This window comes from Ambystoma mexicanum, chromosome 1q, assembly GCF_040938575.1.
Source record: "Ambystoma mexicanum isolate Mex_15411 chromosome 1q, UKY_AmexF1_1, whole genome shotgun sequence".
NCBI lineage: Eukaryota > Metazoa > Chordata > Amphibia > Caudata > Ambystomatidae > Ambystoma > Ambystoma mexicanum.
Genome location: NC_090922.1, coordinates 1,531,404,230 through 1,531,476,318, shown reverse-complemented (window position 1 = coordinate 1,531,476,318; position 72,089 = coordinate 1,531,404,230).

The window sequence follows — 72,089 nt, the reverse complement described above, 5'->3', positions numbered from 1 at the left end:
GTTTGGTTGGCGGTGAGGGACAGGGGGCATAGTGTTTGGTTGGGGGTGAGGGGGCCATGGGGCATAGTGTTTGGTTGGGGGTGAGGGACAGGGGGCATAGTATTTGCTTGGGGAGTGAGGGACAGGGGGCATAGTGTTTGCTTGGGGGGTGAGGGACAGGGGGCATAGTGTTTGGTTGGGGGTGGGGGCCATGGGGCATAGTGTTTGGTTGGGGGTGAGGGGGCCATGGGGCATAGTGTTTGTTTGGGGTTGGGAGCCATGGGGCATAGTGTTTGGTTGGCGGTGAGGGACAGGGGGCATAGTGTTTGGGTGGGGGCCATGGGGCATAGTGTTTGGTTGGGGGTGAGGGGGCCATGGGGCATAGTGTTTGGTTGGCGGTGAGAGGCAGGGGGCATAGTGTTTGCTTGGGGGGTGAGGGACAGGGGGCATAGTGTTTGGTTGGAGGTGGGAGCCATGGGGAATAGTGTTTGGTTGGGGGTGAGGGGGCCATGGGGCATAGTGTTTGGTTGGCGGTGAGGGACAGGGGGCATAGTGTTTGGTTGGGGGTTAGGGGGCCATGGGCATAGTGTTTGGTTGGGGGTGAGGGGGCCATGGGGCATAGTGTTTGGTTGGGGGTGAGGGGGCCATGGGGCATAGTGTTTGGTTGGGGGTGAGGGACAGGGGGCATAGTGTTTGCTTGGGGGTGAGGGACAGGGGGCATAGTGTTTGGTTGGGGGTGGGGGCCATGGGGCATAGTGTTTGGTTGGGGTGGGAGCCATGGGGCATAGTGTTTGGTTGAGGGTGAGGGGCCCATGGTGCATAGTGTTTGGTTGGGGGTGAAGGGGCCATGGGGCATAGTGTTTGGTTGGGGTTGAAGGGGCCATGGGGCATAGTGTTTGGTTGGGGATGGGAGCCATGGGGCATAGTGTTTGGTTGGGGGTGAGGGGACCATGGGGCATAGTGTTTGGTTGGGGATGGGAGCCATGGGGCATAGTGTTTGGTTGGGGGTGAGGGGACCATGGGGCATAGTGTTTGGTTGGGGATTGGAGCCATGGGGCATAGTGTTGCACTCCAAGAGTGAACTCAATAATAAAGCTAAAACAGGCACAGTTAGGAGATGTACATCCTTTGCTTTTTTGAGGAAACGTGACTCAACGAAGGCCATACTCCTCTTGGGTAACCCAAACAGCAAACTATAGCAGTCCAAAATAACGGAATGTCCAATTAAGGGTCAATAAAATATATATAATTTAATTAAACAGACGATATACAATAACTAAATCGAAATAAATGATAGCAATGGAAAATGTGTAGTACAAAATGTAAGTTTGAAATGCAATAAAAATCGGTACCCCTCAAAAACATATCTTTTTCCATGTGTTTAATACAAATTGGGGGTTGAAAAAGCCTCCTGACATGTCCCGCCTACCGCCCCGCCCACTTTTACTTTTCGGCCCACTATAGCCCTCATGTAAGGTACTTTCGGCCCTCTGTCAAAATCAGTTGTGCACCCCTGCCCTAAACTGTTTTACAATCTAAAAATGTAGGGCTCCCACCATCATTTTGAAATGGGCCCCCAATCCATTTACAGCCGCGCCTGTTGGGATGTAGGGGGTACAGTTGAAATGTTTTTTGTGCATCAAATGAATTTTATTCTCTGTGTAGTTATGGGGTAAACGAGCTGCATCTTACGGAAAAAAGAAAAGAAAATCCTGTCTACACCGATCAGTCCTAGCAGGCATACGTGGTGGGGGTCAGGGCGTGGCGCTGCGCGGGCACTGCATGTGCCCCCCGAATGCCCATGCGTTAACCCCTTCCTGCCACAATCAGCCCTAATCAGGAAAAGGGAGAGAGGGAGGGAGGGAGAGAGAGAGAGGGGCAGGATGGGACTGACCTATAGGGCAATAGGCCCAGGGCCGAACCGAAAACATGTTGTTATGGGACCGTTTTTTGGGTCACAGTGGTCCCATTGTTTTGCCAATTTGGACCAGTTGATGAGTTAATTCACTCTGCGGCCAGTAGTTTTGACCAGTGCCGCTGAATAACTATTCTTTAAAATGCACAATTTGCATCCCACTGTCAAAAATATCTCCCTTGGTTACTCTGCAAACAGCGTCACAAAAGGAATGAGTAGCCATTAGCAACTGTGAGGCACTTTTTCATTGGTGCAGGAGACAAGTGTGTGGCCCAGCGCGACCCTGGAGCGAGGGGGGTCCACAACAGGTGTCAAGGCAGTCGCTCGGAGGCAGGCATGTGTGGTGAGGTCAGGGTGTGGCAGCTGCGCTGGCGCTGCCCGTGCCCTCTGAATGCGCACGCCTTGACCCTTCCTGCCTCAATGAGGCCTAGCCAGGAAGGGGAAATGAGCCAGTGTGTGAGGGGGAGGGTGCCCAGTGTAAGGAAGGAGGGAGAGGGGCAGCACTTGGACCCAAGGCACTGGGAATCGGCTGTGTGGCGACACTGATGGGCATGCACGGTTACTTTGGGAGAGTGTTGGCCCTGTGCGGGGCACGGTCACGCTGTGCAGTCTGCGGGGGCGCGCGCAGTCCCTGGTTAGAGGGGAACCCTGGCTGAGTCACAGGCAGGGATATAACCTCGTGAGGTTCTATTGCGAGATATGCCACGAGGTCCCGCCTCACTCACTCCTATAAATAAAGCCCTGTGTGCGCCACGTGCAGGCGCCCGCCGGCTGCCCAGCTCGCCAGGCATTCATGCGCAGGACTGGCACTCCAGCTCATGGGCCAAAAGGGGCAGAGGGCTCCACGTGCTGCTATACTAAGCCTGGGGGTCTAGATGCACCCTGGTCATGCTTGAGTGCAGCCGCAGAGGCACAAAGAGTAATCAGGGAGTGAGGCACAGAGAGTAATCAGGGAGTGAGGCACAGAGCGTAATCAGGGAGTGAGGCACTGAAAGCAATTAGAGAGTGAGGCACAGAAAGTAATCAGAGAGTGGGCACATAACGCAATCAGAGAATGAGGCACAGAAAACAATCAGAGAGTGAGGCACTGAAAACAATCAGAGAGTGAGGCACAGAGCGTAATCAGGGAGTGAGGCCCAGAGCGTAATCAGAGAGGGAGGCACTGAACGTAATCAGAGAGAGAGGCACTGAAAGCAATTAGAGAGTGAGGCACTAAAAGTAATCAGAAAGTGAGGCACAGAACGTAATCAGAGAGGGAGGCACTGAAAGTAATCAGAGAGTGAGGCACAGAGCGTAATCAGGGAGTGAGGCACAGAGCGTAACCAGAGAGTGAGGCACTGAAAGCAATTAGAGAGTGAGGCACTAAAAGTAATCAGAGAGTGAGGCACACAACGTAATCAGAGTGGGGCACTGAAAGTAATCAGAGAGTGAGGCACAGAAAGTAATCAGAGAGTGAGGCACACAACGTAATCAGAGTGGGGCACTGAAAGTAATCAGAGAGTGAGGCACACAACGTAATCAGAGTGAGGCACAGAAAGTAATCAGAGAGTGAGGCACTGAACGTAACCAGAGAGTGAGGCACTGAACGTAACCAGAGAGTGAGGCACAGAACGTAATCAGAGAGGGAGGCACTGAAAGCAATTAGAGAGCGAGGCACTAAAAGTAATCAGAAAGTGAGGCACAGAGCGTAATCAGAGAGTGAGGCACTAAAAGTAATCAGAGAGTGAGGCACAGAAAGTAATCAGAGAGTGAGGCACTGAACGTAACCAGAGAGTGAGGCACAGAACGTAATCAGAGTGAGGCACAGAAAGTAATCAGAGAGTGAGGCACACAACGTAATCAGAGTGAGGCACAGAAAGTAATCAGAGAGTGAGGCACAGAAAGTAATCAGAGAGTGAGGCACTGAACGTAACCAGAGAGTGAGGCACAGAACGTAATCAGAGAGAGAGGCACTGAAAGCAATTAGAGAGTGAGGCACTAAAAGTAATCAGAGAGTGAGGCACATAACGTAATCAGAGTGGAGCACTGAAAGTAATCAGAGAGTGAGGCACAGAAAGTAATCAGAGAGTGAGGCACATAACGTAATCAGAGTGGGGCACTGAAAGAAATCAGAGAGTGAGGCACAGAAAGTAATCAGAGAGTGAGGCACTGAACGTAACCAGAGAGTGAGGCACAGAACGTAATCAGAGAGAGAGGCACTGAAAGCAATTAGAGAGTGAGGCACTAAAAGTAATTAGAGAGTGGGGCACTGAAAGTAATCAGAGAGTGAGGCACAGAAAGTAATCAGAGAGTGAGGCACTGAACGTAACCAGAGAGTGAGGCACTGAAAGCAATCAGAGAGTGAGGCACTAAAAGTAATCAGAGAGAGAGGCACTGAAAGCAATTAGAGAGTGAGGCACTAAAAGTAATCAGAGAGTGAGGCACAGAACGTAATCAGAGAGTGAGGCACTGAACGTAACCAGAGAGTGAGGCGCAGAACGTAATCAGAGAGAGAGGCACTGAAAGCAATTAGAGAGTGAGGCACTAAAAGTAATTAGAGAGTGGGGCACTGAAAGTAATCAGAGAGTGAGGCACAGAAAGTAATCAGAGAGTGAGGCACTGAACGTAACCAGAGAGTGAGGCACTGAAAGCAATCAGAGAGTGAGGCACTGAACGTAACCAGAGAGTGAGGCACTAAAAGTAATCAGAGACAGAGGCACTGAAAGCAATTAGAGAGTGAGGCACTGAAAGTAACCAGAGAGTGAGGCACAGAAAGTAATCAGAGAGTGAGGCACTGAACGTAACCAGAGAGTGAGGCACAGAACGTAATCAGAGAGAGAGGCACAGAAAGTAATCAGAGAGTGGGGCACAGAAAGTAATCAGAGAGTGAGGCACTGAAAGTAACCAGAGAGTGAGGCACAGAAAGTAATCAGAGAGTGGGGCACAGAAAGTAATCAGAGAGTGAGGCACAGAAAGTAATCAGAGAGTGGGGCACTGAAAGTAATCAGAGAGTGAGGCACAGAAAGTAATCAGAGAGTGGGGCACAGAAAGTAATCAGAGAGTGAGGCACAGAAAGTAATCAGAGAGTGGGGCACAGAAAGTAATCAGAGAGTGAGGCACTGAAAGTAACCAGAGAGTGAGGCACAGAACGTAATCAGAGAGAGAGAGGCACTGAAAGCAATTAGAGAGTGAGGCACTAAAAGTAATTAGAGAGTGGGGCACTGAAAGTAATCAGAGAGTGAGGCACAGAAAGTAATCAGAGAGTGGGGCACAGAAAGTAATCAGAGAGTGAGGCACAGAAAGTAATCAGAGAGTGGGGCACAGAAAGTAATCAGATAGTGGGGCACTGAAAGTAATCAGAGAGTGAGGCACAGAAAGTAATCAGAGAGTGGGGCACTGAAAGTAATCAGAGAGTGAGGCACAGAAAGTAATCAGAGAGTGGGGCACAGAAAGTAATCAGAGAGTGGGGCACTGAAAGTAATCAGAGAGTGAGGCACAGAAAGTAATCAGAGAGTGGGGCACTGAAAGTAATCAGAGAGTGGGGCACTGAAAGTAATCAGAGAGTGAGGCACAGAAAGTAATCAGAGAGTGGGGCACAGAAAGTAATCAGAGAGTGGGGCACTGAAAGTAATCAGAGAGTGAGGCACAGAAAGTAATCAGAGAGTGGGGCACTGAAAGTAATCAGAGAGTGAGGCACAGAAAGTAATCAGAGAGTGAGGCACAGAAAGTAATCAGAGAGTGAGGCACAGGACATAATCAGAGAGTGAGGCACAGAAAACAATCAGAGTGAGGCACTGAAAGTAATTAGAGAGACAGGCACAGAAAGTAATCGGAGAATGAGGCACATAAAGTAATCAGAGTGTGAGGCACAGAAAGTAATCAGAGAGTGAGGCATAGAAAGTAATCAGAGAGTGGGGCACAGAAAGTAATCAGAGTGAGGCACAGAAAGTAATCAGAGAGTGGGGCACAGAAAGTAATCAGAGTGAGGCACAGAAAGTAATCAGAGAGTGGGGCACAGAACGTAATCAGAGAGTGGGGCACAGAACGTAATCAGAGAGTGGGGCACAGAACGTAATCAGAGAGTGAGGCACAGAAAGTAATCAGAGTGAGGCACAGAAAGTAATCAGAGAGTGGGGCACAGAACGTAATCAGAGAGTGAGGCACAGAAAGTAATCAGAGTGAGGCACAGAAAGTAATCAGAGAGTGGGGCACAGAAAGTAATCAGAGTGAGGCACAGAAAGTAATCAGAAAGTGAGTGTACAGAGACAGCAGCTACCAGCATACTCACTGGTGCCGCATCAGAGACAACAGGCGCCGCGGTCCACCTGGTGTGCAGGGGGCTAGCTTGGCCTCTAAGTGCTCGCCTCTGCCACACGTAGACCTGCCTGCACCTCACGGAATCTTGTCCTGCCCCACTCTGCCCTTCATCTTTTCTGAAGTCAATAAATGGAGAACCTTTCAAATGGGTAATGATACCAGCTATTATTACAGCGCTTAGAAACGGGAGAGAACTGCCATGAAGCACAATTTATAAACTTGAGGCAGTTAATGTCTTTCTGTGCTTCCCTGCAGCTCTAGATACAGTGAGGTACTGCCAAGGCTTAAGCTTCACTGCAGCACTAGAAGCAGATCATATGTGCCAGGGCCTCACTGCAGCACTAGAAGAGATCATATGTGCCAGGGCCTCACTGCAGCACTAGAAGCAGATCACATGTGCCAGGGCCTCACTGCAGCACTAGAAGCAGATCATATGTGCCAGGGCCTCGCTGCAGCATTAGAAGAGATCATATGTGCCAGGGCCTCACTGCAGCACTAGAGGCAGATCACATGTGCCATGGCTTCGCTGCAGCACTAGAGGCAGATCACATGTGCCAGGGCTTCACTGGAGCACTAGAGGCAGATCACATGTGCCAGGGCCTCGCTGCAGCACTAGAGGCAGATCACATGTGCCAGGGCTTCACTGCGGCACTAGAGGCAGATCACATGTGCCAGGGCCTCGCCGCAGCACTAGAGGCAGATCACCGGTGCCAGGGCTTCACTGCGGCACTAGAGGCAGATCACATGTGCCAGGGCCTCACTGCAGCACTAGAGGAAGATCACATGTGCCAGGGCTTCACTGCAGCAGTAGAGGCAGATCACATGTGCCAGGGCCTCACTGCAGCACTTGAGGCAGATCACATGGCAGATCACATGTGCCAGGGACTCACTGCAGCACTAGAGGCAGATCACATGTGCCAGGGCTTCACTGCAGAACTAGAAGCAGATCATATGTGCCAGGGCCTCGCTGCAGCACTAGAGGCAGATCACATGTGCCAGGGCCTCGCTGCAGCACTAGAGGCAGATCACATGTACCAGGGCTTCAATGCAGCACTAGAGGCAGATCACATGTGCCAGGGCCTAGGTGCAGCACCAGAAGCCGATCACATGCTCCAGGGCTTCAGTGCAGCACTAGAGGCAGATCACATGTGCCAGGGTTTCAGTGCAGCACTAGAAGCAGATCACATGTGCCAGGGCTTCACTGCAGCACTAGAGGCAGATCACATGTGCCAGGCTTCACTGCAGCACTAGAGGCAGATCACATGTGCCAGGGCTTCAGTGCAGCACTAGAGGCAGATCACATGTACCAGGGCTTCAGTGTAGCACTAGAGGCAGATCACATGTGCCAGGGCTTCACTGCAGCACTAGAAGCAGATCGCATGTGCCAGGGCTTCAGTGCAGCACTAGAGGCAGATTACATGTGCCAGGGCTTCAGTGCAGCACTAGAGGCAGATCACATGTGCCAGGGATTCAGTGCAGCACTAGAGACACTAGAGGCAGATCACATGTGCCAGGGCTTCAGTGCAGCACTAGAGGCAGAACACATGTGCCAGTGCCTCGCTGCAGCACTAGACGCAGATCACATGTGCCAGGGCCTCGCTGCAGCACTAGAGGCAGATTACAGGTGCCAGGGCTTCACTGCAGCACTAGAAGCAGATCACAGGTGCCAGGGCCTCACTGCAACACTAGAGGCAGATCACATGTGCCAGGGCTTCACTACAGCACTAGAGGCAGATCACATGTGTCGGGGCTTCACTGCAGCACTAGAGGCATATCACATGTGCCGGGGCTTCACTGCAGCACTAGAGGCAGATCACATGTGTCAGGGCTTCACTGCAGCACTAGAGACATATCACATGTGCCAGGGCTTCACTGCAGCTCTAGAAGCAGATCACATGTGTCGGGGCTTCAGTGCAGCACTAGAAGCAGATCACATGTGCCAGGGCTTCAGTGCAGCACTAGAGGCAGATCACATGTGCCAGGGCTTCAGTGCAGCACTAGAGGCCGATCACATGTGCCAGGGCTTCACTGCAGCTCTAGAGGGTGACTACCAGAACTTAAATGCAGCACAGCAATGGAGGCAGAGATACACCACCAGAGCTCTCACGTGGAAGTGGAGGCAGAAAGTCACTACTAGAGCTCTCCTGTGGAAGTGGAGACAGAGAGTCACTATCAAAGCTCCACTGCAGTGCAGCAGTGGAGGCAGAGAGTCACTACTAGTGTTCTCCTGTGGAAGTGGAGGCAGAGAGTAACCACCAGAGCTCTCCTGTGGAAGTGGAGGCAGATAGTAACCACCAGAGCTCTCCTGTGGAAGTGGAGGCAGAGCGTCACCACCAGAGCTCTCCTGTGGAAGTGGAGGCAGAGAGTCACTATCAGAGCTCCACTGCAGTGCAGCAGTGGAGGCAGAGAGTCACTACTAGAGTTCTCCTGTGGAAGTGGAGGCAGAGAGTCACTATCAGAGCTCCACTGCAGTGCAGCAGTGGAGGCAGAGATTCACTACTAGAGTTTCCTGTGGAAGTGGAGGCAGAGCGTCACCACCAGAGCTCGCCTGTGGAAGTGGAGGCAGAGAGTAACCACCAGAGCTCTCCTGTGGAAGTGGAGGCAGAGCGTCACCACCAGAGTTCTCCTGTGGAAGTGGAGGCAGAGATTCACTATCAGAGCTCCACTGCAGTGCAGCAGTGGAGGCAGAGAGTCACTACTAGAGCTCTCCTGTGGAAGTGGAGGCAGAGCGTCAACACCATAGCTCTCCTGTGGAAGTGGAGGGAGAGCGTCACCACCAGAGCTCGCCTGTGGAAGTGGAGGCAGAGAGTAACCACCAGAGATCTCCTGTGGAAGTGGAGGCAGAGCGTCACCACCAGAGCTCTCCTGTGGAAGTGGAGGCAGAGAGTCACTATCAGAGCTCCACTGCATTGCAGCAGTGGAGGCAGAGAGTCACTACTAGAGTTCTCCTGTGGAAGTGGAGGCAGAGCGTCACCACCAGAGCTCGCCTGTGGAAGTGGAGGCAGAGAGTCACTACTAGAGTTCTCCTGTGGAAGTGGAGGCAGAGAGTCACTATCAGAGCTCCACTGCAGTGCAGCAGTGGAGGCAGAGAGTCACTACTAGAGTTCTCCTGTGGAAGTGGAGGCAGAGCGTCACCACCAGAGCTCTCCTGTGGAAGTGGAGGCAGAGAGTCACTATCAGAGCTCCACTGCAGTGCAGCAGTGGAGGCAGAGAGTCACTACTAGAGTTCTCCTGTGGAAGTGGAGGCAGAGTGTCACCACCAGAGCTCGCCTGTGGAAGTGGAGGCAGAGAGTCACTACTAGAGTTCTCCTGTGGAAGTGGAGGCAGAGAGTCACTATCAGAGCTCCACTGCAGTGCAGCAGTGGAGGCAGAGAGTCACTTCTAGAGTTCTCCTGTGGAAGTGGAGGCAGAGCGTCACCACCAGAGCTCGCCTGTGGAAGTGGAGGCAGAGAGTCACTACTAGAGCTCTCCTGTGGAAGTGGAGGCAGAGAGTCACTACTAGAGCTCTCCTGTGGAAGTGGAGGCAGAGAGTCACTAGTAGAGTTCTCCTGTGGAAGAGGAGGCAGAGCGTCACCACCAGAGTTCTCCTGTGGAAGTGGAGGCAGAGAGTCACTATCAGAGCTCCACTGGAGTGCAGCAGTGGAGGCAGAGAGTCACTACTAGAGTTCTCCTGTGGAAGTGGAGGCAGAGCGTCACCACCAGAGCTCGCCTGTGGAAGTGGAGGCAGAGAGTCACTATCAGAGCTCCACTGCAGTGCAGCAGTGGAGGCAGAGAGTCACTACTAGAGTTCTCCTGTGGAAGTGGAGGCAGAGCGTCACCACCAGAGCTCGCCTGTGGAAGTGGAGGCAGAGAGTCACTGTTAGAGCTCTCCTGTGGAAGTGGAGGCAGAGAGTCACTATCAGAGCTCCACTGCAGTGCAGCAGTGGAGGCAGAGCGTTACTACTAGAGTTCTCCCGTGGAAGTGGAGGCAGAGAGTCACTATCAGAGCTCCACTGCAGTGCAGCAGTGGAGGCAGAGAGTCACTACTAGAGTTCTCCTGTGGAAGTGGAGGCAGAGAGTCACTATCAGAGCTCCACTGCAGTGCAGCAGTGGAGGCAGAGAGTCACTACTAGAGTTCTCCTGTGGAGTGGAGGCAGAGAGTCACTATCAGAGCTCCTCTGCAGTGCAGCAGTGGCGGCAAAGCATCACTACTAGAGTTCTCCCGTGGAAGTGGAGGCAGAGAGTCACTATCAGAGCTCCACTGCAGTGCAGCAGTGGAGGCAGAGAGTCACTATTAGAGTTCTCCCGTGGAAGTGGAGGCAGAGCGTCACTACTAGAGTTCTCCTGTGGAAGTGGAGGCAGAGAGTCACTACTAGAGTTCTCCTGTGGAAGTGGAGGCAGAGAGTAACCACCAGAGCTCTCCTGTGGAAGTGGAGGCAGAGCGTCACCACCAGAGCTCTCCTGTGGAAGTGGAGGCAGAGAGTCACTATCAGAGCTCCACTGCAGTGCAGCAGTGGAGGCAGAGAGTCACTACTAGAGTTCTCCTGTGGAAGTGGAGGCAGAGCGTCACCACCATAGCTCGCCTGTGGAAGTGGAGGCAGAGAGTCACTACTAGAGTTCTCCTGTGGAAGTGGAGGCAGAGAGTCACTATCAGAGCTCCCCTGCAGTGCAGCAGTGGAGGCAGAGAGTCACTACTAGAGTTCTCCTGTGGAAGTGGAGGCAGAGCGTCACCACCAGAGCTCTCCTGTGGAAGTGGAGGCAGAGAGTCACTATCAGAGCTCCACTGCAGTGCAGCAGTGGAGGCAGAGAGTCACTACTAGAGTTCTCCTGTGGAAGTGGAGGCAGAGTGTCACCACCAGAGCTCGCCTGTGGAAGTGGAGGCAGAGAGTCACTACTAGAGTTCTCCTGTGGAAGTGGAGGCAGAGAGTCACTATCAGAGCTCCACTGCAGTGCAGCAGTGGAGGCAGAGAGTCACTTCTAGAGTTCTCCTGTGGAAGTGGAGGCAGAGCGTCACTACCAGAGCTCGCCTGTGGAAGTGGAGGCAGAGAGTCACTACTAGAGCTCTCCTGTGGAAGTGGAGGCAGAGAGTCACTACTAGAGCTCTCCTGTGGAAGTGGAGGCAGAGAGTCACTAGTAGAGTTCTCCTGTGGAAGTGGAGGCAGAGCGTCACCACCAGAGTTCTCCTGTGGAAGTGGAGGCAGAGAGTCACTATCAGAGCTCCACTGTAGTGCAGCAGTGGAGGCAGAGAGTCACTACTAGAGTTCTCCTGTGGAAGTGGAGGCAGAGCGTCACCACCAGAGCTCGCCTGTGGAAGTGGAGGCAGAGAGTCACTATCAGAGCTCCACTGCAGTGCAGCAGTGGAGGCAGAGAGTCACTACTAGAGTTCTCCTGTGGAAGTGGAGGCAGAGCGTCACCACCAGAGCTCGCCTGTGGAAGTGGATGCAGAGAGTCACTGTTAGAGCTCTCCTGTGGAAGTGGAGGCAGAGAGTCACTATCAGAGCTCCACTGCAGTGCAGCAGTGGAGGCAGAGCGTTACTACTAGAGTTCTCCCGTGGAAGTGGAGGCAGAGAGTCACTATCAGAGCTCCACTGCAGTGCAGCAGTGGAGGCAGAGAGTCACTACTAGAGTTCTCCTGCGGAAGTGGAGGCAGAGCGTCACCACCAGAGCTCGCCTGTGGAAGTGGAGGCAGAGAGTCACTACTAGAGTTCTCCTGTGGAAGTGGAGGCAGAGAGTCACTATCAGAGCTCCACTGCAGTGCAGCAGTGGAGGCAGAGAGTCACTACTAGAGTTCTCCTGTGGAGTGGAGGCAGAGAGTCACTATCAGAGCTCCTCTGCAGTGCAGCAGTGGCGGCAAAGCATCACTACTAGAGTTCTCCCGTGGAAGTGGAGGCAGAGAGTCACTATCAGAGCTCCACTGCAGTGCAGCAGTGGAGGCAGAGAGTCACTATTAGAGTTCTCCTGTGGAAGTGGAGGCAGAGCGTCACTACTAGAGTTCTCCTGTGGAAGTGGAGCCAGAGAGTCACTACTAGAGTTCTCCTGTGGAAGTGGAGGCAGAGAGTCACTACTAGAGTTCTCCTGTGCAAGTGGAGGCATAGCGTCACTACCAGAACTCGCCTGTGGAAGTGGAGGCAGAGAGTCACTACTAGAGTTCTCCTGTGGAAATGGAGGCAGAGAGTCACTACTAGAGCTCTCCTGTGGAAGTGGAGGCAGAGCGTCACCACCAGAGCTCGCCTGTGGAAGTGGAGGCTGGAGGCAGAGAGTCACTACTAGAGTTCTCCTGTGGAAGTGGAGGCAGAGAGTCACTACTAGAATTCTCCCGTGGAAGTGGAGGCAGAGAGTCACTATCAGAGCTCCACTGCAGTGCAGCAGTGGAGGCAGAACGTCACTACTAGAGTTCTCCTGTGGAAGTGGAGGCAGAGAGTCACTATCAGAGCTCCACTGCAGTGCAGCAGCGAGGCAGAGAGTCACTATTAGAGTTCTCCTGTGGAAGTGGAGGCAGAGCGTCACTACTAGAGTTCTCCTGTGGAAGTGTAGGCAGAGAGTCACTACTAGAGTTCTCCTGTGGAAGTGGAGGCAGAGCGTCACCACCAGAGCTCGCCTGTGGAAGTGGAGGCAGAGAGTAACCACCAGAGCTCTCCTGTGGAAGTGGAGGCAGAGCGTCACCACCAGAGTTCTCCTGTGGAAGTGGAGGCAGAGATTCACTATCAGAGCTCCACTGCAGTGCAGCAGTGGAGGCAGAGAGTCACTACTAGAGCTCTCATGTGGAAGTGGAGGCAGAAAGTCACTACTAGAGCTCTCCTGTGGAAGTGGAGACAGAGAGTCACAATCAGAGCTCCACTGCAGTGCAGTAGTGGAGGCAGAGCGTCACCACCAGAGCTCTCATGTGGATGTGGAGGCAGAAAGTCAATACTAGAGCTCTCCTATGGAAGTGGAGACAGAGAGTAACTATCAGAGCTCCACTGCAGTGCAGCAGTGGAGGCAGAGCGTCACCACCAGAGCTCTCCTGTGGAAGTGGAGGCAGAGAGTCACTATCAAAGCTCCACTGCAGTGCAGCAGTGGAGGCAGAGAGTCACTACTAGTGTTCTCCTGTGGAAGTGGAGGCAGAGAGTAACCACCAGAGCTCTCCTGTGGAAGTGGAGGCAGATAGTAACCACCAGAGCTCTCCTGTGGAAGTGAAGGCAGAGCGTCACCACCAGAGCTCTCCTGTGGAAGTGGAGGCAGAGAGTCACTATCAGAGCTCCGCTGCAGTGCAGCAGTGGAGGCAGAGAGTCACTACTAGAGTTCTCCTGTGGAAGTGGAGGCAGAGAGTCACTACTAGAGTTTCCTGTGGAAGTGGAGGCAGAGCGTCACCACCAGAGCTCGCCTGTGGAAGTGGAGGCAGAGAGTAACCACAAGAGCTCTCCTGTGGAAGTGGAGGCAGAGCGTCACCACCAGAGTTCTCCTGTGGAAGTGGAGGCATAGATTCACTATCAGAGCTCCACTGCAGTGCAGCAGTGGAGGCAGAGAGTCACTACTAGAGCTCTCCTGTGGAAGTGGAGGCAAAGCGTCAACACCATAGCTCTCCTGTGGAAGTGGAGGGAGAGCGTCACCACCAGAGCTCGCCTGTGGAAGTGGAGGCAGAGAGTAACCACCAGAGCTCTCCTGTGGAAGTGGAGGCAGAGCGTCACCACCAGAGCTCTCCTGTGGAAGTGGAGTCAGAGAGTCACTATCAGAGCTCCACTGCAGTGCAGCAGTGGAGGCAGAGAGTCACTACTAGAGTTCTCCTGTGGAAGTGGAGGCAGAGCGTCACCACCAGAGCTCGCCTGTGGAAGTGGAGGTAGAGAGTCACTACTAGAGTTCTCCTGTGGAAGTGGAGGCAGAGAGTCACTATCAGAGCTCCACTGCAGTGCAGCAGTGGAGGCAGAGAGTCACTACTAGAGTTCTCCTGTGGAAGTGGAGGCAGAGCGTCACCACCAGAGCTCTCCTGTGGAAGTGGAGGCAGAGAGTCACTATCAGAGCTCCACTGCAGTGCAGCAGTGGAGGCAGAGAGTCACTACTAGAGTTCTCCTGTGGAAGTGGAGGCAGAGTGTCACCACCAGAGCTCGCCTGTGGAAGTGGAGGCAGAGAGTCACTACTAGAGTTCTCCTGTGGAAGTGGAGGCAGAGAGTCACTATCAGAGCTCCACTGCAGTGCAGCAGTGGAGGCAGAGAGTCACTAGTAGAGTTCTCCCGTGGAAGTGGAGGCAGAGCGTCACCACCAGAGTTCTCCTGTGGAAGTGGAGGCAGAGAGTCACTATCAGAGCTCCACTGCAGTGCAGCAGTAGAGGCAGAGAGTCACTACTAGAGTTCTCCTGTGGAAGTGGAGGCAGAGCGTCACCACCAGAGCTCGCCTGTGGAAGTGGAGGCAGAGAGTCACTATCAGAGCTCCACTGCAGTGCAGCAGTGGAGGCAGAGAGTCACTACTAGAGTTCTCCTGTGGAAGTGGAGGCAGAGCGTCACCACCAGAGCTCTCCTGTGGAAGTGGCGGCAGAGAGTCACTACTAGAGTTCTCCTGTGGAAGTGGAGGCAGAGAGTCACTATCAGAGCTCCACTGCAGTGCAGCAGTGGAGGCAGAGAGTCACTAGTAGAGTTCTCCCGTGGAAGTGGAGGCAGAGCGTCACCACCAGAGTTCTCCTGTGGAAGTGGAGGCAGAGAGTCACTATCAGAGCTCCACTGCCATGCAGCAGTGGAGGCAGAGAGTCACTACTAGAGTTCTCCTGTGGAAGTGGAGGCAGAGCGTCACCACCAGAGCTCGTCTGTGGAAGTGGAGGCAGAGAGTCACTATCAGAGCTCCACTGCAGTGCAGCAGTGGAGGCAGAGAGTCACTACTAGAGTTCTCCTGTGGAAGTGGAGGCAGAGCGTCACCACCAGAGCTCGCCTGTGGAAGTGGAGGCAGAGAGTCACTGTTAGAGCTCTCCTGTGGAAGTGGAGGCAGAGAGTCACTATCAGAGCTCCACTGCAGTGCAGCAGTGGAGGCAGAGCGTTACTACTAGAGTTCTCCTGCGGAAGTGGAGGCAGAGCGTCACCACCAGAGCTCGCCTGTGGACGTGGAGGCAGAGAGTCACTACTAGAGTTCTCCTGTGGAAGTGGAGGCAGAGAGTCACTGTCAGAGCTCCACTGCAGTGCAGCAGTGGAGGCAGAGAGTCACTACTAGAGTTCTCCTGTGGAGTGGAGGCAGAGAGTCACTATCAGAGCTCCTCTGCAGTGCAGCAGTGGCGGCAAAGCATCACTACTAGAGTTCTCCCGTGGAAGTGGAGGCAGAGAGTCACTATCAGAGCTCCACTGCAGTGCAGCAGTGGAGGCAGAGAGTCACTATTAGAGTTCTCCTGTGGAAGTGGAGGCAGCGCGTCACTACTAGAGTTCTCCTGTGGAAGTGGAGGCAGAGAGTCACTACTAGAGTTCTCCTGTGGAAGTGGAGGCAGAGAGTCACTACTAGAGTTCTCCTGTGCAAGTGGAGGCATAGCGTCACTACCAGAACTCGCCTGTGGAAGTGGAGGCAGAGAGTCACTACTAGAGTTCTCCTGTGGAAATGGAGGCAGAGAGTCACTACTAGAGTTCTCCTGTGGAAGTGGAGGCAGAGCGTCACCACCAGAGCTCGCCTGTGGAAGTGGAGGCTGGAGGCAGAGAGTCACTACTAGAGTTCTCCTGTGGAAGTGGAGGCAGAGAGTCACTATCAGAGCTCCTCTGCAGTGCAGCAGTGGCGGCAAAGCATCACTACTAGAGTTCTCCCGTGGAAGTGGAGGCAGAGAGTCACTATCAGAGCTCCACTGCAGTGCAGCAGTGGCGGCAGAGAGTCACTATTAGAGTTCTCCTGTGGAGGTGGAGGCAGAGAGTCACTACTAGAGTTCTCCCGTGGAAGTGGAGGCAGAGAGTCACTATCAGAGCTCCACTGTAGTGCAGCAGTGGAGGCAGAACGTCACTACTAGAGTTCTCCTGTGGAAGTGGAGGCAGAGCGTCACTACTAGAGTTCTCCTGTGGAAGTGTAGGCAGAGAGTCACTACTAGAGTTCTCCTGTGGAAGTGGAGGCAGAGAGTCACTACTAGGGTTCTTCTGTGCAAGTGGAGGCATAGCGTCACTACCAGAACTCGCCTGTGGAAGTGGAGGCAGAGAGTCACTACTAGAGTTCTCCTGTGGAAATGGCGGCAGAGAGTCACTACTAGAGTTCTCCTGTGGAAGTGGAGGCAGAGCGTCACCACCAGAGCTCGCCTGTGGAAGTGGAGGCTGGAGGCAGAGAGTCACTACTAGAGTTCTCCTGTGGAAGTGGAGGCAGAGAGTCACTACTAGAGTTCTCCTGTGGAAGTGGAGACAGAGTCACTACTAGAGTTCTGCTGTGGAAGTGGAGGCAGAGAGTCACTAGTAGAGTTCTCCTGTGGAAGTGGAGGCAGAGAGTCACTACTAGAGTTCTCCTGTGGAAGTGGAGGCAGAGCGTCACCACCAGAGCACGCCTGTGGAAGTGGAGGTAGAGAGCCACTTCTAGAGTTCTCCTGTGGAAGTGGAGGCAGAACGTCACCACCAGAGCTCGCCTGTGGAAGTGGAGGCAGAGAGTCACTACTAGAGTTCTCCTGTGGAAGTGGAGGCAGAGAGTCACTACCAGAGTTCTCCTATGGAAGTGGAGGCAGAGAGTCACTACTAGAGTTCTCCTGTGGAAGTGGAGGTAGAGGGTCACTACTAGAGCTCTCCTGTGGAAGTGAAGGCAGAGCGTCACCACCAGAGCTCACCTGTGGAAATGGAGGCAGAGAGTCACTACTAGACCTCTCCTGTGGAAGTGGAGGCAGAAGGTCACCACCAGAGCTCTCCTGGAGAAGTGGAGGCAGAGGGTCACCACCGGAGCTCTCCTGAAGAAGTGGAGGCAGAGGGTCACCACCAGAGCTCTCCTGAAGATGTGGAGGCAGAGGGTCACCACCAGAGCTCTCCTGAAGAAGTGGAGTCAGAGGGTCACTACCAGAGCTCTCCTGTGGAAGTGGAGGTAGAGGGTCACTACTAGAGTTCTCCTGTGGAAGTGGAGGTAGAGGGTCACTACTAGAGTTCTCCTGTGGAAGTGGAGGTAGAGGGTCACTACTAGAGTTCTCCTGTGGAAGTGGAGGTAGAGGGTCACTACTAAAGGTCTCCTGAGGAAGTGGAGGTAGAGGGTCACTACCAGAGCTCTCCTGTGGAAGTGGAGGTAGAGGGTCACTACTAGAGTTCTCCTGTGGAAGTGGAGGTAGAGGGTCACCACCAGAGCTCTCCTGTGGAAGTAGAGGCAGAGGGTCACCACCAGAGTTCTCCTGTGGAAGTGGCGGCAGAGGATCACCACCAGAGCTCTCCTGTGGAAGTTGAGGTAGAGGGTCACTACCAGAGTTCTCCTGGGGAAGTGGAGGCAAAGGGTCACCACCAGAGCTCTCCTGTGGAAGTAGAGGCAGAGGGTCACCACCAGAGCTCTCCTGTGGAAGTGGCGGCAGAGGGTCACCACCAGAGCTCTCCTGTGGAAGTCGAGGCAGAGAGTCACTACTAGAGTTCTCCTGTGGAAGTGGAGGCAGAGGGTCACTACCAGAGCTCTCCTGTGGAAGTCGAGGCAGAGCGTCACTACTAGAGTTCTCCTGTGGAAGTGGAGGCAGAGAGTCACTATCAGAGCTCCACTGCAGTGCTGCAGTGGAGGCAGAGCGTCACCACCAGAGCTCTCCTGTGGAAGTCGAGGCAGAGAGTCACTATCAGAGCTCCACTGCAGTGCTGCAGTGGAGGCAGAGAGTCACTACTAGAGCTCTCCTGTGGAAGTGGAGGCAGAGCGTCACTATCAGAGCTCCACTGCAGTGCTGCAGTGGAGGCAGAGGGTCACCACTAGAGCTCTCCTGTGGAAGTGGCGGCAGAGGGTCACTACTAGAGTTCTCCTGTGGAAGTGGCGGCAGAGGGTCACTACCAGAGCTTCGCTGCAGTTCTGTGCCTCTGTCTTTGATCCACCGTGTCAGTGAACTCGGCACGGTTATCAGTGCCATGGGGGGTAGACTCGGAGCAGTGCCATACACCTTAACGGCCTTGTGCCGTTGAGGCGTCCCTCTCTCCCACTCATGGCCTCACATCACCCATCCGTGTCTATTCCTGTCCTCTCAGCGCACACTTTGCCCCCCGCACCCCCTGGCTGCCCACCAGCTCTGCAGCAGCGGAGGCCTTGGCTTTCTGCACGCTCATGTGTTTGTGCAGCTCGTGCCAGGTCTGACTGGCACGAGGTACTTCAGCACTACGTTGGGTCACGTCCCTGCCAATGGTGGCGCAAGGTCTGCGTGCCGTCCAGGCTGGGCTCCCGTGCCCTGCAGTGGCACGGGCAGTGTGTGCCGCAGGGTAGAGGCGGGAGCTGGCACTGCACTTCAGGGCAGCTATTCCTCACCGCCTCACCCTCCACCCCTGCGGGCATATGGAGGTGGAGCAGGTGGTAATGGGGAGTGGGATATTGGGGCGAGCGTAGTCACGCGGGAGGATTCTGTGGCCGGCTGCAAGACTCTCCTCACACATAAGAAGTGATGAATAAAGATAACAGATCCCCTCCCCCTCCCAGAGGACCCCCAGTAGAGTATCTGCCTGAATGGCAGGCTTGCTGGTCTATAGCAGGCACAGGCCTGGTGAGGTAGGGCCTTGAGGGCCAAAGTGAAGCTAATAGAATGTTCTCGGGTCCTCCTCCTGCCCCCTCCCCTCCCCTTCCCAGAGGACCCCCAGTAGAGTATCTACCTGAATGGCAGGCCTGGTGGTCTATAGCAGGCACAGGCCTGGTGAGGTAGGGCCTTGAGGGCCAAAGTGAAGCTAATAGAAGGTTCTCAGGTCCTCCTCCCCCTCCCAGAGGACCCCCAGTAGAGTATCTGCCTGAATGGCAGGCCTGGTGGTCTATAGCAGGCACAAGCCTGGTGAGGTAGGGCCTTGAGGGCCAAAGTGAAGCTAATAGAAGGTTCTCGGGTCCTCCTCCTGCCCCCTCCCCTCCCCCTCCCAGAAGATCCCCAGTAGAGTAACGTAAGGATTCGCCTTATTCCTGTGCTTTAATACAGCGGTCAGAAAAAAAGTGAACTCATAGCCCATATAATAAGGGACAAATAGACTACGGTGACGTTTAAAGACGCATCAAAGGAGTTTGTTTAAACTCCACGACAGGGTATTAATTAGAAGGCAGGTATATGTATGACCAGCTGGTGTCTGTCTAGTCTGTCAAGTGTCTGTCACATGTGTTTTGTTGTACGTCGAATGTAAAATAATTGTATTATTGATTGTGTGAAATGAAATTTCGTTTTACGCGATTCTGTAACAGAGGGAATCGCCAATGAATTGATGGTTTTGAGTTAATTGATAGTAACATTTTGGCGGGAAAAGATTGGATTGGAGCTCGCGTATCTGGTGCTCGCTCATACTAGTAGAAGGATAACAAACTGTATAAATATTGTTGGTAGCGGAATCAAAAATGGAGGCGGTCACCCCACTTGCGCATCTGTGCAAGCAACTACCTAAGTATGCACCAAAGCTCAAGGAGTATAGCACAGAGTGGGTTAAGGGTACCGCCAATAAGATGTTTATGCCTTGGCCCCAGAACGGGTCACTCTCTAAAGCTGTCTTACAGCATATCATGACTTTCCTGCATGCCACATATACAGGCAAGAAGCTAGAGAAACGTCTTGCTGTTCTAGAATTCTGGAAGATGTTTGAAGAAACGAAGGTGGAAGAACCACCCACAGACTGGATACTAAATGTATGTACGGAGGGGGGTGAGACGCCTACCGCGCCACCAGCCCCGCCTGAGCCAGTCATTGAAGGGAGTAAAACAGAGGGGCTTTACCCACTAAGAGAACTTAAGGCAGCCACGGGGTATAGCAACCCTGCATATGAGTCACCTACGTACAGTAGTGACGATATTAAGGGAAAGGAACAGGAAAACAATATCGCCTCCGCGGTCTCAAGGGACAAAGAGAGATGCAAAGATGAAGGAAAAGATTGGGCACAGAGTTGTGCACCTCCAGATAAGGAGAAAGAGGGAAATAAATGTAAGGGAAATGAAGGTAGAGTTGATGAGATAGCATTCACGAAAGGCAAATGGATGGGAGGTCAGATATTACTGAAGATGGATGGAAAAGGAAGTGATGATTTGAGGCCAAGGGAGAGGTCTGATGAGACGCAAAGAGAGAGAGAGAGAGAGAGAGAGAGAGAAAGAGAGAGAGAGAAAGAGATGGAAGTAAGGGATGAAAGGACAAGAAAGATAGGCTAAGGCGAGAACAACTATATCGAAAAGAGCAAGAGAAACAGCTCGATCACAGACAAGAGGTAGCCTACGACCGGTACAGACAGACTAAGCAAAGGATGGAAGAAGAGCAAAGGGTACGTGAGAAGAGAGCGAAGAGATGAGAAGAGGAGGAAATTAGAAGGGCAAAGGAACGTAGAAACGAAAGAATGTGGGAGTAGATAAGGCTAGAGAAGAAGAGAGGAAGCGCAAGGAAGTAAACAAGGAAATGGAAGGTAAGCGCAGACAGAGGGCACGGGATCTTGAATGTCTGGAGCGGGAAGTTAAATAACCTATGGGAAGACATTGAAGAATTATATCCTGCACATGACTCAGTGCAAGGTATAAGTGGGACAAATATTGAAGATGACTTCGACACCAGAAGCATCAGGGAAAAGATTGATAAAATATAAAATGAGATGGCGATAGAGCAGATATCCGATGGGGGAAGGGAAGATGAGCACTTAGAGAGCACTCAGCTATATGACACTGAGGATGTCACCCGAAGTAGTGGGAGCAGGGGATTGTCCCTAGACAGGCTGGAGATTGGGCAGAACGAAGAAGATGCAAGGAGTTGTGTAAACTGGGAGTATTCAGAATCTGACTCTGGTGGGGAAACAGAGGATGTGCCACTCGAGGAAGGGAGACGGTACAAAAAACAGCTCCCAGGGGACCGAGGGGTTCGATGGTCAGATGCTAGCGAGTCCACAAGTAGGACACCAAAGTCTGCAGCGCAGTCCGGCCGACATGAAGGAACACCCCACAGTCAGAGGGGGGTGTCAGCACCTAGCTATGCAGACAGATTAAGGGCATTGCCAGGAAGACGGCAAGGCAGGAATGCCACCCCAGCGGTAGACAGAGGAGCTATGGGGAAGGAAAAGGAAGACTGCGCATTCCAATTCCCATTGCTAGAAAAGGGGGGAGCAAGACCACAATATATTCCATGGCCACACATGGGCCGAGAGAACCTTAAAAATAAGCTTCCAATGCTGACATCGGGAGCGGAAAGTGGATACATGAGTTAGAGAAAATGATGGGGGGTGTCACCTTAGCTATAGGGTACATTAAGGGCCTCCTATTTGTCATACTTGGTGAAAGAGCAGATGATGTATGGAAACGGGCAGGCTATCCTAGGGTAACCCTAACTAACACCTCCCGTGATGGAGCACCATTTACTAACTGTAGGGCAGCACTGTGGAAAGCGCTGCAAACGCTATATCCAGACACTTCTGATATGGGGCTATAATGACTCGGAAAATGAAAGAGTCAGAGGATCCGTTGATCTATATCCAGAATTTTCAAGACGCGTGGGTGCTCGAAACGCATGAGTCTTGGATGAAATCTATCCGTGTATTCTACCACATATTATGCCAGGGGTTGCCTGAACCGGTGCAGACGCAGCTAAAAAAATTGGTAGGAGTAGAAGTAAAACCATGGGCCGAAATACAGTTGACAATTGCACATTACTGTAGATTGCTGCAAGAAAAGAATCAGAAAAAGGAGGCAACTCGTAAGGGTGAGGAGGCAAAGCTGGTGCAAAAGAAACTCTCGAAGTATGCTCTCGAGGGAGCCATGCTGACAAGCCCAGCTGAACCAAGTGCACAGCAAGCAACTAACCCATCGCAGAACAATCAGGGTAATGCAGGATTTTATCCGAGGGGAAGGGGTTTTGGAGGAAGAGGATGGCAGAGTAATCAGGGTGGGTTTCGAGGTAACCAGGGAGGCTTTCAGAATAATCAAAATGGCTTTCAGAACATGCAGATGGGCGGTCCAGCTATGCCAGGTGGACAGATGGCCCGACCACCATCAGTGTGTTGGCTGTGTGGAATGACAGGACATGTGGCGCGCTTGTGCAGAAGCCAAGGCATGTGGCAAAATAGCCAAGGGATGGGGGCAGGCATGGTGAATCAGCCAGCCGTCCCGCAGCAGGGCACTGCACAAAATCACACAGTGCAGCAGCAGGCGCCAGGCCTGCAGCAAGGTGCACAGCAAGTGGTTCAACCCCCGCACATGGAGGACGTACCACAGGAACAATCCCAGCAGGCACCACCGCAAATGTCACAAGGCACTAACTCCGGAGGGCGAGTCAACCCTGGGGCTGTGGGAAATCAACAAGTATACAGTGGGCAGAACTTATATATGAAATAGGACAGCTCAGGGTGGTGTCTCTGATGTGTTCTATCCTATCAGTGACACCAGACCCTAATAGGGAACCTAGGGTGAATGTCGTCATAGGGGATAAAGAAAATGTCTTCTTATTTGACATGGGTGCGACACTCTGGTGCATACGAGAAGGCAAGTTTTCCTTGTCCGGCGAGTCCATAGATACTCAGAGATTCACGGGAGCTCACAGTAGAGTTCCCTTTACAGACACATTCCCAGTCTCTGTGGGAGAGTGCGAAATGAATGTACCCTTATTATACTCACATCAGACCCCAGTAAACATCCTGGGTCGGGACTTAATGACTACGTTGAATATGACAATCTCGTTTACTGAGAACAATATAGTGTGCTCCACTCCAAGAATGCATTATTCGAACGTGTGCGAAATGATCAGAGCATACTCCGGACTTATAGCCATGAGAGCTATACCATTAGAGCCAGAAGTCTTCGTATATGGGGTGCGGGTGCACATGGCGGGATTGCCAGGCCTCGCAGATAGAACTATGAGGACACCTTTTTATTCAGACCCAGAATACCTATGCACGAAGAGGAGGGACAAGTATTTCCCTTAATGATACAATCTGCCGCAGTGCGAGGGAAAGTGGTATTGCTCGAAGGATATGATGATGAAGGCAGGCAATGGTGTGCTATTATCGCCATTGAATAAGGGTATCGAGTGACTGACTTCACCGATGACGATCTGTTCGAAGAACACCCTGACCTGGAAGAGACGAGGGTGGAAGTAAGTCTCACATTTTGGGTCAAAATGATCAAACGGGAGGTGCCACAGAGAATGATGTTGGTGCTGATACGGCCAGAATACTTTGATGACGACACGACCCAAGTACCTGTCGCGGTATGGACTACAGGGCCCTATGACGTAGGCCTTCTGAAGGGGGCAGGTGAAGTGAAAATTAAACTGAAACCAGGAGCAATTTTACCAAGAGCACGACAATATAATATGTCCAGAGAGGCAGAAGAAGGAATCGCAAAGACAATTTCCGCCATGATGGAGCAGGGCATTCTAGTGACGTCAGAATCACCTTGCAACACAGAGATTTGCCCTGTCAAGAAATCAAAGGGAGGGTCTTGGTGTTTAATCCAAGATTTACGATTCACCTCACCTTCTAAGATCTTCAACTCACCAAGGCCGCAACCATGCCTCTTCTATATGTAAATCGTTGTACCATGTCATTTATGTAATTGTTGTACTATGTAATGTATATCTCAATGCTGTAACCGCTTCCTTAAGCGCCCATCTACCTACGGGTCTGGAGCGCCATACAAATAAAATAAACAAACAAACAAACAAACAAGCATTAAACAATATAGATGAAGCCGAATTCCCTCAAGTCCTTAATCCATCCACAATTTTGTGCAACATACCAAATGAGGCAAAATATTTCACGGTGATTGACCTGAAAAATGTGTTTTTTTCAATCCCGTTGCACCATGATTCTCAAAATCTGACGTCATTTACTTTCAGACAAATGTGCCTGAAAAGCACAAGGTTGCTACAGGGGTACTGTGAGTCTCCATCCATTTTCAACAGAGTCCTGCAGATGGACCTAAACAATATTGCAGTAGACAGTGTTGTTTTTCAGTATGTGGATGACATTCTGATCTGCAGCATCACTGAGGAACGATGCAGGCCCGACTCTGTCCAGCTACTGACAATCCAGGCTGAGAAAGGATACAAAGTTGATAAGGAAAAGTTACAATACTGTCAGCGGGAGGTGCTGTACATGGGCCAGCTAATCTCACACGAAGGGAAGAAAGTAACGGCTGAAGCTATCATGAACACGGCTAAACCACTCACAATAAAACAAATGCAAAGCTTCTAAGGCCTGTGCAATTATGTCAGAGCATGGGTTTTCGACTACAACTCTTATACCATGCCCCTGCTTCAGGCTTTGAAGAAAGCCCAGGCAACAAAAGGAGAAATTGAATGGACAGATGCAATGGAGAAGGGGTTTGCAGAACTTAAGGGGGCAATTTGTAAGGCCCCAGTTCTCAGAATTCCTAATTATGCAGAGGAATTCTACCTGTTCTCACACTCTGATGGTAATTTCATGACGGCAGAGCTCGCGCAGCGAACCTCGCTGGGGTACAAGCCCCTATCACATTACAGCGGGAGTCTGGACCCAGTCATGAAGGGCCACTTCCCATTCGAACAAAATCTAACCACTGCCGCGTTCGCCATTGAAAAGGCGTCATCTGTTGTGATGGGGTGCTCCATGACATTGTACGTCGAGCACTCATTATTCGCCATACTAGAGAAGTCAAAGGGCACGCTGACATCACAGAGAGCATCTGCCTATGAGGTGATTATCTCCAACCCATCTATCAAAATAGTTTGATGTAAAATTGTGAATCCAGCTACATTCATAGCTGAGCCAGTCACAGAGGGAGAACCCGTACACGACTGTGCAAATTATGAGGAATTCTATGATGAAATCCCCAGTGTAAGGGAAAATGCCCTGGCAAGTGTTGAAATCGTGTTCATTGACGGTTCTTCGAGAATCAATCAAGAAGATAGACAAAGATATACAGGTGTGGCCGTAGTGAAACACCTGGAGAATGGGGAGGTTCAGGTACTTGTCAGTGCGCAAATACCATCTCACTATTCAGCTCAAGCTGCAGAACTATTGGCGGTGATACTCGCCATTGGGAATCACGCAGACCAGGAAGTAACTGTGTACAGTGACTCCGCCTATGTGACGTCCACAGTACATGCAGGTATAGCGCGCTGGAAAAGGAGGGGCTACCTCCGAGCGGACGGCACGCCAGTGCAACACGCAGCCTTATTGGACAGGTTGATAAAAGCACTACAGCTCCCAGTGGGCATAGCGGTTGTGAAATGTGCCACCCACACCAAGGGGACAGACTTCGTGTCACGCGGAAATTATGAAGCGGACAAGGAAGCAAAACGTATGGCATCCAAAAATGAAACAATCATGGACGTGGAAGTGGCACGTACCCATGAGCGTATGATGGTAGTACGAGTCACAACAGAGGACTATAGTGAAATGGGGCATACTCAGCTAATGGAGCTCCAGGGGGAGGCGCCACAGGAGGAGAAGAATTTTTGGAAGCGTTGAGGGTGTTCCTTAAACCCCTCTGTCAGTTTGTGGAGGCAGGACAGCACTGGTAAACCGGTAATGCCTGTCACCCTACTGAAGGGAGCATAGGAGCAGTTACACTACCCTATACATATGACAAAAGAAAATCTTGCTGCAACGCTCGCAGAAGACTGGTTCACACCAAATTTAGCAGAGCATGTTGCATTTTTCATGGTGAACTGCATTATCTGCCAACAGTTCACGTCTGGGCACACATTAAAAGTAGTGAGAGGAGTTATCCCCCGACAAATGGACCATTCCAGCACTTGCATATTGACTACGTCAACATGATTCAAGTGTGCAACGGGTACAGGTATTTAATTGTGGTGGTGTGTTCATTCTCTAGATGGATAGAAGCAGGTCCCTGTACACACCCAGATGCAACCTGTGCTGCCAGATTTCTAGTGTGGGCAGTGAGGCAGAAGGGCATGGATCTTCATAAATGACATTAAACCGTATATAGGGGAGAGCCCTCCTGCTGCGTCCAACTCTGAAGAAACCACAGACAATGGGGAAGAACCTTAGCACGTGCAGACGAGAGCTATGACGAGGAAGAAGGACACATGAGCAGGAAAATCAAGACAAAGAACCTGGATGCAAGTTGTGGCATAAAACTGGACAGTTTCTCCAAGCAAAGGGGCATAAGGACATAACGAACACTCTGTGCATTCCAATTGCAGGGTGAAGAAGATAATTGCACATCCAAAGCCACAACAATATTGATAAAACAAACTTTTGAAAGCATGGCATGCCCAAGTAGTACAAAGAATCAAGACTCTGATAGACTGTGAACAAAATATTCTCTGAGAGTGTAACACGGTATCCTGAAGCATTATTAGTAAACAAGACTTTGATGAACTAAGAGCAAATGTTAAGAACATCACACAGTCAACTGAATCAACCAACACCCAGACTTTGTTTTGCAGAATGTATGACATCCCCCAACAGGAATATTACAAGAGATGTGCTGTCCTGTTTTCAGTTAGTGCTAGAGACATATCCATCGCTTGTAGGGAGAGTTACCAGTATCACAGACTTTGTTCAAGATCCAGCCAACAAGAAAATAATCTGGCAACTACTGACTGTCATCGCGGAAGCCTTCATTGTACTGCCCAAGTACGGTGATAAGGACACAGATGCTTCCACCACAAGTGATCATTGATGAGCTGACATACACACTTTTCTTTCGCATCATAGAGGAACGCCCAGGACTCGTAGGGAGAACCACGGATACCCTAACATTCATCAGAGATCCAAGAAACAATGAATACCTGAACCAATTGTGGATCAAGCTAAATTACGTGGTCGCAATCCACGCAGCAGGAAAGTATAAAGACTGTGCTAATCAAAAGAAAAGCTAATGACCAGGACAAATGTCCCTATCTAACGAGGACACCCGGCTGGCACACAACGTCCTGCTTAGACTAGTCACAGACTATCCAGAAATGGTGGGGAGGCCTGCAGATGTTGACGTCATCCCCTTCCTTAGAGTTCCGGCCAAACCCCCACACATGGGCACACTTCGACACGGCATAATGCTCCAGGTGGAGCTATCCAACTTCGAGCGAGAGTACCTTAGGAGATTCCAGTAAGACTTTCGCTGTGGGACAAACCGAGGACAGAGACACAGTTCTTCAATTTTCCGCCACAGTACAGATCGAGGAGAGCAGAGACAAGAACTACACCATCCTATTTTTCTTTTTACTTTTTCCTCTATTTTTCCGTATTTTTGTATTTTTATTTTTTATGTTCACTTTTATTTTTATTTTTATTTTTACAACATTTTATTTTTGTGTGATTTTAAGCAGTTCCATCTTTTCATTCCTTTGCATTGAACAGGTTCCAGCATGTCCTTGGGACCAAGGCAAAGTCGAGGAATGCACTGGGTTGTTACCTACTGTAAATATGTACTATGAAAGTGATATATCAAAGTTGCTAGCCTAACCCTTTTTCCATAGTCTGGCACAGGAACTGTACTGCATACCCAGAGATTACCGACAGCACCTGAAAGAGGGGGGACACATGAAAAAGCACTTGTCACTTTAGTAGTAATGAACTCTTGAGCTACAAGATCAGTGCAAGAAGAGAAAAAATAACTGACTATGGACTTGTTTGAAATGGGGGCACAGAACAGTAACCTGGTTTTACCACCAGCACAGGGGCGCCCCCGCTTCCCTGGAAAGAAATACTGCCAGATGTCCGATAAATCTATTATGTGTATATGCGCAGTAATTATCATTGTCTTTCTATCGTTTACTATCAGAACTACTTTCTTTATTCGAGCACGAAGTGTCCCAATCTCAGTGCTCCCACCAGATAATGAACGTCGGGGGCCTACGAAAGCACCCAGACCCTATATAGTCATCCCAGTCCCAAGAAAACCTGATGGTAAAGTTAACAAACTAAAATTAAATATAATTAGCAGTGATTCAGACACACTTGAGGTAACGAATGATGAGAAAAGCTGGAGACAGGGTCTGCACGGAATGAATGAAAACACGTCACTGACCACTGCACGCACCCATACACAGGATGCACACAGTCAAGGGCATGTGTCAATGGCTACAGGGCCTCCAACGAAGGCTGCAGAGAAGGGGAGACAGCCTGCCGAGCAATCGGTTCCAGAAAATAGTGGAAGTAACCAAGAGAAGTCAAGTGAGAAACCCAAGAGAGAGGGCATGGCAAAATCCCTCAAAAGAACAGAAGTAGCCACAAAGGAACTCACAGAGAAAACACAAGCTCTGATAGATTATTTGTTCCCATTCATAGTCAGAACAAAGAAACTGCACGAGGAGCTGAAAAATAGAACTACAGAGACTGTAATAACGAGCACGCCAGCTCGAACACTGCTAGCAAGCACGAGATTTACGACACAGCCACACGTTGGGGAGCTGGTGAGCCAATGATGGCCGGAGAACCTCGATGAAACATTACAAAAGGAAAGGAAAGGAAACGAAAAACCTTCTCCTACCCCAGCGATACAGGTAATGAAACATGCCCGAGATTCCGTCAACAAGAAAGAGACATATAGACGCATTTAGAGATGTGGTTATAGCTAACTACAAATGGACACTGAGAATCAAGAGAAGCCCGTACAAAGATGACAATGAACTCAATGATTACCTGGACAGCACAGCCCATCTCGGAAACAACATATGGTACCAGCACATGAAGGAAGTAGGACGAAGACAGTCAGAAGGAGAATGCTTTGGCTGTGCTCTCCTGCCGTACAGCATGGGCAAATCCAAAATATTCATGGCTGTAGAAATTGATGTCCCCATAGCACACTGTATGTCACACGTAGCAAGGTGCAACACCAGAGGACAATTTATGGGAAGAGATGCTTCACTGATATGGGCCACCGAAAAGGACTAGCCAGACGAAGATGGCTACGTCCAGGACATTAAAACAAGAAACAGGGTGCACACCAGGAATCACGTGATCCGATACGAGAACTCTGACGTCAAAGGATCAGAAACACGATGGGTGACAAACCCGAGACTGAACGTTCAAGGAAAAACTGCAGAAGAGGCACAAATCTGGAAGAACAGAGATCTGGGGAACAGTGGTTTCTCCAAATGGATGGGAAGAAGAAGTAGTGATCTGCCGAGCTTGGATGGTCCTTGGAGCCTGCAAAGAAGCAATAGAAAACTCTCAAAAACTGTGCAAACCCCTATGGCCAAAGCTAGTAAAGTTACTAACATGGGTCGAAGATAGAGGGGGACCCCTACAGATAGTGCCACTGGAGAGCCCAAAACTATGCTTCAGAAACAATGGCACAAGGAAGATGGGAGAGAATCAAAACTGCGGACGAATCTTTGAAGCTCAAGGAATGACACAAGGAACCACAGTTATTATGGACAATTACTGGGCGTGTGGATCCAAGGCATACATAAGGCTGCCGAAAAACTGGGGAGGCATATGCACACTAGTAAACATCCATGTTCCCGCGCTAGAGATCCCTAAGAATGACCTGAATTTGGACAGTTTCCAGAAAGCAGATGCTCATCTAAGAAGAAGGAGATCTGTGGAACTGGAATCCAGGATGAAGAGGGAAAATTACTTTTCTCCCAAATCAGAAGAGGCATTCCATGCAATCCCATACAAACACCTCAACAGTATTCACAACACTACTCCTGCCCCACATCCAAGTTGGAGTGAATGCTAAATGGTTGCAGATAACCAGATGGTAGTTATTGCAGACCATCAATACCACTATAAAAGGATTCAACGCGATCAAAGAAGAGCTGAGAGCAATCAGACTGATGACCCTCCAAAACAGATATGTGCTCGACATGATCACAGCAATGGATGGAGGTGTTTGTGCAAAAATTGGAGAATCATGTTGCACATTTGTACCATCACACGATGAAGAAAACGGAACACTAACAGAGGCCATAAGTATATTGACAAACCTGAAAAAGCAGATGATCGATGAAAGTGATGAAGTGGACGATGACAGCTGGTTTGGAGACCTATTCTCGTGGGTCCCACAATGGATGGCAGATATATTCAAGTTTCTGGGAGCTCTACTAGCAATGGTATTGCTAGGATTCTGTGTTATCAAGATAATCATTACACAGTGCCAGAAAACTGCGGAGAAAGCCATAGGGATGAGAAAACTGGTTGATGTCGAGCCTGGGTGGAAGCCTAGAGACCTGACTGATGAAGAAATAAGAGACTTTGTGAGGGCCAACACATTTGCGCCAGAAGGAACAAAGTTCACATATCCTAAGAAACGAAGAAGATATGAAGGAAAATGGATATACTGCAGCCCAAATCGACAATGCCAGCTAATGACATGGAACAAAGACGAACATGTGAAAACAGCAGGGAATTTGAAAGGTGTGATAAAAATATGGACTCCAAAGGCTCACACATTCACACCATCATGTACAAACCCTGAAGACGCTGAACATGACACCGAAGAATCAAAAGAAATAAATGCAAAAGAGGTTGCAGAAGTGGTCGATGAACCGACCAGAGGGGGTAGTGTAGAGGAGGTCCCAGACATGGCCTGCACCACATCCCCTCATTTCGAGGTACCAGGAGCGTACTCGCCAAGGTATGTGATGTATGAGGAGCAAATGAACCAACAAAGAGCTGCACTGGGACTCTGCCCAGTATACATCAGAAGATCCATACCTGTTGAAGCGCCCATAACCAGACAACCCTGGGCAGCACGGTACCCTATCGTACAACCATACCAGCCGCTGATACGAAACGAAGAGTACCTACAGACGGTCCATGAAGAGACCCAAAGAGCCCTAATGGAAGGCCAGTGGAAATGACTCAAGGACCTGAACAGACTCTTGAATGAACAAAAGCAGCTATCAAAGATAGCATGCCACTGCGAGTAACTATGAAAATAAATGTAATGGACACAAAGAAGAGACGATGTTAAAACGTGAGAAACGTTCCTACGAGACAAGATGGAAGCAACCGACCTGTTAAACGTGTGTAAATAGGCTTGGAACGGAAGAAGCAAAAGAAACGATACTGCTAGCAATCCTTAGTAGAAAATTAGAGCGGCAAGCGCCAACTATATATATCTACCTCAATAAGGCACTTTATACAAGTACGACTCCATTTTGTAAAAGCAGAAATGTACCCAGGCTGCCAGAGGCCTGACAGGCCAAGTTTCGTAACCCAGCCAGAGGCAAGAGAAGGAGCGGAATCGAAACTCAACAAAGAGCGGCTCAGGCCTAGGACATCGAGGTCAACCAGAGAAAGGGAGGAGAGCGTCAGCTAACAAGACTCAAACTTCAGAGCATACCAGCCTACCTCATGAAGGTCAAGATAAGGGGGGCCCATGCAGGTGGTGAGGCTGAAACAGAATTAAATGCACTAAAAGCTGGAAACTGAAGCAGATTCACGGTGAACTAACACGTGACCAGCCAGGCGCGAAGAAGTACCAATTCCACTTATTTTAGTTTTTTTAAAGGCCCGGAGGCCACCTGTCTGTCTGAATCTATCTAATTTTGATGCAGCTTGTTTTCCATCTTAAAATGCTTTTGTATTCGCTGCACTCAATGATTTGCAAATATTAAAATGCAAACTTGTTCTATATCTTTCACTTAGGGATCTATGGCCCTGTAGTTGTTGGCTTCTTCCGACTGGACCCCACATCGTCCAAGATTCATGGATTTTGATTATTCTTTATCCGTATCCATAATTGAGTCCATTGCGGTTATGATCAGTGTTGGAAATATTCAACATTTTAAGGTTGGTAACAGAGGGGACAACATACTGATCTGCTCCCTGTGGAGATGGGGGACACTGTGTTTTAGCAATTGAAGTTTGAGATAATCTTGTGACATCTCTTTTAGCTTCTTATTTTTGTCTTTTTAGATGTAAATTTACTTGCATCATCAGTCCTGTTTGAGTGGCGGATCGAAACTAACAAATTTTTCGGCACCACTTTTGGACCAACTTAGGTGAATATATATATATATCCCCAGGTTTCATTTGTATGGCTAGAGGCATCGAATATTAGGAGGCTCATTTATTATATTCTGTATTTTAACATAAAGTTTCTATGTTTTTTCTATTTTGTTTGTTTTATGTGTTTTTTAAGGGTTAACGTCTCTAAACAGACTTCCAGATCTACAATCAAGCCCTCATGAATTGTACAAAGTTTTACCTGTGAGAACTACTGAATGATAGACAAAAATTCAAGCATTAGTATGTTCCAGGTTCACATTTGCAATATTCAGTGCGCCCTGAAGAAGGCGACTACTGGCTCGTTTTATTGAGCCAGATAGGTTGATTTCGCCAAAACTGTTATGATATTTGAAGATCATGTATGCACAGTAGGCACCCAGCACTTTTTTGCATTCGGCACCTTGCACTTTTTTGCATTCAGTACTTTATTCCTTATTAACAATTTGGTACTTAGCACTTGGTTACATTCAGCACTTTATCCAACTGTTAAGTATTCGCTTTTTCCACAGCATTTCCACTATTTGAATGAAATTTAAAAATGAGACAGTGGTATTTTACCTTGAGTAATACGAGGTTATGAACTGTGGCAATCAAATTGCGATTGAATGGTGTAAAGCATTAGATTTGATAAGTACTTTATACTACAAATTAATTCATCTATTTTATTTTTTGTCGTGATGTTTGCATATTATGCTATTTTATAATGGTAATAAATTAAAAATGAAAACGTGAATATGTATGACTGGGCTTCCTTCTCTTTTTCGCCTCTAGTCTCCACAATTGAGTACTCAAATTAATATAGTACTCTTCCATGTGAACTCCTTTTTTCCCCTTTGGGATTTTCTTGCGAAGAAGTACCATCGCCTGATGTCATCCAGGACCCGAGGATCCCATAACGTTTCCCGATAAGAGACTACAGTTTCGAGGCCATCCTTAGCCAACTAATTGACACATCGCCCTAAAAACTGATTGATGGAAGTGAGGCAGGGTGAAACTTGGGACACCAGGCACCCAGGTGTCTATTCTGCATGCTGCTAATTAAAAGTGGAAATTTATGTCTAGGGGTGTAACCTGCCCAATCGGAATGGACCAAGTTATCTGGGGTCCTATATATCGTAGAACCAATGAGACGTTGTACTTGCAGTGACGTCTATCACGTGTGATGTAGAGGGAGGGGTGTAGGCACCCACCAGATAAGAGTTATCCAATCCGCATGATCCATTATCATATACAGATATAGCACCTATACTTAAGTTTTACCTATCCTAACCAATTATATTGCATGACGAGTTTTGTAGAATTAGACGTCAATGATGACGAATATTGCCTATAAGAATTGCTGTTCAACTGAAGTTCGAGGAAGTTGGAGCGAGACAGGGGCTTGCAACGATGCTGATTCCCATTTGTTTCCCTGTTTGATGTACTTGTCATTAAAAAGACTTCCCTTTGCCAAACTACTGAGTCCTCATTATTGAGTCGTGTTGGAGTAAGTGAATCCTGCACCCCCGTCCCTCACATGGTGCAGCTATCTTGTCTTGCAAGTTCTAGAGGGTGAGCGCTGACCTATGGGCCCATCAGTGAATTCCTCTCCTCTTGAACACAATGGACCTGCAAGCTTTCCTGCACGCCCCAACTTAGCATTTGGAGCAAAGGATCTGCAGGCTTTCCTGCAAGTAGTGACTTAGCTTTTGGAGCAAAGGATCTGCAGGCTTTCCTGCAAGTCCTGATTTAGCATTTGCAGCAAAGGATCTGCAGACTTTCCTGCAAGTAGTGACTTAGCTTTTGGAGCAAGGGATCTGCAGGCTTTCCTGCAAGTCCTGACTTAGCATTTGGAGAAAAGGATCTGCAGCCTTTCCTGCAAGTCGTGACTTAGCTTTTGGAGCAAGGGATCTGCAGGCTTTCCTAAAAGTCCCGATTTAGCATTTGCAGCAAAGGATCTGCAGACTTTCCTGCAAGTAGTGACTTAGCTTTTGGAGCAAGGGATCTGCAGGCTTTCCTAAAAGTCCCGATTTAGCATTTGCAGCAAAGGATCTGCAGACTTTCCTGCAAGTAGTGACTTAGCTTTTGGAGCAAGGGATCTGCAGGCTTTCCTAAAAGTCCTGATTTAGCATTTGCAGCAAAGGATCTGCAGACTTTCCTGCAAGTAGTGACTTAGCTTTTGGAGCAAGGGATCTGCCGGATTTCCTGCGCGTCCTGACTTAGCATTCAGAGCAAAGGATCTGGACACTTTCCTGCAAGTCCTGACTTAGCATTCAGAGCAAAGGATCAGGAGGCTTTCCTGCAAGTCCTGACTTAGCATTTGGAGCAAGGGTTCTGCAGGCTTTCTTTCAAGTCCTGACTTAGCATTTGGGGCAAGGGATCTGCAGCCTGCCCTGTGAGTCCTGACGCCTGCATCAGCAGTTAAGGTACATCGAAGGAAGCCAGGGAGTAGGGGGGCTCATGAGATGTATTGATCAGGTGAGCATCTCCAGTTTGGCCCAGTTCATCTCCATGTGGATTGAAGTGCTGCATGCTGGATCTTCACATTAACTCTAGTTATCCACTGAGTGCTTGAGTTTTTTATAGGCCTTCATCCCTACATCAGTCTAGGTGCCTTGTTGTACACTCAAGGGCTCACACTGGAGGGCCTCGTAATCCTCAGGCATCAGTCTTCACTGCAGACCTAGCGTGGGCTTGAGTCCCTCACAATCCTAGTCTTCACTGCAGCCTCCATGACCTAGTGTGGGCTTGAGTCCCTCACAATCCTAGTCCTCACTGCAGCCTTCATGACCTAGCATTGGCTTGAGTCCCTCACAATCCTAGTCCTCACTACAGCCTTAATGACCTAGCGTGTGCTTGAGTCCCTCACAACCCTGGTCTTCACTGCAGCCTTCATCACCTAGCGTGAGCTTGAGTGCCACATAATCCTCAGGCAACAGTTTTCACTGCAGCCTCCATGATCTAGCGTGTGCTTGAGTGCCTCACAATCCTAGTCTTCACTGCAGCCTTGATGACCTAGTGTGAGCTTGAGTGTCACATAATCCTCAGGCATCAGTCTTCACTGCAGCCTTCATGACCTAGTGTGTGCTTGAGTCCCTCACAATCCTAGTCTTCACTGCAGCCTTCATTACCTAGCGTGGGCTTGAGTCCCTCACAATCCTAGTCTTCACTGCAGCCTTCATGACCTAGAATATGCTTGAGTCCCTCACAGTCCTAGTCTTCACTGCAGCATTGATGAACAAGCGTGTGCATGAGTGCCGCACAGTCCTAGTCTTTACTGTAGACTTGATGAACTAATGTGTGCCTGAGTGCCTCACAATCCTCAGCCATCAGTCTTCACTTCATCCTTGATGACCTCGAGTGTGCCTGTGTGCAGCATAATCCTCAGTCATGGGTTGTAACTATAGCCTAGAGGACCCAGAATGCTATAGTGGCTCATAATCCTCAGCCTTCCTATCTTCGCTGCTGCCTTGATGACCTAGAGTGTGCTTGAGCACTTCTGAATCCTCAGCCTTCGGTCTTCACTGCAGTCTTGATGACCTAGAGTGTGCTTGAGCACTTCTGAATCCTCAGCCTTCTTTCTTTGCTGCAGCCTTGATGACCTAGAGTGTGCTTGAGTGTTTCATGATCCTCAGCCTTCTGTCTTCACTGCAGTCCTGATGACCTAGAGTGTGCTTGAGCACTTCTGAATCCTCAGCCTTCTTTCTTTGCTGCTGCCTTGATGACCTAGAGTGTGCTAGAGGGCTTCTGAATCCTCAGCCTTCGGTCTTTGCTGCAGCCTTGATGACCTAGAGTGTGCTTGAGTGTTTCATGATCCTCAGCCTTCGGTCTTCGCTGCAGCCTTGATGACCTAGAGTGTGCTTGAGTGTTTCATGATCCTCAGCCTTCGGTCTTCGCTGCAGCCTTGATGACCTAGAGTGTGCTTGAGGGCTTCTGAATCCTCAGACTTCGGTCTTCGCGGCAGCCTTGATGACCTAGTGTGTGCTAGAGTGGGTATGAATCCTCAGCCTTCGGTCTTCGCTGCAGCCTTGATGACCTAGTGTGTGCTTGAGTGCTTCATGATCCTCAGCCTTCGGTCTTCGCTGCAGCCTTGATGACCTAGAGTGTGCTTGAGGGCTTCTGAATCCTCAGACTTCGGTCTTCGCTGCAGCCTTGATGACCTAGTGTGTGCTTGAGTGCTTCATGGTCCTCAGCCTTCAGTCTTCGCTGCAGCCGTGATGACCTAGAGTGTGCTTCAGTGCTTCTTGTTCCTCTGCCTCGGTATTCGCTGCAGCCTTGATCACCTAGTGTGTGCTTGAGTGCTTCTGAATCCTCAGGCTTCAGTCTTCGCTGCAGCCTTGATGAAATAGGGTGTGCTAGAGTGCTTACGAATCCTCATCCCTAGTTCTTTGTTTCCGACCACTTGACCCTGTGTTGCCAGAAGGCTTCTCCGCACTCAAGCTCTCCTCACTCCCAACTCATGGCAGTCATCTCATTTTAATCCAACTCACCTCACTTCCAAATTATTGCAAGAGGCGCAAGGCTGAGAGAACACACGTTGATCATTACAGGTTTGGCGGAGTGGTAAAATTGCCAATATAAATGCTGGTAAATCCGTTACTGCCACTTTTACCGCCCCACCAAACTATCGATTTGCCGATGGGGGTTACCTTATTTACCTTCAGCCAAGAGCCGGAGGTAAATCATGCTCCCAATAGTAAAATAATGCGGAATGACTGCCACTGGTAATGCCAGTGCGGTAATGCCGGTTATTCCTTCCATGGAGCGCTAGGGCACTCTATGGAATTATGAATTACCGACTTTCCTCCCACCTGTAATATCCCGGAAAATCTGAGATTTCAGTCGGCTGGAATGCTAATTCCGTATTGGTGGCATCCCGCCGGATTTACCAGCCGGCTACCATCAAAACTGTAACAACCCCCAAAGGGTTTTATTAAGCAAAAAAAAAGAAGACTATTGCATGGAAATGGCGGTAACAATAAAGTTATTGCGAAATGTACCCTTGAAAGCAGGTTCAGATATGAAAGATGACAAAAAGAAAGGTGAACAGAGAGCTCCAGCTAGGAAGGTCTCCTGCTTACTGTACTGCAGCTCACTTCTATACTTTCTTTCCGGGACCACAAGTCCTCTCCACCTCTCTCAGGATTTTAGAGTTTCCTACCTTTGCCACGTGTCCAGAAGACCTCCCCTTATTGGGAATCTCCTCTCTGTTCCTGAGCCAAGGGCCTGTCTCCTTCCAGAGGCTCAAAGTCACTCTCTCTTTCTATCTCACACTACAGCGCACCCCTTTTCTGAGTTTATGGGGCTCTCCTCCTCCTCACTGGAGCAAACCCCTTCTCTGGGGCTGAAGGGTATCTCTTCTGTTACACTTCCTCTCTTATGAAGATCAAACTCCTCTCTCTCTCTCTCTCTCTCAATACTGCTCACCCCCCTTCCCTTTGGAGGGTCAGGGGTGTCTATCCTCTAGTCTCGAGGGGCTCTCCACCCCCTCACTGGAGCACACCCCTCCTCTGGGGCTGAAGGGTATCTTTTCTGTTACACGTCCTCTCTTATGAAGATCTCTCTCTCTCTCTCTCTCTCTCTCTCTCTGCCTCTCTCTCTCTTTCTCTCCCTCTCTCTCTCTTTCTATCTCAATACTGCTCACCCCCTTCTCTTTGGAGGGTCAGGGGTGTCTGTCTTCTAGTCTCGAGCGGCTCTCCATGCCCTCACTGGATCACACTCTTCTTCTGGGGCCCAAGGGCTTCAACTTTTCTTCACAGCAAAACTCTCCTCTTTAGGGGTTCAAGGGTTTTTCCCCCGTCCCCTCACTGACGCGCACCCCTCTTCCGTGGTCCAAGATGATCTTCTCCCCTTGACCAGAGCTTACCCCTTTTCTATGGTTCAAGGAGCTCTTCTCCTCCTCACTGTAGTCCACTGCTCTTCTGGGGCTCAGGGGGCGCTCCTCCCCCTCACTGCAGTCCACCCCTCCTCTGGGGTGAAGGAGCTCCCCTTCTATGGTGCTCTCTATCAAACTCAACAAACTCCTTTCTTCAGCTCTCAGCTCAGATATAATACCGTAGATCTCACCCTTTGTTTTAAAACCCTTGCCACCCTCTCATTGGCTCAGGAAATCCTTTGAATTGATTGGTTAATGAGTTTCCTATTCCAAACCAGGGAAGGGAAGCCTTTTAAAGGCTTGCCTCCATTTTGGATTTCTTTGAGCATTTCCCAGGCAGGAGCTGGTATTGGATCTGGCCGCCCCTGCCCAGGATTTCGTTTTGTGGGTTTCTGGTGTTGAGAGGTCATTCCAAGGGACAGGAAAACATCTTGAAAGTTCCCACCTGTGAAAAATCGGTCTTCCTTTGATGAGTGGAAACGAAATATTTCTCTCTTCAAAGCTGCAAGGGAGTGTGTAATCGTTCCTCTTCACAATTATTTCTGCGCAGAGGAGGAGTTGAGATAGGTAGTATTTTTTCCCTCGAGGATCATCGTCTTGTTGTGGGGGTCAGATCAGTCCTATGAGGGTCTCCCCTGAAGGCCACAGAACTAGGTACCTCGGTGTCTGTGGAGAATTGTCAGGGATAAAGGAATCAAACACAGTTAACTCAAATATATTCACGGTGTTGGGTAAGTGTTTAGAAGGGAGCTGGGGGCTAGAGCAATGGGAAAGGGGTTTTGGGCGGGTGACAGTGAACCAATCGGTGGCAGATGGTTTTGGTGTTCCTAGGGTGCAACATTGTAAACTGGCCTCGCTGATGTCTGCGGGGGGGGGGGAGCATCACAGGCCACACTCGGTGAGAAGGTCTCATCTCATGCTATCTGAAGATGCCATGTCCAATCGGTAAGCAGCAGGTTACCATTTGGATATTGGCAGTGCCAACCAATGACAATTAAGTGTGTGTTGACTGACCAGCACAGGGACGTAATTGTGGGGTGGTGTGGGAAAGGTTCTGACGTCACGAGGGGTGTTGATGTTATCTTGTTCTCAAGAAATCTTTTATCCAATAAGTGTCATCTAAGGTAAAGAACACTATAGAGGTGTGACTTATTTCCAACAATCGGCTACTGTGACCTGCCCTGAAAATGTAACAAAAATGTTGTATGTTAAATTTGCACTTTGTATATAAAAAGTATGTCCGCAGTGGGTGGCGTCGAGAGCTCATATCATTCCGTTCAGCTCCACAGGGCTGTCTGAACTATGTGGCCCAGCTGTTTGAGTCCAAAACATGTGTGTTACTTCTTGCATGGTGTACACTCCTTTTTAAATTATGTTTTCCCTCGGATTACTTTTGACAGAGGACCCCTGATACAATCTGTTGACTAGAGGTTTCTCTGAATGCACTAGTGTTTCCCCGTAGCATACTTTTCTCAATCCCTGAAATACATTCCCGAATCTGCTCCAGATTTTGGATTTCTAAACTGGATGCTTCTTGGGAGATGCAGTCTCAAATACCCTGTTTCTTTGGGACCTGGTAGTTCCTAACTAGTTTCTCTCTCACAGGCGTTAGGAATAGTTCAGAGCTGGTCCTGCCACTTCTACTCTCAGATAGACTGGGGGCTGAATGCAGTGTTGCACTGTGCCACCTCACCCCACTACCAACTGCAAGATGCTGAGTGGTCCTTGCAATTAGTTGGGATTTATTTCAGAAGGGGCTTTCATAGGGTTGCCTGAGGTGAAATTGTTGGATACCCCAGGCAAGAATTTGGTGGAATATATAAGTTAGCATCCGGGCGATTAGAATGTGTAATCCCGCGGGTTTGGGAGAAGGTTTTCTCCATTTCTCCATTGCTTCCATATAACTTTAGATTCTACCGACAATAAGAAAAAACATCAAAATGAACAGACAGCCTGGGCATGATGGTAGATGCATGTATAATGAAAAGGGCATGATTCAGTATGTAATGTAAGAAAGTTACTTCCGGGTTACTTTGGGTATATAAACACTATCCTTTGGGCGTCCAGAGCAAAGGGAATACAGAGCTAACAGTTGCTACCAAATCCTTCTCTATTTCATTCTGTGTTCCCTGTTAGCCCCTGTTTGACACAGGTTGTCACAAAAATGACTTGCATATAGCACACAAACAACAGTCACATCAAACTACAACACTCCACTAACACAACTATTTCCACACATCTGCACCTGTGAGTACCCGAGCTTCTTAAGTACTATACTGTCCCTCCACACTGTGCTACTCACCTATAGTGCATTCACTCCTGTTCCTCCTGCTGCTCCTACTCACCTCTCTCTAAGCTTCTCCAATCACCGTTGCAAAGCCCTCCATTCGGAACCCTATTATAAAACTCACAACTTGAAACTCCCTCTGCCCCATCTCTCTTCCACCTCCTTCCCACATACAAAGCCGACGAGCTAACCATACCTCCCCTAAGAGCTCTACACCTTGCCTCTCCTCCTCTGAGACTCAACCTCTCTACTCTTCCTCACCCCATCAACAAAACATAGCACTCTGGAATGCTCAGTCTGTATGCAAGTAAACATCCTTTATCACTGACTACTTTCACCCCAGCTCACCTCCCCTAGTCCTCCTTGCTATCACTGAACCTGGATTTCTACACCTGACCCTGCCTCTCTGGCAACCCTACATGACTCCAAATGGTCCCTCATTCACTCTCCCCGTCTGACTGGCAGAGGTGGAGGTCTCAGACAGCTACTCTCTTCCCACCTGAATGCCTCACAAATCTCCAATTTGAAGTCCTCTCCAATCTCTTTTGAATTCGCCATCTCGGCCATTGCTCTGCCTCACTCGGTTCACATCATCTCCATTTATCGCCCCCTGGTCCCACAAACCATTCTTTAATGAGCTTGGGCATCTCTGTGATTCTCTTTCCACTAAACATGACCTCATTCTCTTAGGTGACTTTTACCTTCCCACCCTAACTGTTTCTCAGAAATCTGAACTTCAGTCTTTTCTTAGTGACCACATTCTGCACTCTATCTATAATCTACCTACTAGCACAGGGTGTTCCTCTTTGGATCACTTATTCGTCTCCACCTCTCTCGGCCACTTATACTGCTCTCACACCATCCATATCTGATCACTCCATTGTTTCCACCACTATCTCCTGTCTGCCCTCTGACTTTTCCATACCACTTACCTCACTGTTTACTAAAAGGAAATATAAACCTTCTGCCATTCCCCCTCTCTCTCGAACCTACAATTCTCCCTCCTCTCCTCGATACCTGATGCCTCTTCCGCCAACACTGCCTTCTCCAGCTTCCAATCCTTGCTATATAACTCATTCTCCTCTCAATTTCCACTGCATACTTTTACCTCAAGTCAAAGCATCCCCAGCCTTGGGTCACCCCGTTCACACGCGCTCTCTGCACACACATGCGTCGACTGCTGTGCAAATGGAGGTGTACCCACTCACAAGAGAACCTGCAACTCCACCTCTCTACCCTGAACTCTCTCAAGTCCACACAAAAAGGGAATTCTACCTAACCCTCATTGACCCTCACTCCAACCATGCTCGCCGGCAACAGGTGACCCCTGTAGCAGCCCCCCAACATCCAGATCTGGGCTGAGACCCCAAATACCCACCCTCCTAACCCCCCACCCCGAGAATGCTTCAGGCTCACCCGAGCAAAGTTCACATTGGAATGAATTGGGCAGAGGAGACTGGCAGTCACCAGGCAGGACTCGTACAGGGTTAGGCCATGGGTTCGGCCCTTTCAGAGGTCTACCTGCATATGATGTGTCCTCCTGGACAGATGGCAGGAGCAAAGGCCCTATACTGAGAGTACCTGGCCCTTTCAGAGGTCTACCTGCATATAATGTATGCTCCTGGGCATATGGCAGGTGTAAGGGCCCTGTACTGTGAGTACCTGGCCCTTTCCGAGGTCTACCTGCATATAATGTGTGCTCCTGGGCATATGGCAGGTGTAAGGGCCCTGTACTGAGAGTACCTGGTCCTTTCACTGAACCACGTGGCCCATGATGGACATACTTGGAATATCATTACCTGGGCATGGGATGGGCATAACTGTGGGTAGTTCCCGGGTTATGGCCCGCCTGTGGCATGGGCCAAGCCTGCACTTCCCATCTGCACCTTTGGAAGGCCTCCACCCTTCTGAGGTCGGCACAGCTCTTAGAAACGCTCGAAACACGGCCTGAAGCGCTCTATAGAAACGTAGCATCATAAGTGTGTCAGCAGACAGGCACCGGACGCCCAGGCCCGCGGTGCCCTGTGCGCCATTAGCCACATGCTGCCAGTACCCGGGGACACAGAGATGACTTTCACAATACAAACCCCATAACTATTGCCTTTGCCAAAGCTTCCTGCATATGCCACAGGTCAGGGCAGGTGAGGAAAACACAAGCAGGCCCGTTTCTTGGCCCGGGCGAGGCGGGCGCTTGCCCGGGGCGCAATCGCCCGGGGTGCAATCAGGGCAGTTTCTAGCCCATTTGGTGCCCAGGGCGAAACACTAGGAATGCGCCCCCCCCCGCGCCCCACTCCTACCGCGCGCCACTCCCACTGCGCGCCACTCCCACCGTGCGCCACTCCCAAACTCAATATAACACTGCTAAACAAATGAAATTGGTTTTATTACATCATGATTCAATAACTTTGTAGAACTAACCTCTACAATAGGACAGTTGGATATGCCTACCATGTTCTATCCTCTGAGAAGATTTGTAAGACCAAGGTTCACAACAGTGGGACACGGGGACCAGTGGGGGCAGGGGACCAGTGGGAGCACACATTGGGACACGGGGACCAGTGAGGGCACTCATTGGGACATGGGGACCAGTGGGGGCACACATTGGGCCACAGGTTCCAGTGGGGGCACACATTGCGACACGGGGACCAATGGTGACACACATTGGGACACAGTGGGGCACGGGGACCAGTGGGGGCACACATTGGGACATGGGGACCAGTGGGGGCACACATTGGGACACAGTGGGACACGGGGACCATTGGGGGCAGGGGACCAGTGGGGGCACACATTGGGACACGGGGACCAGTGGGGGCACTCATTGGGACACGGGGACCAGTGGGGGCACTCATTGGGACATGGGGACCAGTGGGGGCACACATTGGGACACAGGGTCCAGTGGGGGCACACATTGCGACATGGGGACCAGTGGGGGCACACATTGGGACACAGTGGGACACGGGGACCAGTGGGGGCAGGGGACCAGTGGGGGCACACATTGGGACACGGGGACCATTGGGGGCACTCATCGGGACATGGGGACCAGTGGGGGCACACATTGGGACACAGGGTCCAGTGGGGGCACACATTGCGACACGGGGACCAGTGGGGACACACATTGGGACACAGTGGGACACGGGGACCAGTGGGGGCACACATTGCGACACGGGGACCAGTGGGGACACACATTGGGACACAGTGGGACACGGGGACCAGTGGGGGCACACATTGGGACATGGGGACCAGTGGGGGCACACATTGGGACACAGTGGGACACAGGGACCAGTGGGGGCAGAGGACCAGTGGGGGCACACATTGGGACATGGGGACCAGTGGGGGCAGGGGACCAGTGGGGGCACACATTGGGACATGGGGACCAGTGGGGGCACTCATTGGGAAATGGGGACCAGTGGGGGCACACATTGGGACACAGAGTCCAGTGGGGGCACACATTGCGACACGGGGACCAGTGGGGACACACATTGGGACACAGTGAGACACGGAGACCAGTGGGGGCACACATTGGGACATGGGGACCAGTGGGGGCACACATTGGGACACAGTGGGACACGGGGACCAGTGGGTGCACACATTGTGACACAGTGGGACACGGGGACCAGTGGGGGCACACATTGGGGCATGGGGACCAGTGGGGGCACACATTGGGACACAGGGACCAGTGGGGGCACACAGTGTGAAAAGGGGACCAGTGAGGCAGAGGACCAGTGGGGGCACACATTGGGACACAGTGGGGGCACACATTGGGACACAGGGGCCAGTGGGGGTGCACATTGTGACACGGGGACCAGTGGGGGCACACATTGCGACACAGTTGGACATGGGGACCAGTGGGGGCACACATTGGGGCATGGGGACCCGTGGGGGCACACATTGGGACACAGGGACCAGTGGGGGCACACAGTGTGAAAAGGGGACCATTGAGGCAGAGGACCAGGGGGGGCACACATTGGGACACAGTGGGGGCACACATTGGGACACAGTGGGGGCACACATTGGGACACGGGGACACAGTGGGGGCACATAGTGGGAAAAGGGGACCAGTGAAAACACACACTCTCATACTTTCACGCTGACACAAACACACACTCAGTACACGCACACGAGAGCAATCATGCATAGTACGGCTCCGACAGGGAAAACACAAACGAAGGGGTCAAGGACTTAGAAGAACAAAGCATAATAAAATAAGCATGGCACCTACCTTCTTTTTGATGAAGCGGTGCACCGTGCACACAAACAAGCCAGAGCTGCAAAGAAATGTTTCTGCCGTCTCGAGCACAGGATACAGCCAGCAGCAAAGGTGGGCAGCCATCAGGCATAGCTCTCAACTCACACGCTTTCGGCGGGTGTCACCCGCCTTGTGAACAGCTGACTCACCCGCCAAGCCTCCTGCACGCCCATTCATTTCAATGGACCTCTCACCCGCCAATAATAAAATCGGGTGTTTTCACCCGCCTTTGCGACACAAATGGTTGAGAGCTATGCATCAGGAAAGGTGCCTTTTTATGCCCCCAGCACACCCCCACCCGAAGTGGCCCGAAAGTCAGGGATGGCGTGGGCTGGGAGCCTGCTCTGACTTCCGTAATGTCGCGTAGTACACATGTACTACGTGACATTACAGTCAGAAGAGGCAGCGCCAGCTACGGCGCTGCCGAACTCTCTGCCCTCGGCAATTGCCGCCACAAGCCCAGACATGTGAACCCCTCCAGCCAAGGGCAGGGACCGGGGCAATTGTGCCCCCGGGGCAATTGCGCCCTGGGCAGCTGCCCGCCTCGCCCGGGCCAAGAAACGGGCCTGGGCGCAATAGACCCCACTGGTGAGAGCTCGATTTGTCCTGTGGGCGAATTCGCCATGGGGCGAGCTCCATTGCCCTGGGCTGTGCGCGATTACTGGAGTAGAGGCAGCTGGTGATGGCGCTGCCTGTGATGTGCTCACATCAGCTACTCGTAGGGTGGCCAACTGGCCTGGAATTCGCAGGATTTTCCCACAATTAGTGACTCTGTCCCGCAGTTTGCAGAGTTGCTGTGCGGGACGCAGGTTGTCCCGACTATCGTCGGGACAACCTGCCTCCAGCACAGCCACTCTGCAAACTGAAGTGGCCATCTACACAGCACGGCGCTGCCGCTGCTGCTTTCTTTCTCTGGCGGCTCTGGCGGCTCTGCAGCCCGGGCTCCTTTTGAGCCTACAGGTCGAGCTGTAACGCTCGGACACCTGCCTTAAGTCAAATGCTAATGCTTTGTTCCTGGGGTCTTGATGGTCATGTTTTCAGTTAAAAAACGTGACCACCATTTGCAAACCATTTGCATTGCAATTAAGCCAGGTGTTAAGAGCCATTAAAAAAATGTACATTTAAAAAGGGGCGGGTCAAAGGTGAATGACGTTGTGACGTCATCACCGCCTTGTGGGCAAGTGTCCCGCGAAAGAATATCAAAGAGTTGGCCACCCTAGCTAGCGCACAAACGACCCCCAATTGACATCCCCGGCCCGTCAGCCTTCTTCCATTCAATCCCCGTTGCGGCGCCAGGACCCCTGCTGCTAAATTTCATTAGCAGCAGGGGCCACTATCAGACTCAGCGCCACAGCGGGTGAAGTGAGTAAACAATAAGCCACGGGGAAGTTAACTCCTTTTTCAATCATGTTAGGAGTTAACTTCCCAGTGGCTTATATTTTGTTCCCTAAGACAAGGGGGCATACGTTTCATGCAGAATCTAAAAGTGAACGGAAAAAATAAAAATAAATGCGGATTACCTACGTGAGCAAGGCAAAGAAAAAAAACAGTTACATTTTCAACAAGTAAAGATGAATTTATCCACTAAAATTCAGCTTTTCAATGATTTTGGTTAAAATATGCATGTTGAATAGCATGGGTGTTATTGACCCCTGAGACACACCATGATCTACTCCACAGTAATGCTCTGATTACTTACAGGTAATCTTCATTACTCCTAGTCCTACTCTTCCTCGTCACAGTACTTACTTCATGAGGCCCCTGCTTCTGACACAGAACCTTCTTCTATTTCTTTAAATTCCTATAACTCCTCCCCCACATCCACGTCATTCAGTTTCATATTACCAAGCCAGAGCATGGGACCTTCCCCGCAGGGAGGGTGAGGAGGGTCGTCAGTACTGTGACGAGGAAGGGTAGGACTAGGAGTAATGAAGATTAATGGTAAGTAATCAGAGCATTACCTCCACGTCCAGTCTTCCTCGTCCCAGTACTTACTTCATGAGGTATACCAAAGCAGCAACGGGGAAAAGGTCCCAATGAGACACAGAGCTAAAGACAGTGCAGCAAACACACCCACAATAACTCTTAATTCATATCCCGACAGATAAAACTCCAACCACGAAGGAACCAACCCCCCGAGTGGGAGAAACTCAACTCATAGCGGTTGATGAAAATCCCTAGACCAGCCAAGGCGGCAGCCATACAAATCTCTTGCAGAGAAAACCCTCCTTACATCGGCCCAGGAAGCCGCCAAACCCCTGGCGGACCGCCCCTGATCGAAATGTTAAGCCAAGCCACCTCCTCATGCATTCTCGGATCATGAAAGAAGTCAGGGAGAACCAGATCCTGAGAGGTGTGAAAAACAGAGATACAACTTAAGGGAGGAACTTCGGACCACACCTCAGCAGCACCGAGTCTGGTAACACCCTCAGGAAAGGAGGGTGACATAAGAGAGCCCCAATCTCCCCAAGCCTACGGGCAGAAGCGAGGGCAATAAGAAAAGCAGATTTCAGTATAAGATGTTTGATATCAATCTCGGAAAAGGGCTCAAAAGGAGGCCCTTGAAGGAACCGTAATACAAGAGGGAGATCCCAAGGGGGAAGCCCTTTATCAGCACAAGGACGGGAAGAAGAAAAAGCCTGGAGCAACTTCCCCACCAACACCTCCCCATCCAAGTGACCATCAGAGTCCCCCAAAATCAATTACATGTAGGCCCACTGAGAGTGAAGCCGGGGAAAAAAAACTGCCAGGCCCCTGTCAAAAGCCCTTCTGGAGGAATCGTAGGATAGCAGAGGCCAGAACGCAGGGGAGGGATCCCAGACTGCCCATACCCGTCTCGGAAATGGCCCCAATGCCTGTCGAACACCTTCAGAGTGGAGGGTCTAAGAGCATCCATTATGGACTCAACTACAGGATCTGAGAACCCCTGAGATATCAACCTAGACCGAGCAATAGCCACACTGCCCACTGCATCCAGTGGAATTCCAACCGCAAATCCCCTTGAAGGGGACACGGCCACCTCGGAACCAGCCACGGTTCCTAGGACCGAAGCTCCAACAGAGAGGGGAGCCGACTCCGGCGGGACCAGAACTGAGCTAACAACAACACAGTCACCCTGGACACTCTGATGCGCCAAACCACCCGGGGCAGAAGGGGAACAGGCGGAAAGGCATAAAGGAAAACCCCAAGGCCACTGTACAGAGAGGGCGTCCATCCCCCAATCCCCCCGGCCTGAAACCGAGAGCAGAAGAGGGGAACTTCTGCTGAGGCCGGGGATGCAAACAGGTCTAGAACCGGGGACCCTAATGTGACACAGGTCACCGCAAAGACCTGGGCCAACAGGACCAGTTCCGCCGAGGAGTGAAAACCGGCGTCTGAGAAGATCCGCTTGAACATTGTCCACCCTTCTGATACGTGAGGCCACCAGAGACACCAGATGAGATTCCTCCCAGGTGCCTATCAGCGCTGCCAGAGCATTCAAGGAGCGGCCGGAACCCCTTTAGCAGTTGACATATGCCAAGGCAGTCGTATTGTCCGATCGGATCAAACCTGCCGACCGTCCAGCAACTCCTTGTAGTACACCAGAGCTTGGACAATGGCACAACTCTTGCCAATTGGATGATCGCCGGCTCTCCCCAGCTCTCACAACCCTTGAGCTGAGAGGGCCCCCAATGTAGACCCTTTCTGCTGGCGTTGGTAGTAAGAGAGGCCACAGGAGGATGGACCATGCACACCTCAGCATGTAGACCTGAAACCCCCAGCCACCACAGCAGAGAGACTCGCAGCGCTGGGGGCACTGAAAACACAACTACGAAAGCCGAGACGTCGGAAGCCAGTGGAAGAGATTATAAGACACCAGGGGACGTAACCGAAGACGGGCTAAAGGAACCGGAAAACACGCAAGACGCCACGTGCCCCGTAACTTCAGCAATAGGCGAGCCAAGACACACTGCCTTCTGAGAACCCAGCCCAAACCAGCCAGCAAGCGCCCCCCCTGCACAACATCCAGAGTACACTCTCCCCAGACGTCCGGACAAGCAGTGCAGGGTCTTAGGACCCATAAGCAGTTGACACATCCTAGAAGGCATAGGGACCAGGAACACCCGCAAGTAGAAAACTTGACCCTGAACAGGGAGAGGAATGGGCAAGACGGTAACCCACAACTATTGTTCGGAGAGAACTGATCCCATGGCCAACTACTTGGACCGTGAACTGGGTACCAAAGCCCTAACCATGCAAACCTGGACAGGAAGAGACAGGAATTGCAACTGATACCCCCCTCCGGAAGGGGCCCATTACCCAGGAAGCGAAACCCCACCGGTCCCATACACCTCAGAGAAGATAGAGACGAGGAGCCAGGGAAAACCGCCAGTTACTGCACTTGCACCAGAGGAAAATCACAGGACGTTGAAGCATGCCTGCGCCACAATATAACAGCATGCTTGTCAGCCCACAAAAAGATCCCACTTATCAAAAGGAAGATACAGGAAAGCCCAGAAGTCCAGCAGACCATGCCCTCCCCAGCCGACAGAAGAGCCACCAGGCTGGCGTCAAAAGGGCAGAGTACTGTCACAAAGCGGGGCAAAGCAATCCATCCCGGATAGCAGACATGAAAGGCAACCCCCCACCTGGGGTATTCCTACACTGGAAAAACCCACTGAAGTGACATCCCCCTCCACCGACACCAGGGGCTCTGAGAACCCCTCTAAGCACAAACATGTGCCACCATGTGCCATATCACTTCCCACAAGTCTGAGAGAAGGCGTGAAAGCAACACGTCGGCACCGGAGGACCAAGGCCCTAAAAGAAGAGACACTGGGAACCCTCTGAATGGCCATTACTTCCATGATGCATTTTCTATAATTCCATGCCGGACAAGGGAAAAGAAAATCATCTCCTTTGACCTTCCCTCGTGCAGTTCAGAGGAAGAGGACAGGACAAGGAGTCTGCGTCCATAGCTAGCCCAGACCCAAACACACCACTAACTCGCCACATGACTGAGAGGTGGCTTGAGCCCTGTATCCAGTAGCTGGGAGCCCCAAGCTCTAAATCGTGTCAATGCGTTGGTCTAGGAAGAATGAAGGGCCGAGTCAGCACCGCAGAGACTCGAACCCGAAGTGTAGACTATGATAGGCCGGAATCCTTCCAGCCACTTGCAGACCTGTTCCAATCTGTGCCGTTTTCACAGGCTGCACGCAAAGAATGCAGCCAACATCCAGTGCATCCTGGGCTGCGTGTGTCTGAGGAGCGGGTGGTATGTGACATGCCTGTGACAGAACAGAGCCCCCACACTTTCAAAGACTCTCTGCCACTGTCACCCCACGACAAGAAGCAGAGAGGCCTCACAACAAAAAGGGAAGGCTAGGCCATACTGCCAAGTGCTTGCCATTATTTCCAATAAAGATGTGTACACAGAGCACGATGAAACGGCATGCTGAAGGAGTCAAGATGGCCATACCAGCAGGAGAGGGGAAAATATCAAGCACAGTCCTCCCCTCTCCTTACCTTTCACCAGAGAATGCAGCTAACATCCGGTGCATCCTGGGCTGTGTGTGTCTGAGAGGCGGGTGGTATGTGACATGCCTGCGACAGAACAGAGCCCCCGCACTTTCAAATACTCTCTGCCACAGTCACCCCACGACAAGAAGCAGAGAGGCCTCACAACAAAAGGGAAGACTCAGCCCATACTGCCAAGTGCTCGCCATCATTTCCAACAAAGATGTGTACACAAAGCATGAGGAAACAGCATGTTGAAGGAGTCAAGACGGCCATACCAGCAGGAGAGGGGAAAAATATCAAGCACAGTCCTCCCCTCTCCTTACCTTCCCCCAGAGAATGCAGCTAACATCCGGTGCATCCTGTGCTGTGTGTGTCTGAGGAGCGGGTGGTATGTGACATGGCTGCGACAGAACAGAGCCCCCGCACTTTCAAAGACTCTCTGCCACTGTCACCCCACGACAAGAAGCAGAGAGGCCTCACAACAAAAAGGGAAGGCTAGGCCATACTGCCAAGTGCTCGCCATCATTTCCAATAAAGATGTGTACACAAAGCACGAGGAAACAGCATGTTGAAGGAGTCAAGACGGCCATACCAGCAGGAGAGGGGAAAAATATCAAGCACAGTCCTCCCCTCTCCTTACCTTTCACCAGAGAATGCAGCTAACATCCGGTGCATCCTGGTCTGTGTGTGTCTGAGGAGCGGGTGGTATGTGACATGCCTGCGACAGAAGAGAGCCCCCGCACTTTCAAAGACTCTCTGCCACTGTCACCCCACGACAAGAAGCAGAGAGGCCACACAACAAAAGGGAAGGCTAGCCCATACTGCCAAGTGCTTGCCATCATTTCCAATAAAGATATGTACACAGAGCACTAAGAAAAGGCCTGTCGAATCAAGATGGCCAAAACAGGAGGAGAGGGGGAAAAACATCAAGCCCAGTCCTCCCTTCTCCTTACCTTCCCCGGGCCATGCAGGACCCGGGACACAATGCTCACGCTGCGGTCCGGAGCCCAGCAAAGAACCGAGCGAGCAATCCTGCTCAATTGTGTCCCCAAGCCCCGCAGGTGGCCCAGGAGCAGCGCCGCACCTGAGGGAGCCGAGGGCCCCGCCACACAGCCCCCCCAGGGGGCCAGCAAACGGTGCTCCCCAGTGCCCCGCACCGGGAAGAAAAAGTCCAACCTGCCGGAGGCAGGAAAAATTAAGCTGAGTGACGTGGATGTGGGGGAGGAGTTATAGGAATTTAAAGAAATAGAAGAAGGTCCTGTGTCGGAGGCAGGGGCCTCATGAAGTAAGTACTGGGACGAGGAAGAGTGGACGTGGAGGTAATGCGGTCCCAGCTTGAGAGGATGCATCTGCGCGAATTGAGAATCCATTTTAGGGAGATGAAACCCATTTTAAAAAGTAGCCCCTAGTTTTCCATGTTCACGAATAGAACCTTTATTAATGCCCCATAGTCAACAGTGTTGAAAGCCAATGAGCGGCCTAGGATGACTGATGGTGCCCCCAGGCATAGCATCAGGCTGCACCTGAATTGAAGTTCACTTTGTGCTACAAGCAGCCGGCCCAATTGATAGTCCCCTAGTAAAGTGTGCAAAGAAAGGTTGAACACCCAATGCCTAAAACGTGTACACAAGCCAAAAACTGTTAGCTTTGCCAATGTTTTTAACAGGACTTCACTGATGGACACTCACAGTGCTTATACATCAATTGGATGAAAGCAGACCTGGTTAACACATTTATACTACTTCCAGCTCAAATTAAGTCATTAACTCTCAGAAGACTGCTCTGAAAAAACACTGGCATGCACTACGACTGCAAAGTTTGATGTTAAGGCTTGAATAAAGAGAGCTGCAAGAGTTTCCTTCTTGCTCAGTACATTGACAGGACAACTCTAGCATGAACCAGACGACTGAGTCCTTTCGCCAGTACTGCCATAGCACCTGGTACTTGGCTTGCTCACTTGGGGGAGTACAAGTGGATGCTTTGTAAACACACTATTCTTCCCTTATTTTACCAAAAACTATCCTCAGTAACCACCCAGGTATTTTATGATTACATCAAAATGTGAGGAGTGATTAACTAGAGGAGCAACTCATGAGGGAGATGATGACCAGAGGGGTGATGGCCCATATGAACCAAGGACCAGAGGAGTCATGGGCCAGAAGAGCAACTCGTGATAGAACCAATGACCAGAGGGGTGATGGGCTATATGAACCAAGGACCAGAGGAGAGCGATCAACCAGGTTCCCCAAGACCAGAAGGGCGACTGAACAGAAAAGAGTGACTCACAAGGGAGTCAAGGACCAGAAGGGTGACAGAAAAGCAGAGCAACTCATAGGGGCCTTGCTGCCAAGTGGGGGGCCCATGCCATGCGTGACGGCATGAGCCAGTCCTGAATTTTCACTTTGCTTGGAGGTCCTTCTAGGTCCATACTTATAATTGGAAGAACACAAATACCAGTCCTAGCATTTAACAGGAAATGTCTGGCAGGTATGCACGGGAGCCAAGGACCAGAGGAGAGCGGCGAATCAAGGACCAGTTGGACGATGGACCAGAGAAGCCAAGGATCCAAAAAGCCAATGAGGTGCTTCTATAAGTCACAATACAAGAAATTAAAATAGACACTAATTGTTAGAAAAATAAAAAGCTATTTTAATAAAAAAGTTCTTGAATCACAATGTCATAAAACTGGTTTCATGTGTATAACAGTGATTTATTGACGTTGGGTAGGAGTTACTTAATAGCAGGGTATAGTTTGGGAGTGGCGCACATGCTGAACGCAGCGGGGGGGCGCAATTTAGTGCTTCGTCTTGGGCACCAAATGGACTAGAAACTGCCCTGACAAGTACAGACGACACCTCTCTTTTTTTTTTTTTAATTTACTTGTGTATAATCAAAAACATTTGATTTTTACAAGACGTTAATAAACAGTAAGAAAAACACATTAGATATAAGTAGAAAAGAATCAGCAATTTTGAAAAAAGATAAAAAGAAAAAGAAGCGTAAATAACCAGAAAACTAACACTTGACCAAAAACAAAGGATCAGAGAACGATGTTCATTGAGTCACGCTTGAATGGATTGTAGATTCTGGTTTAAAGTCAGAGCCGCTTCTAAAATCTTTACAGTCGCTATCGACCACCTTGTTCTGTCTCCTGCAAACAGACGGCACCACCATGTGTTTTCCTCTCGTAGTGATACGTCGTAGAACAAAGGGAGCAAGTAGGCTTCCCGCAGAAACGCGGTTCTGGGGCAGGTCATGAGTAAATGTCTTAGAGTTTCCACTGTTTCTGGGTTTGAACAGAATCTACAGGTTTTTACTTTAGTTTTCGTACGAATTGCCATAATTTCTTGCGTTGGTAGTTGGTTGAATCTTATTTTCATGAAGGTTTTCTGCATTTTTTTGTTGGGAAATTTTATGCAGTAGCTCATTGGTTGATTAAGTTTATTTGTTGTAGCTGGTAAATGAGCCAGGAGTTTGTTTTCTGTTGTTAATTCTCCAGTTTTGATCCAATCTGCTTGTGCTATTTTTTCCTTGATTCTGTTTGGGTTCTCAATAAGATCTTCTACTGAGCAAGCCAGATCTACTAGTATTTTTGTAAGTTTTTGAGACCAATGGTTTAGTGCTCTACAACGTCCTTGGCTGAGCTCGATCTGTACCAGTTTGCAAAATGGGAGGGTATCTGGAAGAATAATTTTCCGATAAAGTCGCATCCGACTTTGATCAACTGATGCTTGCAATGACAGTAACCTTAATTCGCGTCTAACCGCTGCAATTGAAGAAGATTTCGGCAGACCAAGCACCGCTTTCCACAAGTAGCCTTCCAGCTTCATCCATATGGTATGGTCGATGTTCAACGCAGCGTCCATTCTGTAGATTATTGATGGCACTACCTTTTGTTTGTAGAATTGGATCGCTGGGAGAAGTGAAAATTTACCATATTTTCGATCTACTAATTTCATTTGGGTTGTCAGGCTTTTGATCTTTAACCATAGTGCTGAGTGGGTCGCATTTTCTGACCTTTTTGACTCTATCATAATTCCCAAATATTTTATAGTAGACACGGTTTCGACTTTTGTGTTGTTCAAATACCAATGGCCTTGAGCTGTGGTTGCTTGACGGCTTTTCCCCATCGTCAATATTTTTGACTTATGAATGTTTATCTCCAAGTCGTTTTCACTGATATAATTGGCCAAGTTCGTAAGCTGGCGTTGGAGACCAATTTGGGTTTGATCCATAAGGATCAGATCGTCAGCATATAACAGTCTGGATATTGCTGTGTTACCCACTTTGGGCGGGAAAGCTCTGATCGTGTATGCTGAAAGTCTCCTATATAGGCGATAAATAGAGCCGGGGCGAGCGGACAGCCCTGTTTTACGCCACGCTCTGATGGAAATTGTTCTGATAACATTGTATTGTATTTATTTTATATAGCGCCGGTAGCCCGTGGGCATCAGGGCGCTTGCACTTACAATACAGCAACAACAAGACAGACATAAATTAACAAACACTGCGGCCTATTAAGTACCCCGAAACATTGCTTTCCCCAGGCTCTTCATCTGAAGAGGTATGTCTTCAGGTGCTTCCTGAAGGTAAGGTGGTTTACCTCTGACCTCAGCACTTCGGGCAGGCTGTTCCATAATTTGGGGGCCATCACCAAGAATGATCTGCCCAAGCCAGATTTCAGCTTGAAGTTAGGGACTGACAGCAGACATTTTCCCTCCGAGCGTAGACTTCTCCTCGGTATGTAGGGCACTAGGCTCTTTTTCAAATATACCGGCGCAGAGCCGTAGAAGCACTTGTGCACCAAGCAGAGGGCCTTGAACTTGATACGCTCTTCTACCCTGAGCCAGTGCAATGATAGTCTATCTGCTGTGGTGTGATCTTTCTTCTTTAAGTTCTTGACAAGCCTGACCGCATTATTCTGGATCACTTGGCAGCTAGATAAGTCCTTAGAAGAGGCCCCCAACAACAGAGCGTTACCATAATCAAGCCGTGATAGAATAATGGCTCTCGCTATCGTGGCCATATTACCTTCATTAAGGAACGGCTTGATAGCTTTCATTAATCTCAGGTAATACGCTGTGTTCTTTGCAGGTAGCTGGTCTGGGCATGGGAGTCGACCGCAGAGTTGACCATCATACCCAGTGTTTTCACTGTAGGAGCCACCAGAATGGTGGCATTTTTGATTAGAAAAGAATTGTACTCAGGCCCCAAATTTGCCAGCTGGCGGCTGGAACCGAACATCATCAATTCGGTTTTTGAGTCATTCAGGCACATCCAGTTTGCCTGCATCCAGTCGTCTATTGTCATGTAGATCCTGGCGATCAGTTCACTGTCCATAGCGTGGTGTCTGCCCCCCAGTTCCAATATGAGTTGGGTATCGTCCGCGTAATTCGTGAACGACACACCTGCTTCCACCAATAAGCTACACAAAGTGAGCATATATATATTAAATAGCATGGGAGATAAACTAGCACCTTGGGGAACTCCAAAAGGATGTCACAGGGATCAGAAAAACTGTTACCCCAGTGGACTCTGGCTTGGCGGTTAGATAGAAATGACAAAAGCCAGTCCAGGGCTCCTTCAGAGCACCCCACGTTTTCTCTAAGTGCCTTGATGAGTAGATGATGGTCCACTAGATCGAAAGCGGCACTTAGATCAAGGAGCATTAACAACCCTAACTTGTTCTTATCGAGCAAACTCAGCATCCGATTCTGCAGGTCCAGCATGGCTGTCTCAGTACTGTGAGACGCCCTGAAGCCTGACTGTTGCTGGTGCAGAACTTCCTGGATTTCTACAAAATGTTGGAGTTGCTGTGTTGCGACCTTGTCTAGGAGTTTAAGTATGAAGTTCGAGTTAGTTATCGGACGAAGGTTAGCTGGGTCCTTGGGATCCAAGCCAGCTTTCTTTACAAGCGGTGTGATAGTGACTTTCTTCAGATCTCTAGGAACTGTGCCCTCTTGGAAAGATGCATTTACTATTCTCCGAAGGACCGGGGCAAAAATGTCTTTGTGTTGGAGGATGATACTAGGAGGTAGGATGTTTTCTGCACAAGTAGTAGGATTCATATTAATCAGCAGCTCAAGCATATCTGCCTCAGAAATGGGGTCAAATTTGAAAAACATCCCTTGCTGATTTAGGCGTACTCTAAGTCTGGTGTCCGTATGTAAAGCAATCACCGGGCCTAAGATCTTTTCCGGACAATTCCACTTTGTTAGTTTCGCCCACATCTTTTGACGGTTTATCTTGTCAAATGCTTGTGTTAAGTCAATAAACGCAATGTGAACTGTTGGTGCACCGTTCTTTACATTTTCGACACCTCTCTTTCAATCGCCAGCGCCTTTCTTCCCTCCCTGCCCTGGCTGAGGTAGAGCCCGGCGATGCCCACCCTGTCGCCCCACAGGGGCCTGGGAGGGGCGTTTGCAGTTGGCGCTCCAGGAGCGGCGCTGAGTGACAGGGGGGTCAGGTCGCCCTGCACTCGGCGGCAGCAGGACTGTCTCTAGTGACAGTGACGGCAGGGCTGGATATGTCATCAGGGGTGGGGGGCTGCTGAGAGAGGCTGTCAGGGGGACTTCAGCTTAACCTTACGGAGCAAGCTTTGGCAGGGTCCACACGCCTGGCGTGGCTGCCCAATGAAACGCGTTCCTGTGTTGAGTGTCAAGATGGGTTGGGTTGGGTGTGTGACATTGTAGGTGTGCACGTGGAGCGGATACTGGCACGACCTGGGAGTCACATCAGCGAGGGCAAGATTCGAATGGGCATCGAGTCTGAACAGCAGTACTCCCCATTGATGCCAAGGGGGAGGGAAGCCCCCAGCATTTCTCGGCCGAGAGATATTAACCAGTGTTATAGGTATAGAGAGAAAGTGCAGTCTTTTTCTGCTAAGCTGCCAACGTTGTATCGAGAATATTATCAGAACAAGTCACTACAGCTCCTAAACTTTTCCTGGGGCAGTAGCCAGGTGGGCAGGTGAGGCTGCTATGCCTTAACTGGAGGAGTACGGGCAGGTATCAGCGGGGGGCAATGCTTTTACTGGGACCGCACCCACACATCTCATCAGGGCTGATACGGTAGGCTGACTCCTCAGGCGGGCTGCTATACTCTACTGCTGTACTTAGAATGCTAGGCAGGAGCTGCCAAACACGCCCGTATTTCTCAGCAGGGCCGCTGCATTTTTACTGGTGTCGAACGGGAAATCATATCGGTCCTCCTATACTGTATGAATATATGTATATTGGCCTACACCAAGCCGCTTACGAAGAAATCCGTGTTACAAGGTCTTGACCTCAGATCAGAGTAAGCCGCCATTTTAGATTCTCCCTCTAAAGTCACCCTGTGTTCTAAGATATACAGTGTCATGCCGAATGTAACATGGCCGTCTTGACCTCTGAGTACAAACTAATATGTAACTTGCCTGCAGGCCACATGTTAGGGTCATGAACTGAGACCTTGTCCTTCGTTGACCTGTGTGTAGAGGATTACCTGCGCCAACTAAGCTAATCCGCGAGCATATGTTAAAAACAATGTATTCAAATACTGAAATGTGAACACTTGTTTGACTGCATTGTATAAAGAGGTTTGAGAAGGCTCTACGAGAAATCCGAAGACATACTGTTGCCATTGTGACTTGTTAGTGAATGTATTAATGTTAAACCCTAAATGTACAGATGTATGAACTCGGCATTAACCCTAGATCCGTGATGTATTAACTTTTATTAACTTGTAGGTGGGTTGAACATCATGTTTTGGACTAAATAAAAGGTGCGACTATTCTAATGTACAGTCCCACTCACTGAGCACACCGAACCGAGCTGGAGTTTGCTGTTTTGTACTAAGGACCGATAGCTATCTGTTGCTTTGTCCTTTGAAACTGTTCAGTATAGAATAAAGATCTTTGCATCTTTCTTTGCAACCCGCGTTTGGTGTATTTCCTTTTGGGGTACTCAGCCTCGATATGTTCTTTTTGTTTTCACAGATGGCACCCGAATAGGGACCCTCAAGATTGATGCCAGCTCGTTGAAGGTTGACGCAAGCTATCGGACCGGGATCGGACGGTGTAACAAAAAGGGGCCCCTTTCTGAAAGAGGCGCGACACCTCAGCAGCGCTGCACGGCCCGATCCCTGGACGATGAGCTTGCGGTTCGAGTCGGCATCTTGACGGGGGTCCACTTATCGAGGTGGGCAGATTTGCCGAAATCACCAAACACGAGGTAAAATTCGTTAGAAAAGAACTTTGTAATCCAATCGGACCTCCTTAGGATTGATCAGGTGAGTCATGACCCGATTCTTAAGTATCCTGATAATTTGTTTTGGCGCATTGTATCTGCAAATACAATTATTGACCAGGTAACACCAGTATTCTGATATGCCTGGGAAATTGTCTACCTGCTTCAGGGCGTTATTCCGCAGCGATAGACAATCTTTGGAATTTAGCCATCCGGCACCACAGGAGGGGTCGCCGGCTTGTACTATGTACTGTAAGCATGGCAGTATAGTGTTTAATGATATTTGGCACAGACAAACTAGACATGATACTGAACTTCAGTGGACAATCAATGGTAGTTTTGAAATCCCTCGTATTGAGTATTTAGAGTCAATTTTATTAAAGAAAAAGGCTAGACCTGCAGCATTCGATGTCTTACAGAATTGGAAAAAAGAAGCTTTGCTGCAGCTTAAGAGTAGGGAAAAACATGCGCGCCCTCATAAGACGAACGCCGAAAAAGCGTTCTTATATGACCAGGATAAACAGTCTGAGTCGGCGAGGAATAGGGATAGGGCTTTCTCACTTGGTATTCAGAAAATCTATCTTTCTAAAGACTTTCATGTTTCTGATGAATTTATTGATAAATTGTTAAACGAACAAAGGCCTGGTGCCACTGCGCCACCTCCGTATGTTCCTCTTCCTGCTGCTTTGCCTCTTCCTGCTGTTATTTCTACTCCGCCTGCTGTTCCTGCTCGTCCTACCATTCCTCTTCCTCCAGTCGTTGTTCCTCCTTTTGTTGCTGTTCCTCCACCTGCTCCTCTACCTCTTCCCATTACACCAGTAATAGTACCTCTGTTGAACTTGCCTGCTCTCCCTCTTCCAAGTGGTCCTGCACCGCTTGTGGTAGATTAGGGAGCGGGATCTAGGGTTGTTACGCGCAAGACTGTACCTCCAGAGAAGAAACGTGACTTGATTGCGTGGGCTAAGCATTGTATAGAGACGGATGATCCAGCTAATGTTTTTGCCACACTTTCTAATATCGACAATTTTCAAGAGAAAAAAGTTTTTGTTGAGGGATTAAAGATTCAGTAATGTGGGACAGATTAAATAATTCGGATCTCCCACAAGGGTTGGGGGATCTGAACACTTTAGCACTTTCTAGAGACACTGTGGAGAAAGTACAAGAGCATATTGAGAGGGTATTTGAGTATAGAAGGGAGTTGGAAAGGTTACAGAATGAGGATGACGATGAGGATAGTATGTATGTACAGAAGCGGTTCCTTCCTTGTCGTCGATCGATATCTGAGGAAACACGAATTTGTACGAAAGACGCGATTAGATGGATCGCAGATACGTCGAGAACTCCAGTTGAAGTATATGACACTTATAGTCAGTATACGCCAGAAATGCAGAGGAAAGTGATACAGGTAATGGTAGAGTACCTACAGGATGAGTGCGTAAAAAGAAAGATTTGTTGTCCCAAAGAGTTATTGAGTATTTATAAGAGAGCTTTTTCACTTGACACTTCTTCGGCTGCTTTTGCGCTCGATTTGGCTCTGTTGCTTAGTAAGCGTTCAGAGTTGCCTACTTCTCAGTTGCCTATGAGAGAGGTTCCTCCGACATTTGTCCCAAAGGTTGAGATTGCGGCTAATGTTGCAACGGGTGCAGCGCTGTGAATATTCCTGCATATTATGTGTCGCAGTTCGTTCACGTCCCGTTCTCAAGACAGGAAGTGAACACCATAAAACAATCTATTCCCAACATTAGGAAAAATCCAACAGGATTCTGTAAAGAAACAGAGTCTGTTTTACAATCCTCAGTATTCACCTTAAGTGATATTGAACTGTTATTTCCTATGCTCCTGCTCGTAGATTTGTGGAAACAGGTTAGGACTATAGATGATGTAGCAGGGTTAGGAGATACATGGGCTAACATAATTAGACTCGATGGAGAAAGGCCAGCTGGCGAGAGACCGCCTCAGGTGATACTAACTTTACCTGACAGAATCATTGCGAAATTGAAAACCATAATTCCCGAGAAGAGAATTATTTGGGACAAGCTTGCGGCCTGTGTCCAAGGGAAGTCGGACGGTGCTACCGAGTTCTTTAATCGGTTCGAACAGGCATTCTTGGATTTCAGTGGACAAGACTTAGGCACAGAGTCTGGGAAAAGATTATTCGTTGACAAATTTGTGCGTGGATTGTTGCCTGACATCCAGTCACAAATTATGTCTTCTGAGAGCGCTTGGCAAGTGAAGTCTCAATCAGAAGTACTGCACATGGCTCAGTACTATGAGAATTGTGTCAATAATGAAAAGGAAAGAGTCGAAAAGAGAAAAGGTGAGTTGAAGACAAAAGTATTATTACAGCAAATTGTTAGAGGCCTTAGAGGGGGTAGTTCACAAATTAGAGGTCAGTATGTTCCACAAGGAAATGAGACCTTGGGTCCAGTAAACATTAATCCGTGTGCCAATTGTAGGCAAGAGGGTCATTGGCGTGCACAATGCCCGGTCCTTCGACAGAGGTAAAATAATACATTTGGAAATATGGGTAGACGATCCAGAGGTCGCCTGTGTGTAGGGGGCCTTGGTAGAGGTCAGTTTTCACAGGATCCACAGCAACCTTTTTCGCAGGACAGTCAGGCTCCGAGTGTGGATACTAGAAACATATTCGATCATCCATCTGCTGCTTACCTCTCTGAAGAACTTCCTTTTAAAAATATGTTGCTTCGTTAGGATTGCCCGAAGCAGGGTTTGGAACCGGCGCCTATTCCCGTTAATCAGAAAGGCCCCTACGTTGAAATGATAGTGGGTAATAGGAAACATCTATTCTTGATAGATACAGGGGCACAGAAGTGTTCCATTGACCATTCCCGGGTTCCAAACATTCCACTGTCAGGGCAAACCAATGTTTCTGTAGGGTTTTCTGGCACACTAGTTGACTGTCCGGTTTTTTCACCGGTACCTATTTCTGGGTCCCTTTACGGACCACTGTCCATTCCTTTTGACTTCGAATTGTGGAGAGAATTTGCTGGGGCTGAATCTGTTGAAGGAATTAAATGCGGTAATTCATTGTTCTTCTGACGGAGAGCGTTTGACGATTTCACCTCAGCAACTTTCTGTCTCCCAATTCTTGACCAGACCTTTGCCGCCAGAATTCAGTGATGTACCAGAGTGTTTATGGGCAACTGACGACAATGATGTCAGTGTTTTGCAGATCAAGCCTGTTAAAATAGTATTGAAACATGGAGTAAAGCTGCCACGTATTCCACAATATAAGATTTCAGTCGAGAGTGAGCAAGCTTTGAAATGCATCGTCTCCGATTTTGTGAATCGAGGGGTGATTGAGGAAATTGCAGGTAGTTTGTGCAATAGTCTGATTTTGCCTGTGTACAAAAAAGGCGATAATGCAATTCCATTTCGTTTCATAATTGATTTACGTGCCATCAATAAGATCGTTGCTACACAATTTCCAATTGTGCCTGATGTGATGATGATATTAACTATGAACCCGGCTTCAGCTACTTACTTTAGTGTTGTAGATCTGAAGAATGCTTTTTTTAGTATTCCTATACACAAGGATAGTAGATATTTGTTCGCATTCACCTTAGGGGGACGCTCGTTCACCTTTACCCGTGCACCGCAAGGTTACACGGAAAGTCCTAGCATCTATAGTAGGGCTTTGAAAGAGCAGCTTGATATCCTTGAATTGCCCTCTACTTGTACACTGCTTCAATATGTTGATGACTTGCTTTTAGCTGCTGACTTAGAGAGCACTTGTAGGGAGGGCACTGTGTTATTACTTATACACCTGGCTAAACATGGACACAAAGCTTCGCTTAATAAGTTTCAATATTATTGTCAGGAGGTCGCCTATTTAGGCTATCTCCTGTCAAAGGAGGGAAGAAGATTGATGCCTGAACGGATAAAACTCATTTCTAGCATGTCTGTCCCAAATACACAGAAGGAAGTTAGAGCCTTGATAGGTATGGCTTCTTACTGTAGGTTGTGGATCCCCAACTTTTCACTAGTGATTAAGCCGATGTTGGCTCTGACGAAGAAGGGCATTTCTTCGCCATTGACGTGGAACATGGAGCACCAGCAAGCATTTGATCTGCTCAAGACTGCATTGTGCTCGGCACCGGTTTTGGGCACACCAAACTATGAAAAGGCCTTTGTGTTGTTTGTGCATGAATGTGATGGATGTGCTTTGGCTGTGTTAACGCAGGAACATGGAGGGAAGAGTAGGCCATGCGGTTACTTTTCTTCCGCCCTTGATCCTGTAGCATGCGCTTTGCCAAGATGTTTGCGAGCTGTCGCTGCTGCGTCTGTAAAACAGAGTGAGGGAATGGTTCTAGGCCATCCTCTAACCCTGATGGTGCCTCACTCTGTAGATGTTCTGCTGAACAGAACTCAAACGCAACACCTCACTTCCGCACGGTTGACGAGATATGAATTGATCTTGTTTGCCCCACACATACAAATTAAGAGGTGTTGTGTCCTTAATCCGGCTGAACTCTTACCTTTCCCGCAAGGTACTGCTTGCAGTGATGAAGAGTCACATGATTGCATGTACACTACCGAACAAGAGACAAAGGGTAGAATTGATCTAAAAGACACTCCTTTGAAAAATCCACAAGGGGAGCTGTTTTGTGATGGCTCCTGCTTCAAACTTCCGGATGGTACATCCACAGCTACTTATGCAATCACCACATTGAGCACGGTCGTGGAAACCAAGAAAATTACGCATAACTCCATGCAGGCCGTAGAGATTATAGCATTGACCTGAGCTTGTGAACTGTCCAAAGGGCTTACAGTAAACATATACACTGATAGTCAGTATGCCTTTGGGGTAGTTCACAACTTTGGTAGACTTTGGTCAGAAAGAGGGTTCTTAACTTTGCATGGTACAAAGATTCAGCATGGCTCCCTAATAGTACAACTGCTCTTAGCGCTTGCACTCCCTACTCAGTTAGCTGTCGTAAAATGTGCAGCACATCAAAAGATTGTAGATGATGTAGGAAAAGGGAACGCTTTCGCTGATCAGATAGCTAAACAGACTGCCACCAATCTCCCTGCAGACATATACACTTCAAGGGAGACCGTAAATGCCTATGTAATGGATGAGGGTGTTGACTCTGTAAGAGATATCCAAGCCGATGCCACATTAGAAGAGTCCAAGAAATGGGCTGAAGGCTTGGGGAAACTCAATGATGGTGGGTGTTGGTGGACGTAGTTGAAGGGAAATGGTTACTTCCTGACACGTACATAATGATGATGGTCGTCATGGCTCATGGCCCTACACATATATGTGCCTGGAAGCTTACAAAAATGTTGGAGGAAGTTTGGGAAAATGACAAAATCTCTAAAATAACTGAGCGATATGTTCAGGACTGCATGATCTGTTTACAGCACAATGTGGGAAAGGGAACGACAACTCCTAGGGAATGTTTTGGCCCAACTTCTGTCCCCTTCGAGGTCATACACTTTGATTTTATCGAAATGGAACGGTGCAATAATTTGAAATATGTGTTAGTTGTCATCTGTGCTTTTAGCAAATGGGTTGAGGCTTTTCCTGTTAAAGATGCTACAGCATTGACTACTGCAAAAACCATGTTAAAGGAGCTTTTCCTAGGTTCGGGCTACCAATAGTCATCTGGTCGGACAATGGTCCACATTTTGTCGCTGCTGTAATTCTGCAGATATGTGCGGCACTACAGATCGACAAACGGTTCCATTCGGCCAGACACGCTCAGAGTGCCGGACTAGTAGAAAGACACAACGGCATCATCAAGAACAAGCACGCTAAGACGTGTTCCGGCACCAAACTAAAATGGCCAGACGCCTTACCGATCGTGTTGCTAGCTATGCGTACAACCCCTCAAACTAAGACTGGCCTCTCTCCATTTGAGGTGGTAATGGGGAGATCTGCTAATATCTGTAACCTTCCAAAATGTTGTTCTTTGAAAAACATTGAAAATGTACTTCTTTCAGATTACTGTAGCCAGTTGACTAAAAACTTGTATTTGATTTATCACCAGGTGCAAGAGGCTTTACCTGTACGATACGAGGGCCCAGGTCACAGCATTCATCCCGGTGACTAGGTTTTAATAAAGGCATTTGAGCGATCTTCTTGCCTTGCACCTCGGTGGCGGGGCCCTTTCCAGGTCCTGCTGGTCACACAGACTGCGGTGCGGGTTGCAGGCAGGAAAAACTGGATCCACGCAACACATGTCAAGAGGATTCCACACCCGGCCGATGGAACGATAGCATCTCGGGAACTTTGACGGTACTAATTTGAATAGTTTTGAGAAACGTGTTCTTACGCCCCTGGGATGCTCGCTTTTCGCGAATAGGAGCAAGCTCAACGTTGCTTCTATTAGGCCTTCTGATAGACTGTCTCGTCCTTTTCAATCTTTGATTTCTTTCAAGATGACTCCTATAGGCAATAAGGATGCCATGCCTCCTTCTTACGCTGTTAACCATAGCCCTGATTCAGTTTCTTTCTGCATACAGAGGAATGGCACTCAGTCAATGGGAGATTTTAAAGGTTGTGCCAATTTTGCGAATTTGACTGGGGAAGACAGACCTTTGTATGTAGGCGAACCTGTCTACTTTGTTTGCGATAATGCAGCATTTCCATGGTTACCCAGGGATTGGCAGGGAACTTGTTATTTAAGGATCCTGTTACCCGTGATATACATAGCCAGTATTGTAGAGGTTTCAAAAGCTCATCCACGGCGGGACGAGAATGGTGACACTCCAGCACAGGTTCTGGGAGATGTAGCGAAATCCTTTGTGCCATTTCGGGGACAAATAGCGAACTCCGAAGACATCAGGAGACTAGCAAGAGTACTGGAGAGAACCATCAACCGGACCACAGACCTACTCTATAATATGACATTAGAACAGAAAGCAATAAGATTAGTAGCACTTCAGAACCGGGTGGCATTAGATGTCATTCTGGCTGAATGTGGTGGAGTGTGTAAATTAGTGGGGTCTGCTTGTTGTGTTTTCGGGCCAGATTCCTCCCCAACAATCTTTAATGCAATACAAAATCTGCATGTCCTTAGTTCAGAAGTGCATGTTCCCGCGGGAAACTGGGATCTTAGCGCTTGGTTCTGGGACTTCTTGCGATCTTGAACTCCAATGGATATGTTCTGAAGGAAATTCTGATAACTGATCTAATGGCAATAGATATTTCCGATAGTGATTCAGGGTGTATGGACATTGAGACATGGAGTTGTTCGTAAAGTGATCAGAAGTAGTTTTAGCGCTTGGCATAGGCCAAAAGGAGGGTTTGTCAAACGGGAAATCATATCATGCCTCCTATACTGTATGCATATATGTATATTGGCCTAAACCAAGCCACTTACGAAGAAATCCGTGTTAAAAGGTCTTGACCTCAGATCAGAGTAAGCCACCATTTTAGGTCTATCCGCCATTTTAGATTCTCCCTCTAAAGTCACCCTGTGTTCTAAGATTGTGGACAGTGTCATTCTGAATGTAACATGGCCGTCTTGACCTCTGAGTACAAACTAATATGTAACTTGCCTGCAGGCCACATGTTAGGGCCATGAACTGAGACCTTGTCCTTCGTTGACCCGTGTGTAGAGGATTACCTGCGCCAACTAAGCTAATCCGCGAGCATATGTTAAACACAATGTATTAAAATACTGAAATGTGAACACTTGTTTGACTGCATTGTATAAAGAGGTTTTAGAAGGCTCTACGAGAAATCCGAAGACATACTGCTGCCATTGTGACTTGTTAGTGAATGTATTAATGTTAAACCCTAAATGTATAGATGTATGAACTCGGCATGAACCCTAGATCCGTGATGAATTAACTTGTATTAACTTGTAGGTGGGTTGAACATCATGTTTTGGACTGAATAAAAGGTGCGACTATTCTAATGCACAGTCCCACTCACTGAGCACACCGAACTGAGCTGGAGTTCGCTGTGTTGTACTGAGGGCCGATAGCTATCTGTTGCTTTGTCCCTTGAAACTGTTTAGTAAAGAATAAAGATATTTGCATCTTTCTTTGTAACCCGCCTTTGGTGTATTTCCTTTTGGGGTACTCAGCCTCGATATCTTCTTTTTGTTTTCACACAGGGACTGTACTAATCCCTCACAGCAGGGCGGCTATACTTTAGGTTTCAGTCTACGAGAGCCCATTATTAGGGCTGCTGCTCTGTATTGCAATAGTACAGCCATGTCACACGTTGGAGGTTTCAGTAGAGAGGCCAAGTCTTGAATGGGCAGCCACCTTTACGCTTCTGAGCGAGCATTCTGCACATGCATAGGATGCATAGAATGTCCCCATCACAGACACTCGGACTCATTACGAGTCCGGCGGTAACCGAGGTGGTAAAACCGCCTGGTTACCGCCGGATTCGTATTACCATTCCGCCTCCGTGATTCCCGGAATTACTGGGGCATTACAACCCCGGTTTTCTGGGAATCACGGAGGCGAAATGGTGTAAATCCCCATTCCCATTGAGTCCTATGGGACTTAATGGGAATGGGGATCATGGAAACACCGGCACCATCTCGTAATGCTGCTGGTGTTTCCACGTCCGCCTGCAGGAGTCGGGATCAGGCGGTCCGGAAACAACGGTGGCAGCGGGTTTACCGCCACCGTTATTTCCGGACCGCCTTATTTGTAATGAGGCCCACTGACTGCACCAAACCTACTACCCTTTTAGACATAGCTTGGAGGGAGGGGCATGGCTTGGTGGGGAGTGTAAAAGGCATCACTGCAGACGTCTAGTGGAAACAGACAGCCTCCAGGCCTCCTTCGTCTGCAGCCGTGGGGGGTGCACTGTCTTTCACACAGGTGGGCTGCCAATACCCGCCTCGCTCCAGAACTGAGGGGTTGGGAAGCTCAGGACGCAAGAATAACTGGAAAAGGACAGCAACAGATCCATTTGAAAGTGCAATTTCCCTGAAGAACTGCTAGACAAACCGAAGGACCTCCAGACTCTTCTAATAGGGCCAGGCAAGAAAGTCCAGGACTTCAGAGACGAGGTCTGTAGGGTACCACTGCTTAGCCTTGAATGCTGCCCACCAAACATAGGAGTGATAGGTATTTCGTATGCAAGACCCTGCATAGTAGTGTGACTAAATGACTACTGCTGAGGGGTCTGTAGGGCCTGCTCAGCTCCCATACTACTAGCAGACGCAGCCCGACAGAAACAACTCCTTCCCCTCTTTTGGTAGCGTGGACCGAGGGCAGCCTGAGCTCCTCAGGATGAATTTGAGCCGATAAAGTTGCAACAGGAGCCACAAAATCTGTTTAGGCTGTCACCAGGTGGCAGACTGTCACATGCAGTTGTATTTTATAAACTTCTAGCTGTCCTCTTCATCTGGCTAACATGATCAATAATTATAATTCGTTTTTAACGTGCTTAATACCCAGAGGTTTATAAGCGTGGATACAGGGATGACCCTTACAAAATTGAGTGCCTGACACATCTGCTGGATGCACAGTAGGCACATATGTGTGCACTGAAACAATGCCTTCTACAGGGCAGCGCTGCTCCCCTGGGACACGGGACAACCATACGTCACACGCCTGCAGATGTGCCAGCAGTTTCAATTTGTGCCACAGGAGCTATAATTACACAACTTGTATAACATGAAGTGTTAGTGACAGATATTTTTATCCTGAATTACATATGAAATATGTGTACGCCACCCCGTCTCCCGCGAGGTACGTGTGAGTGCTGAGCTCCAGATTTACTGTGTGGTTCTATTATGGTAGACTTCCCTATCCTCTGCCCCTTTGCGATACTTTCATAATGTGACATTATGAAACAATCCTATTTTGTCACTGCAAACTATTGCTAAGACATTTTTAGTAAACCGAACATTTTGCTCTAAGTACTCTATTATATTTGAGTAAATATTGATGCATATTAGTTTAGCTTAGTTTAGTTAATTTATTTGTAGAGCGCAGCCGAACCCTAGGGTAACTGGGCGCTAGAACTTAGGTTGAACAGTGGTTACAGAATGTTGCACATACAGGACCAAGGAATAAGATACAGGACAGTGAATGGTTCACGGGACCTAGTTACAGAGTGGTCCAGGATGTGGCATAGTAGATTGTTGCGGGGCCGGGTTACAGTTTGATTCGCCGCCGTCATCACATACATATGATACAGATAACATAATGACAGACAAATAGCTTAAATAAGAAGGTAGGCCAGATGCAGGTAACTAAGTGCAGAGGTCTGACTATTGTTGGGTTATGAGCAGTTGACTCTAAACGTCCACTGTTTAGCTGCTAGTACTGGGAAGCTTGCTCCCGCAGCTGTTTTCAGGTTGAATTTAGGTATGTTGAGTTGGTGTAAGTGGGGGGATCTAGTAGGTCTGGTAGAGGTCTGTCTCGTGAATTTTTCTGAAAGGTAGCGTGGGGCTGTCAAGTATAAGCATTTATGTGTAATGACCAGCGCCCGTAGTTTAATTCTCTCGCAGATAGGGAGCCAGTGAAATTCCTTCCTAAAGGTGGAGATGTGGGCCTTGCGGGGAAGAGTGAGGGCCCATAGGAGAGCATTATTTTGGAATATCTATAATCTGTTTAAGTTGTGGTTCAAGGAATCAAGAGAGTGTTGCAGCAGTCCAACTTGGACGAAATGACGGCTCTATCCAGTGTGAGGCAGAGGTTGGTGGAAAGAAATGGTTTACATGCGTTTATAAGTTCATTGGTATAGGCTGTGGATGAAATAGTGGCATTTAGTATTTTAAGAGAAAGTGTGGAGTCGAGATACACCCCCAATGTTTTGACTTTTTTCAACACTTTTATGATGTTGCCATCAATGGTGAAGGATTGATATCTGGAGTCTAATTTGTTGAGACGGGCCTGTGAAGCGACAATAAGCAGTTCGGTTTTGTCAGAGAGGCTGTGGGTGGCCATCCATGCTTGGATTTCAAGGTAGATGTCATTTAGCTTTGCAACATCTTCGTCATAGCTCCCCGTGAGGCCGTTGAGGATCTGGGTGTCGTCAGCATAGTTAGTATATGTAACGCCCAAATTGTCAAGGCGGTCAAAGAGGAGCTTAGTGAAGACATTGTAAAGTGTGGGGGAGATACAAGAGCCTTGGGGAACTCCACATTGGATTCGAGCAGGGTCAGCATCAGCGCCGCCAGATGGGGCAAAGACCCTGGTTGATCTGTCCGATAGGAAGGACTGAATCCAATTGGTGGCATCCTGGGAGAATGCAGCAGCCAAGGACAAGTGTTTGGTAAGAATTTGGTGGTAGACTAAGTCAAAGGCTGCAGACAGATCCAACAAGAGCAGAATGGCCAGGTTACCCTTGTCTCTGGCTTCGTCCATTTGGATTTTTAGGTCCAGGAGGGCTGTTTCAGTCCCGTACCTGGGTCTAGAGCCAGATTGTCTCTGTCCAAGAAGGTTGTTGTCTTTCAAATGTTGTTGTATTTGGAGATAAGCTTCTCTATCTAGAATGTTTGAGAGGAAGAGTACCGTGGTAAAGGGCCTATAATTAGTGGGTGTGTTGGGGTCTAGGCTGGGTTTTTTGAACAAGGGTAGGACCCAGCCTTCGTTAAGTTTTTGAACGAGGCGTTAATCAGCACGGTGATAAGGGGAGCGAGGTCTCTGGCTCCGTCCTTAAGACTGTGGCAGGGCATAGGTTGCCTAGTAATTTGGATGGTTTTAGACTAGCAATTATATTTATTACTTCATCCTCTGTAATGGGTGAGAAGTGTAATAGGGGGAAGTTGGGGGGAGGAGGGCTGTGCGAGTCACTGAGGAGGTCTTTAGATGTGAGACTGGCTTTTTTTACTTCTATTTTGGTATGTAGGAGGGCAATTTTGTTGGAGAGCACTTTCTAGATGTTGTTGCACCAAGTGTTGTCCCTCATGCAGTTATCAGTGGTGACCACAGGTGATTCCAGTTCTCGTAGGATAGAGAAAAGCTCTTTAGTGCCGATTTGGCATTATGAATTCTTGTATTGAAGATCTCTTTTTAGGCATTCGTGATGGCAGTTTTATAGGTGGCTGCTGTCAGGGAGAGTGTATCCTTGGTGGTGATCGAAGGGGCTTTTCTCCAGCAGGATTCCGCTGTTCTCTTGAGGTTGCGAAGTGCCTTTAGTTCTGCTGAGAACCATTCATTCACATGCGCAGTGGGTTTAGGTTTTCTAAGTTTGTGAGGGGCTATTAGGTTGAAGGCTTGTTCCAGTCTGTTGTTGTAGAGTTCAACTACTGATGAGGGGTCAATGTTGGGGGAATTAAGGAATTCGGAAGTGATCGGTTGTATCAGAGGTCTCAGGTTTTCGATGGTGATATTGTGTGTGTTTCTGGTTAAGGTTTTAGGAGCCTCGATAGTAGGTCCACTTTTTTGACTGACTTTGGGTATCGTGAAAGTAATAAAATGGTGGTCAGACCGGCACATTGTGTGATGTTGGTCACCAAGATGTCGCAGTTGACGTCAGCAAGCCAATCTAGTGTTCTGCCTTTGATATGTGTGGATTTGTTGATGTGTTGTGACAGTCCTAGCTGTGTGATGGTATCGTTGATCAAGGAGGCATTCGCATCATTCGGGTCCTGTAAGCCAAGGTTGAAATCCCCCAGTAGCATAATTTGGGAACCTGGTTTTGAGTTAGCAGTCAAAAGATGGGGAATGTCCTCTTCAAAGGATGCGATAGCTCCTGGAGGTCTGTAGATTAGGTGGATTAGTAATGTTAAGGAGCTAGATAGTGGAAGTTTGAAGGATAACAATTCTGCGGAAGACGGTATGTCTATGTTGTTGACTTCTCTGTTATTTAAACTAGTTTTGGCAATTACTGCTATTCCGCCCCCTATCCCTGTTGCTCTGTCTGTTTTAATGATAGAATAGTTTTCCGGGACCGCAATAGAGAGAGATGGTCCTGCAGCAGGATGTAGCCATGTTTCGGTTACTGCAAGGAAGTCCAGTTTGTTGGATGTGATCAGGTCTGCAATGTCGGGAGAGTGGGCAACTAAGGAGTGTGCGTTGATGAGCGCGCCTTTGATTGTGGTGGCAGCCACTGAGATCTCCGGAGGTTGGGTGCATGGAGTATCCTGGCAGAGGTTGTTGGGTTTGCTGCTGTGTTGTAGTTGTGTGGACTGGTGTGGTGGTTTAAGTTGTGGCAAGGTGGTTCTGGTAGGTATATGCTTGGTGCAAATGCGAGAACTCAGTCGGGCATTTCTTAAGGGCAAGCCATGTCAAGATTCAACAAGTTAGGTGAGTCTGTCCAGGAACCTAGTTTAGCATTTCTCAAGTATGTCGGGCGGGGCATGAGGGATGTGGGTGGGGTAGCATATTTGGCGATCCATTCTGCAGGTGATAGGGGTTGTTGGGGGGTAGTTCCAGTGGGTGAGGTGAGCAGCGTTTTGTTCCAGGTGTTGGGAGGGAGGTTGGATGGAGCTATATGTATCGTGGAATAGTGGGAGGATGGTGGCCATAATGAGTGTCACATGTCTTAGAGATTCCATGCTAGAGTAGGTAGCAGGTTCGGGTCTGTCTAAAAATGAAAATCACAGTGTCTCTAGTGGTAGGCTAGATTGGGGGTGACACACAATGTAACGTGATAGGCTGTTGCGTACTAAGCAGTAGTGGGTTAGTTCAGAGGCATACGCAACCTATAATGATGGGCTATTATGTACTAAGCACATAGTCAGGATAGTTCAGGGTGGGCTCATGAACTGTAGTCGTGGCTAGATCATGGTGAGCACACACGTGATAGAGACACAGTCTAATGCAGTAGGCTAGTTAGGGATGGGCATGCATGCTATAGTCGCGGGTTAGTGAGCTTGTGGTAAAAAGGAGATATTGCTTAAATATGTTAGGGATGCAGGCATGACGGTGGCTGTGCCGTTTAAC